At 30.1% G+C, this 72,089-nt stretch overlaps 1 protein-coding gene across 2 annotated transcripts; it reads right to left on the bottom strand.

The window, feature by feature from the left end:
- Nucleotides 1-18,894: 18,894 nt before the first annotated feature.
- LOC148280791 (protein spaetzle-like) lies at nt 18,895-65,279 on the bottom strand. 2 transcript variants are annotated; one of them, XM_088227785.1, is made up of 6 exons: nt 65,058-65,279; nt 24,434-24,737; nt 22,093-22,253; nt 21,809-21,916; nt 21,529-21,626; nt 18,895-19,964 (listed from the first exon to the last, which is right to left on the bottom strand). In XM_088227785.1, exons 1-6 carry the CDS (start codon nt 65,091-65,093, stop codon nt 19,727-19,729), a joined length of 945 nt encoding a protein of 314 aa, XP_088083911.1. In that variant the 5' UTR covers nt 65,094-65,279; the 3' UTR covers nt 18,895-19,726. The 2 variants fall into 2 exon arrangements, with proteins under 2 accessions (XP_088083911.1, XP_088083913.1); XM_088227787.1 differs by having other exon boundaries at nt 24,443-24,737.
- Nucleotides 65,280-72,089: the final 6,810 nt, after the last annotated feature.

Genomic DNA, 72,089 nt, shown 5'->3' with positions numbered 1-72,089 from the left:
TCAATGTTAAGCAAACATTAGTTCAGAGCTTAATTCTTCCACTCCTTGACTATGCGGGTGTATGTTATCCAGATGCTCACTCTAAATTACTTGATAATTTGAGGAAATGTGGATGTTGAAACATGGGCAGAATGGTGAATGTTATATAGTGTGTAAAGTAGCCACTTAAACCAGCTAATGACAGATCATAAGCCCTGTAAATGCCTAGACGTCCATATTCCCTTGTCAATCATGTTTTTCCTCTCATTTGAAATAATTTTTAATTAATATATCCTAACCAACGCCTTTGCATCGCGCCTCCACGTTATGTCTTTCGATTCTGCAAAGCAGGCAATGCATCCACAAGTGGCAAACATTTTGAAGGGTTCCACCATCATATAGTCAGCTGTTGATCTTGAAAAGTTCAAAACGGTGCAGACAGCTCATAAAACCCACCATGGCCTAAAAGAATTTAAGTGAATTCAAAGCCCATACGCTACTTTTTCCTAGAGGCAAATGCATTAAAAATAATAGAAGCAAAAAAAATTGATACTGATCTGTGATTTTGTTTCGATTTCAATCGGTTTATCACTACCACAAAGATGGTAGATTTGTAAAATATTGTTTGACAAGTTTCTAGTCCCATTGGTGGTGTCACAGACTTCGAATCAGTAAGTCCGAGGTTCGATTTCCTCTGTACAGCGGTTGTAACAACAGCTTGTTTTAAATTTTCTAATTCTATAATTTACGGCTAAAAAAATGGTCTTCAAAATAAGGTATTTGTATGTAGGTACGTGATTCCGTGTAAGTTGAATTCGTTTCGACTACTATTGCGGGAGCCATCTTCAGGATTAACTGCGTGTTTTGTGAAAAAAAATATGTGTATATGTGCTAGTAATTTGTGCAGTGTCGCTGTCTAAAACAGGCAAATTCTGTGTCATTTTGTAGTGTGTAGTGCCGGGAAACATGTTGAGTTTAATTTCAACCCGTCGTCGTCTGTGTTTATGTTTTTTGGATGCTTGTGTATTTTAATAAAAGAGCGTATAAACTAGAGCACTGAAAAATCTGCTATAGCGGAACATTTTATAGACACAGGACATCATGTCACCTTCGAATCGAAGATTTTGCATAAACCTCAAAGTTACAGTGCACAAATAATAAAAGAGGCAATTAAATACACAAACACCCAAAAAACATAAACAAAGACGACAGTTTGACATTAAAGGCTAAGAAAAACGAATTTAGTAACCTTAGGTTACCACACAGGGACTTTAGGAAGTTTTTTCACATGGTATGTTAAAGGTTAAACTCAACATGGTTCCTGTCACTACACACTACAAAAATGACACGGAATGTGCCTGCTGCCGACTGCAAAACTGCACAAATAATGACTAGTGGATAAACACATATTTTTTTTACAAAACACTCACCCAGCAATGGAAGCCAAAACGTCGGAACGAATCCAACTTACACGGGATCACCCAAAATAGATGTATATTGGTAACAGCAACCCTGAAAACCTATTTACCTATTTTATATGGTATATTGTCACATGACATGTATATTTGTATTTTTATCCATAGTGTTGGATATATATTTTTTTATAAACAGTTTTATATATTTTTTTTTTATTATTTTTATTTGAATATAGAACCTTTGATCTACGTCTAGAACTAAACAGTCGAAATGCATCGTAGTTTGCAGGAATTAACAACGTTAATATAATCACAATATCAAAATATAATCAGTTAATAAATAAGTGTCAAAATCAATAAAAATCTTGACGTACTTATTAATAAAGTTCTACATAGATAGAAAGCTTTAGCATTTCGATAATATAATATTTCTTATCGAGGACCAATAGATTTAATCATATTTTGGGTAGTTACCATATAAAACTCGTTAAATTTATAATGTAAATTCGATGAAAAGTTTAGAAGAAAATTTAAGCTTTAACATTAAATTGATCTGAAGTTAGTAAAATCCTTTGACAGAGTATTACAATATAATAGCTTTAAATGGCTCTTAAACTAAAAAATATTGCCCTTTCAATGGTTTCGTCAATAAAGGACCTTGGCATTACTTGAAATAGTAAACTCTCCTATCGTGAACACATTGATAATATTGTAAACAAATCTCTTCAACTTCTCGGTTTTATCAATAGATTGACGACGGACTTCAAAAATATTAATATCATCACAACTCTTTATTACTCACTAGTTCAAACCCATCTATAATATGCTTCTCCAATTTGTCCAATTAATAGTATGGGACTCATTTACCATATTGAGTCTGTCAACACCGTTTTCTAATAAAAGTGTGCATGGTTGCTTAATTATCATACCCCAAATGCAAGGTTTGACGATTATCTGTTACATGAAAGTAAGGTGTCCAGACGTACGCTTCAGGTACTGTCCAGGGACAGTAATGTTGAAATGTAAAACCTCATTTAAAACAAGTATTTAAATGACCCTGCTGGAACCAGCACAATCAATTTGAAATTATGCATAGGGCACTGCTTTGGAACATTAAATGCAAAGCATCTCGATTATCTCTCTCAATCGATGAAGGAAAGATAAACAGTCTTGCACTTTAGAGGCTAGTCCAAAAAAAAATTGCAGTGTAAACCACCTTTTAAATCAACATTTGAAAGTAAACTTTTCAGGTATCGAACCTGGGATCTCGTGCATGATAGACGAACGCGACAATCACTACTATACGAGGCGGAGTTATCCCTACTCCAATTCCCTTTTTCAAGATTTTAATCTGAGATTATGCATCGGCTCGAAAACACATGTCCAGTGTTTTGGTTCTATTTCAAACACAAAACTATATTCTTCATCCACCTAGGCACAAACGAAAACGAGAATAGAACGTGGAAATGATAAATAAATCCGGTAAAGCAATGATTTTCTAGGGAATAATAATTATTTTATGTAAGAATAATTTCCTGGAATAAGCGCCCGCGATCTGCCAAATTCTTTATTCGTCATAATGTAGAAATCAAACATAAAAATAACATCATAAAAAGAAATGTTTTCAAATACAAAATAATAAACAATATATTCAGTCTGTCCAATTTTTTGTAGACAAGAACGAGATTCAAATCCCTGGAGAACTGTTAATATTAACGTTTCGTCGCTTCAATTCGTTTTCATTTAACAAACCAAAACACAGATCTGCAGAAATAGAGCTTTAAAGGTTGTTATACGAAACAAGCATAAATTAACGACCACAACTGAAAACAAAATTCGTTAAAGAATCCCATAAACAATTTAAAAAAATGTTTTTTTCTTTACAATTTCATGAAAAAAAGCTTTCTCAGAATTCATGAACACTTAATACAATTTCGTTAAAAATGGTCTTTTAGACAAAAACTAACTTATGCGACGATATTGCAACCGTTTTAATATATTAATATTAACAGCTCCCTAGGGGGTTGAATCCAATCCTTGTCTACGAAAATTTAGACAAACTCAAAATATTGTTGATGAATCCATTAGTAGCTTAATTACAAATAACTATCGACGTGGTAAAAAGCAACGTGATAACAATTTCTCATCATGGTTGTTTGTCGTATTCGCAATCACAATGGAACATCAGTGAACATCTAATATTTAATGTCAAAATATTTACGTTTCGCGACGTATCCTGCTGCGCAATCACATATTTGAATTTACCCGGTGCTAATATAGAAAATATTCCAAATTTGCCATTTTATTTTATTTATTAATTATTTATCATTCTATTTATAGCATTTAGCCGGCGGTTAGCAAGCCAAATTTCAAGAAAAGCAGTCGCCATATTAATTGTAATTTAATTTCTTTTTTTTGTATTAGATACTCCTTACTATTTTGCAGATGCAATATATTGAACTATTTTTAAAAATAAACGCTGATTTTTCGCCAGTGAACTGTATTTATTTACGAGAAAAATAAAAAACAAACCGACACGAGCGTTGACTTAGAGATTACACACGCGTTGACTTATGACTGCGATAACTTAAGCGTGTTCATTATTTTTCATCGTGATCGCTCAACTGCTTAGAATGAAAAATGTTTCCAGGCGTTGCCTAGTATGTGGGTGAAATAATTCAATCAAATGAATCTCACCCACATAAAGGTTTACAAGAGCTAGTCTCTTTTTAAAAAAAATTACAGTTATAAGATTTACTAAATATATAAAAGTACATTGCAATAGAATTTAATGCATTTACATTAATTATAAAAATAAATAAATATTTATCAATCACTCAAATGCCATCCCAATATTTCTCCCCAAATTTTGTTTTAACCGGGCTTTTTTATAGTCTTTAATTAACATTGTTTATGTCGAAATTGCGATGGAGACGTAAAAAAACATTTTGTTTTATTTTTATTTATTAGTTTAGTGATAATACAAATATTTGAGAATACATATTTTTTGACTTACAACAGGAAAGGGTTGTATTATAAGGTAAGGCTTGTTGTACGGCCGTATTATCTCGTGTATTTACATAAAATATACACGAGAAGAACGGTTTCTCGCGCCACGAGAGTGGTTTAGAATAGCACCCGAAGAGGCCCAATTACAGTTATGAAAATCAGCACAAAACACCCAGGCTTGAGAAAAACCACATTTTCTTATCTTTCGTGTTTTGTTTCTATCATATATTATTTTAGACTTTAATTACATATTTCATTAATTTATTTATTAATACAAAGATAAATATTACAAAATGTAATCCTAACTATACGAGGTCAAGAGCCCTGTCCAGAGTTGGGATACAACATAATGGAAAGTGGAAGCATGCATGTTAGTAAAAAATACTAAAAATTAAAATATATATATATCTGTATATGTATGTGTATAGAGTGGGCCAATGAGGTATGAAGTTTTTTTAAACATCACATTGAAAGGAGTCTAAAAAGTTGCATTTTGAATCACATTGAACGTAAAAATTATTTAAAAAAATATTCCATACTGTTTTTGGCCTTCAACCAAGGTTTGAAGTTTGTATTGATTAATAATATTTTGTCAATTATAAAGATAAAAAAAAATGTTAGCAAAGATATAACTTAATCACATTACAAATTTGAACACGTTTTAAAACTACTGAAATGCAAAAAGTTTACACTCCGTGGAACTGATTCCGTTGAGCGCCTGGCAAATATTGACGAAAACAATGGCTTATTAAAACAATGCTACCCATTTGTTACAAAACAAAGCGCAGCCATCGCCCTTAGATGCTTATTTAATCAGGCTTAATGCACATTATAAAATTTAATTGGACTGATTTTTTTGCTTAAATACAAAATTTCAGCCGGTTTAGCGCAAAAATTTACTTTTTCGAAAACTTTATGCTCTGGCTTTTTAAAATATTTTTTGCATTCCGAGTAATCCGAAATGCAACTTTTTTGACCCTTTTCATTTCAAAATTCGAAAGAAAAATCGTCCCACCGTAATGTGTATGTGTGCATATGTATGTGTGATTGCGTATAAATGTATGTGTGTTATATGTGTATATGTATGTCCAGCAAACTGTAGGTACGTTTTGTTTTTATATTGTTGTGCCATGTGAAAAACGTAATTGGTATTGTTGCTATTCTGTATATACTGTTTATATGACTGTGTCGATTTCATGAAATCAAATTCAACATTTCATCAAATTCACTAGAAATCTAAATCTTTATCACGTTTGTTCTGATTTTGACAGCTTTGAGAGGTAAAAATATTCACCGCTACGCGAGAAAAACCTTTCGAGGACTGCACCGCTATGATCCGTCCTGCAAATGGCGGCACCGATGTTTGACGTTCCCCTCACAATCAACGCTCTAAGAAACCAGCGGCATTGGTTTGTACAGACGTTTAAATGACGTCATTCACCGCCACATGCCAGCCACTAGATGACAGCACCGCTCTTTTAGGAAACCATAGCTTGACACAATGAAGACAAGAAAAAAAGTATTTATTATTTCTGAAAAAGCTCTCTGTAACTTTCGGAAATACAATGTTTAGTTTATAATACCAGTGTACACAGTCTGGTTTAAATATTTACCCACCCAACTATATCGCAATACCTCGTATAATTGTATATATTATGAAAGTTTACAAAAATGCCAAACCTACCGGATGAGATCAAAAAACGTTATGACAGTTTGTTGATACATTTTGATGAATATGTTGACTGATAACGGATGCATCAATTAGCCACTGTACTTTGAAGGTTTTGTTTTGATTTGTAATAAATGCTGATTTTTTATAGAAAAGAGCAAGTTTAAATGTAAATAAATACTAACAAAACAGTGAGAAAAGCGTGGTTTTTTTTTTTTTTTTTAAGGTATGGCGAGTTTGTCGAAGAAAAGAGGGATTTACATAAAACATCCAATAGCATTACTCACGCCACGTACTCGTATTAAACTGTTTTGAAAAATGTTTTAACTAAAGTTTCCAAAAACTTTCCAGAAAGTATTTAACAACAAATTTTAAGTCGAAAAAATACTTCTAAATAAAGCGAAGGTCAAAAAACTCTCAAAATTTTACCTCTCGTTAAATTTTTTGAGAGTTTCTTGAAAGCCTTGTTAATGTTTTCATACTTGTTCACGGACTTGTATGTGTGGAAGGTAGGTACCTATTTTTATTTTCTAACAATAAGGTAATCGTTTATAAATGGATTTTTTGGGCTGTAAAGGAAATGGGCTAAAGTTTTAACGTTTGAAAAAAATAAAAAATAATAATTACAATATAAAGTTTATATTTGAAGCACTAACTTTGTGGTTATTCATTATAATAAAATAAATAAAACAACTTTGTTTTTAACCACTATTTTTTTTTTCACCGACCGGTTTCAAAGCAAACAAGCTTCTTTGTCAAGGTTTACGTAACTAATGAATTGTTTCCTTTTAATTTTATTTCTATCATGATCACTAAATACTACACGTGGACCCAATTTTTTTTTTTCTTACACGGGTGCTAATTTGATATCACTATTTTTGAAGTTAGACAGGAAAGGACTAAGGAAATAGTGTTTATTTGGTTATTAAATCATTGTTTTCTTATTATGAATCGCTTTTTTTATTTCTAAGATTTCTAAGTTGTCTAATTTTAATATTTTATTTTCAACATGAAGTACTTTTAATCCAGTGTCTTTATTGAACTAATGATTATTTTCTATCAGATGATTTGCGAATTCAGAAAAAATATTATTATTTAAGCATCTTAAGTGTTCTTTTACTCTAATATTAAAGTTTCTTTTAGTTTTTCCAATGTAGATTGAATCGCAATCATTACAATTTAATTGGTATATTTCAGATTTATTATATTTATGGACTTTGTCATTGTGATTTTTTAACAATGTTCCTATATTATTAGTTGTGGAGAAAGCCGGTTTAATCGTAAACCTTGACCAAGAAGCTTGTTTGTTTTAAAACCGGTTGGTGAAAAATAAAAATTAGTGGTTAAAAACAAAGTTGTTTAATTTATTTTATAATAATAATTACATTTGAAGTGTGTGAATAATCACCCAAGTGGTTAAAAAAAACTCATTTATTTTGGCCGGGGCGGATCACGTAGGATCGCATCGGATCGCGTAGGGGTCACCACTTTTGGATTTCACTACGATCACATCGTAGAGTTTTGTGTGCGGTTAGAGCCCCTACACCAGTTGAAGATGACAGAAGAAAACGAAGTTATGCGTCGATGTGTATTTGTGACATGTCGAATAAAATACAGAAATTTGTTATAAATCGAAAACGTAAAGGCAACAACTAGATTTCAGTTCACGAATGATTACTATATTCAAAGATGAGTTCAGTTCGTTTTAAATATCACCGTAACTCTGGCGCTTCTCATTTTATTCAACATGTATTAAATACACCTCGAAGCATAACATCGTTTTCTTTTGTCACCTCCAACTTATGAAGTAGCTCCCCGCACAAGAACAAACAAAATCCTTCATTTTTGTCAGGTGCGAACTTCTGTTTGTTCTCGCTTCAGATCCGCATCCCACAGTTCAGACAGATCTGCCGACAAACTACTTTCATCTGTTAGTAGACGTCAAGGACTAGAAAAACTGATACCTTGTTAATTCGGACTCACGGATCAAAGATCGCTCTACTCAACCTTGATTCCCATTTTCTAAGTAAGTCATTTCAACTTGTTGAAAGTGGCCCTTTTAATTGAAATATTAAGGTAAATTATAAGAACGCAAATACACGGTTTTTCAGGGCCAGACTGCGAAACTTCGGAGGAACATTTCTCTTAATAAACTTTTTTAAAAATCGTTTTTTTTCCAAAAAGCCTTTAAAAAAAAATATATATGATCTCAAAATGGAGTAAATCTTTAATTTCTCGGACTCGCATCCCTTCCGCAAAGCCCTGCCCCTCCCCGACAAAAAAATGTAATAAAAACGGATTTGACTAACGAAGCGATACGCACCAGACGCACACAAGGGATGCGGCTGGGTAAGAGAGGGGTAGGGGTTTGTGGACGGACTGCTTGTCCGAGAAATTAAGGATTTACTACATTTTAAGATAACAATTTATTTTATTTTTTTTTATTTGTTTTTGGAAATTTTTAAGAGGATTTTTTTTAAAGCTTTCCATATGGAAGTTCCTCTGAAGTTTCGCGATCTGTCCCTGAAAACCCGTGTATATCGTTTACACCAAAAAAATATATTAAAAATATGCAAACGTCGTTAACTCTTGTGATGTCACACTAGTCGACATAGGACACAAGTCTTGATGTACTCGTATCTCTCTTATTTTTAAAAATGATGAATTCGTATTTTTTGTGATCTTCAAATGGACATTTTTACACCCAATTGGGAAAGTAAAATTTGTATAACAATGCCAAATGTTAATTCAAAAAATATTTATCCTTGCCACGCGAAGAATGAATGTCCGCTAATTCAGCAACACATCTATACAGATACCTTATACAAGAGAGAACACGAAGATAGAAGTCATAACAATGAAGACAGAGACGCTGTTTTGCAGCGGGTGTTATTTAAAACAGATTCAGTCTTCAGTCTATTGATGACAGTGATGGGGGACGCACGCGCGTAACATGAGCGGCGTTTTTGTGATATTAAATTTATTTTGCTATAACAGGGTTCAGTTTATTCACACAAATTATGGAAAATAAATTATTAAACAGTATGTCTCCAAGTTTTTTTTTTCAAATGTCTGAACTTTAGAATATTCCATCTTTTACCAGCGGTAACACGATGTTACATCACCGCGCGCAAAGAGATTATTTACCACAGTTTTTTAAGAGTTAATGCACTCTCATCCTTAGGACCCGGCCACGTATTGCCAAACTGTGTACACACACATAAAACTATGGTCAAAACTGGGCCACTTTTTGCTCTTTAAAACGCATCATTTGTTGAAGAAAACTACATACGAAAGCAAAATAATCTGTAGTGATATATTGTTTGCTCTCATGCATGTAAAGCAAAAAAGATATTTAAATAGTTCTTCGGATATTTTATGTGAAGAAAACCATGGTATTGCTTGTAAAAATGTATTGTTGATTGGTTAATTTCGACTTTGTCTTTGTGATTTTTTTAACAATGTTCCTATATTATTAGTTGTGTAGAAAGCAGGTTCAATGTTTGATGGCAAGGAATTAGATAATTGTTTAGGAAAAATATCATTTATTAAAAAACAAATTACAATAGTCATATTGAAACTATAATTAACAAGGCATACAAAATGACTGGATTTATCATGCGGCTGTATAAATCTTTTAAAAACTCAGGTTCATTTATAACATACGTACGCCCCCATCTTGAATATTGCACTGCTATCTGGTCTCCCATTTATAAATTAAATATTAATAGAATCGAGTGTTCAAAAAAAAATCCTGCAAAAACTAGAATACAAATTTCTTTTGCATTTTAAAAATTATTTAGCTTCATTAAAATTTTATAACCTTGATTCATTAGCACGCAGAAGATATATTTTGATCAGATCCTGCTTTACAAAATTGTAAATAATAAATTCGATTCCCTGGAACTCATTAATCTACTTGCTTACCGTGTCCCCTCCAGGCTAACTAGACTCTGATATTTTCTATATTTGTAAAATTAAAACTAATCATCGGAAACATTCTACGATCCCTCATGTATGTGAAACATTTAACAAAAAAATTTATAGTCTTGATATATCTAACACTCCATACAATATGTACAGAAGATAATTAATAGGCTTGATTCATGCTCTTCATTCATAATTCATTAAATCATTGAATCAAATGCAATTTTCTACTCTTACTTTCCTTCGATCATCCTTTACCACACCTTATCAATTTCCTTCTTTTCCATTCCTCTATCTCCTTGTTTTGTCCATATTTATCTTATTCTAATATATAGTATATTTATTATTTATAAAGTTTAAACTTTAAGCCGTCGTCGCTTTATTACAGTATTCTTTAGTGAATACATATAATTGGATGGCAGGCCCTACTATGTATACATTTTATATAGTTTTTTTTTTAATATTCATTTAACCTGTACATCTGTTAGTATTCGAAATAAATAAAATTAAATTAAAAGAATTCAACTCCATTGTTTAGGTGGGTTTGCTTTATTTATTGTGGGAGTACTTGTTAATCTTTGAAACCGGTCAAAAAAATACTATTTAAAGAAAATGTGTTTTATTTATTTTACTATAATGAATAACCTCAAAGTTAGTGCTTCAAATATAAAATTTATAATTAAAGTATGTTTTTAGCAAAAAATTTAATGCCTTCAAAAGACCGATATAAACATGTCAGCAACATCTCATATTACTATTATTACAAATTTTGTTGTTGATACTTGAAGTGACTTAATTTTAAGTAAATCAAAATAGGACGCAGAAACCTTCCCGAAGGTGAAATTTACGTTAATGTAGTCGTATCTTGTTTACCTATCGTATATTTGAATATATATAAATATAAATCAAATAAACGTGAGTTTCTTTGATAGTGGGATTTTCGTGTTTCCTCCGCCCTCTTAAACTCACGCAAAGCACACATGTAAAACGTTTTCCATTATTTCAATCTAATCTCGCGTTTTCAGGACTGGGTTCTTAAGAAAACAGTATTTATAATAAATCTGTTTTATTTTTTAGAACAAAATGTATTTACGTTCTTATGACAATAACTTTGCTGGAAAAATGAGAATCAAGTTCAGGTGGAGGGGTTCGAACCTCGAACCTTTATTACTACCACCATCGGCACCGTCTTATCCGTACGTAGGGAATGAAATGCATTTGGTGCACCGATCACAGTGTATCCTGATTTGGTGTAACATGAAGGGAAGGTAATCAGACTTACGCTTTAGATACCAGACCAGAGACAATATATTGATTTATTTACTAGCTGAACCCGGCCAAGCTTCGCTGTGGCTTTGTCTGATACTAATTATTAAGGGAGTAAATAAAAATAGTCTAGCAACTATACATTTACCGAGAAAACACATTGCTTAATTTAATATCTTAATTTGCGTTGTTGCTGTAGAATATAAGGAAAGAAAATTGTAGCTTTGGCTAAAATGGATAAAATGGCAGCAGTGTGTAAAACTGTCATTCAGTACTTGCTAACTATGACAAATTATTAGTCAATTTAAAACGCAAAGAATTTTCTGTTTCCGTTTAGACCTCGAAATAAAAAGTATAAACAAACACTTTTCTGCTAAAACGCCATTGCGTTTCTGAAAAAAATGAGTAAATCCATCTTTAGTTTTCAAAATTTGCAGCAACGACTTTAACAAAATATTTTTTTTTAAATAATCAGGAATTAAAAATTATTTGTTTATATATTTTTTTGTTATCAAAACAGTAGCAAAGATAGAAATTGTAGATATTTATACCAATAACTTTAGCATACATATTTATTATTTTTTTTGCCCCACAACAGGCCAGGAGGCCCAATCACAGTGGTGAATTACAGTACCTACAGAACACCCATGCTTGAGAAAAATCGCATTTTTTTTTGTGTTTTTACCGGGAATCAAACCCGAAACCTTCCGTGGGTGACTCGAGCACCACTACAGCACGCGGGCCGCCAATAAGAGAAGTTACAAATAAAAGATGTGATAGAGGCAATGTTTCATAAAATATTTCTTTATTTTAAGGTAATCAGCGCCAAAGACAGCACAAATATTTAATCATTAGAGTAAAATGAATGCTTTATAAGTATCGATTATAATTGGAATAAAGTTAAATTAAATCAATTTACATTCTCTCTAACAAAATTATTTTCCAACACGTTATTGACGAAATACTGACCTTAACTTAAAAACTATATTGAAAATTCCGATTCGAAGGAAAGATTCTTCAATCAAGTTTTAATTTAAAAGTATCAAATATTTTTAACAAAGACATTTCTTCAGATAGAAAATAAAAAAAAATGTCTACGTCAATTATTGAAATAGTAAAAATTTTATTCAGTTGTTTTGAATTCTCTAGAAAAGGTGCGTTTAAACAATTAATAGGGTATTATAAAGCGATGATTTTCTTTGAAAAATTATCATTAAAACTAGTTTTTTTAATGTCTAGGCATACATATACCCTCTCAGCATGGTGCAAATAACCTTGTTTTAAACACGAAAAATGTCACAAACCAACATTTTTTCAGGAGAGAGTTTAAACTGAATACCTTAATTTTACTATTATTTTTATGTCTTTTAATAAAATAAAATCATGGATATATTTTCAGTGCACTGTATAAAAATAATAAAATGCATAAATATTGTAGGTGTATTAAAATATTAAATGAAATTTTATTGTGACATTTACCGTTTTTAGTCGACATTTGGGGCTTTGTGGTATTTAGTGCACACCAAATCTAAACTAAAATTAGTATGAATAGTTGAAAAAAATGCGGTTTTCCAAAAAACTTGTATAGTTCTATATATGTATTTCTATTTGTATTTGGATTATATTTGTATTTAGATTTGTAAAATAAAATTAATCACCTAAATCTATATAAAGGAATATTTTTAAATACCTTTTTTCTGTCGTACCTACATAAAATTTAATTTAGTGGCTTCGCCTTTTTTCTAAATGGGAGTCTGATTTTTACGTTTTCTATTGGATTTTGTCGCAATATATTATTAGATCCTTAAAATAGGCATTGTCAATATAGGAATCGATATTTTCTCATACAAATTTTTCTGCTACACCATTTCATTTTACCAGTTTGACCCATCCACCTTAGTGCGTAAGAAGAATAATTGTTAAATTTATAAATTGTGATTTTTAAAATGTGCTTAAAATTTCTAATTAAGAAACGTTATTTGCATTTATGTTGTTTGCAGCCCGAATTTTAATTTTAAGTGATAAAGCTAGAGTTTCCTAGGACAGCGGTGCCCGTATTTTAACGGCCGTAGTGAACGGTGATGCAGTGGACAGCAGTCGTAAAGGTGACTAGAGTGTGGTTTTCTAGGAAAACGGTGTTATCAACATCATTTAACACCGTTTTCCTAGGAAACCACTCTCTAATCACCTTTACCATGGCTGTCCACTGCATCACCGTTCACTACGGCCGTTAAAATACGGGCACCGCTGTCCTAGGAAACCCTAGCTTAAGGGAAAATAATAATAACTAACATTGCAGTTCGAGAACAGGCGCTTATTTTTATTACATAAAAGTAAGATGATACACCTTACGCTTCAAGTCTTAGTGACAGTCCATGGACAATGAAATGTTCTAGTTTAAAATCGCCCATTCAATTATTAATTGTAAAATTTACTCTAACACTTTTATACACTACACATTCTCCGAATTTATAATAAACTAGCGGACTCAACACCCGACAGACGTTGTCCTTGCCGAACGTTGGCTTGCCTGCTATTACTTTGGGAACACATTGTAAAGACTTTGCATTGATTAATAGGTACCTAGGTACTTGTTTATGATTGAATTCCTTTTTTCTTTATCTTTGTTTTTAATTTTTGTATAAAATTGTAAGATTCAATATGTCCATGTACTTGTAATTTTCTCAAACTGAACGGTTTGGGTAGGTAGGAAGAAATTGCCTTAAAGCAATATGCCCGCCCTTATATGTATTTAAACTGTATATGTATAAAAAGTGTAAAATAAATAAATAAAATTCCAAAACTAAAAATTATTTATATTCAAATAGTGAATTCAACCCTGGTAGGTCGATGAAAAAAAGATTCATGCTTCTAACTTTTTTTTCCACAAATTCGATTGAAATGTTTAATATCTACGAACGCGCACAGCGCAAAGATCTACATTTCGCTAAAAACCGCAGTTAAATCGGTTAAGCCATTTAGGAGAAGTTCAGTGACATTATATGTACAGAAGAATTATATATATATAACAATTAATATTATCGATATTATCCATGGCTTTATCCCACTGAGTTCCTCCAGGGTATGCTTGGTTACAGCTGTTTGAAGACTAGAAGGAATGTATATTTAACTACGCACTTCTTTCGATTGTTACGCGGTATTATTGACAACCCTGAAATTATGCGGAGCATTAGCTTTTATGTTCCGGATAATTACCTTAGATCAGCATAGACTGTTTCACATTCCAATATACAGGACCAACCTGCCAATGGTTATGCCTGTTGGAAGGGCTATCTCTATGTTGAACAATATTACTTTGGATATTGACATTTTTCACGTCTTTGAGGGAGTTTTTTGTTACAACCCAGATGGCAATTCAAACTTGCCTCAAGCTTGTATCAAGTTTGAAGTATCAAGAGTTCACGCTTGACCCAAGTTTGAGATTGCAACTCTGTAAACTTGAGGCAAGTTTAAAGCAAACTTCCTAGTTACCATCCAACAAACTTACATGATGTTTGGATTTATTTAGCAAAAAAAACAAAACAAAAACAAAAAAATACAAAAAAAAATACAAAAAAAAAGAGAAAAAAAACAACAAAAAAACAACAAAAAAACAAGAAAAAACAAAAAGAAAAGGAAAGAAAAGGAAAAAAAAAAAAAAACACAAACCAAAAAAAAACAAAAAACACGAAGCTTCTTAAAAATATTATATTAAATAAAATATCTTGTTATTATAACACAGTTTATTTATTTTGAAAAAATAATAATAATTAGGGGGTATTTTTGCCAAGAAAGTCAGATGACGCATTCTTTTATCTCTCAACTCTGAAACAAATAAATAAAACTATTTTATGACTTACTAGCTTTTCGACTAGCGGGATTTCTCATAGTAAAAAGTATCCGATATTCAAATCAAAATTTGTTGCAATAAATGGAAAACATTTTGGGAAGGAAATATGGAAGTCTAGGTATTTACTGGGCTTTTGTACTTTCATTGGCTGGTTGAAGTGGCCACTTTACAAACTGTGTAACATTAAGCGTTCTGCCTACGTTTAAACATCTTCATTTCCTCAACTATTCTATCTGTTAACTTTTGTGAAGTATAAGAGCCTCTGGGGTTAAAGTATCGGTTTATTATATCGATATATTATCAACAGCCTTTTCGTTCTGTAAATAAAACATAATTCAATCAATTCAATTTAATAATAGTATAATGTTTGTGATATTTAATAATGAATCAGTTTAAACTATTGTAAGCACTATGCAGTGGATGAGATATTAATATCATACTTACTTTTAAAGAGCTTTTGACAAGACGGTTTTGTCTAGTGACAGTGCAACAAAAACTCATTTTTAATGTTTTTTCCTCAGTGGCATATTAATAGTTTATCCTTTAAACTGAGTATTAACACTTCGATAATATTAAAAGTTTTAAAATCGCCGGAAAAACTTCCAATGACAAATGCGTAATTAAAAATGACATGAAACCCACGGACAAAAACGGTGAAATATATCATTTTTCTATGACTTTGATAGTATTGCCAATCTGAATGTTGTTTGGAATAAACCACTTCTTTGGATATTTGTCATGCACTAGTTTAATTTGGTGGCCTCCGTGGTGTAGTGGTTAAGACATTTGGCTCACACATGGAAGGTTCTGGGTTCGATTCCTGGTAAGAACACAAAAAACAAATGTGATTTTCTTAAGGCTGGGCGTACCGTGCTGTAATTCACCAGTGTAATTGGTCCTCACGGCCTGTTGTGGTGCCAATCGGTCTTGTGGAAAAGTCCTGGGATTAAATATAACAGTTAAATAAAAAAAAAAAAACAAAAAAGGAATTCTCTCCATATTTTTATGTATATGGCAATGTGTTGATCATCACTATATGACTTTCGGATTCTGAAATACCATTCTTGACATAACAAGATACCAGCAAGTTTTGTCAAAACTTGTCTCTTCAAATTTGTCATAACAATATTCCAGCAACTTTTGATAAAAACTTGTCGTGTCAAATTTTCCTTTACAACCTTCCATCAATCTTAAATCAAGTTTGTACCAAGTTTCACTACTATCTGGGAATATTCTCTTACTTTTTAAACATATTATTCTCTGGATATTATGCATACTTATGTGTTATTTTTATATATACCTAATTTTACCTAATTATTTATATTATTTCTATATGTACGAATTAAGATAGTAGGCGGCCTCCGTGGTGTAGTGGTCAAGACGCTTGACTCACGCACGGAAGGTTCCGGGTTCGATTCCCTGTGAGAACACAAAAATTAAAATGTGATTTTTCTCAAGCCTGGGTGCTCTGTGATGTAATTCACCACTGTAATTAGGCTTCCTGGCCTGTTGTAATGCAAAAAAAAAATAAAAAAATAAAAAAATGTAAAAAAAATGTACAAGAAAAAAGATATTCCATTTTGTAATATACATATATATAAATAAATGTAATTGCAATTGAAATTGAAAATTAAAAATTATATTCATTTACATACATATTTGCTACAAATTTTTAAATAACCCATTTTTTTTACAAATACCTTTACATATCTGTGCTGACGCGGAAAAGAGGCAAAAGTCGGGTTTTTTTCCAAATTGAGTTATTAATATAATTTGAAAGTCTTTTTACAGATACACAAGTAAAAAGTGAAAAAATTCCTAATCATAACGATAAAAAAGCGATTTTACATTTGGGTCTAAGTCAATATTTGTAAAATAGTATTAAAGAAAATGGACCTGACTCGAGTCGTGCCTTCTTACAAATACTTTGATCAGATTTGTAACATGAAATACGGGCACAGTCGACTTGTGCCCGCAATGCAACGTAATACGTCCTTCCAATATTGAATGTCAATGTCAAACCTGAATAATCCGCCTGCGTAGTGTGATTGTTGCTGCATATTTTCTGTTATAAGAAGAAAAAGTCCAAGATAATGAAAAGGGAATGTTGATGTTGGTTGGTTGCCAAATATAATATTTGTAATACCATATCGAATATCCAAGAGAAAAAAAATATATGCCAAATAAGGAGAAAAACAGAAAATAATAACAGTAATAAATACTAATTGAAATAGAACGTGGTTTTTACTAGGGTTCAAAAAAATTCTTTAAATTTACTTTGAATTTATTTAGTGATGTACCTATTAGTTTTAATTGTTTTTAGTTCATTAAGGAGATTATTATAATTTTTTATTCCGTTGGAAAAAAAACTTTCTTGACCATGACTTGTGTCCAATTTGGGAATTTTTAAATTATTTTGGTATCTGAGTAACTTATCAATCTCAAATTAATTTATTTTTTCTTCTTTGTAAATTCGTAAAATACAATTTTATTTTCTTAATAGTGTCTGCTGTATAAATTTGAAATAATTTATATTGATTTGATATTATTAATTTCCATTTATGTATTCAAGGAAGGTGAATATATAAAGTATGCACCTTACCAATCATTTGTATTCCTCATATCTGGTGTTATATAAATAAATATTTGTGGTCTGAACATATTCGTGAAATGAAAGATGATTTTTGCCAGTTTTTTTTTCATTTATGTATGTAGCAATAATATCATTTTATTTTATTTAAATAACAGCATTTATCTACTCGACTCCTATATTCAATTAGTCTATTACCTTGTTGGTCCAATCATATAATTAGGTGACAAAGAAAGATTTTTTTTTTAATAAGTAGTAGAAGGGAAAAAGTAAATTTGTTTGAATATTCATGATTTCTTAACTTTCACATTTACATTGTATAGTGACATCTGTTGTTGAGCTTTTAAAGCTCTTACGTCAAAGAATGACGTCTGATTTTGAATTGTTTAGTTAAAAGCGTTTTTCATAGATGTCGCACCTTGTCGCATTTTAAATTCCTCTGTGAGCGAGATAACAGACTTTTGAAATGCTTTTTCATTATTATTTAATTGAAATATTTGATGCATTGCTCGAATGGTCGGGGACAATAATTATATGGATGACCCGGATTCAATTTTTTTAAATCTAAAATTTTTTTTTTTTTTTTTGGGTTGAGAGATATCAGCAGAATTACTTTAACATATTAACCAATATAAAGGTTGCTTAACTTATAAAATAAATAAGATACTAGAAGGTAGTCATGTTTTATTATTAATTTGCTCTGCAATAAAAAATGTCGATCTTAAAATGAGTTGAATCTAGTTAGGCAAACTGCACACAATCCAGAGAAATATAAAAACAAACAATCAGTTCAGTGGTATTTTTTATTTGTTAATAAACGATACTAAGCAAATTTTTTATTTATATTTATGTATCGTATGCTGTTTGTTTTTAGTTTTGTAAATTTGAAATTACTCCGCCTGTGACGTCACTAGTTATAGTCGGTGAGTTGTCCTGACTGGTAAATTGGCTTCCAGGAAACTGGAAATATACCACAAGGTCCCCGGCAGAAAATGTAAGCAGGTAGCCAGCGGCAAGCATCTATTTATAAAGGGTTGTTTAAGACGCCTTTCTATGGCTACAAAATGTTATATCTTCGCTCCTTGCTATGTGTTGTTATAAATGCTGATTTGTGCGCTATCTATTATCTGACTTTTTTAACTTCCAACACTTAAGTGAGTCATTAGGGTAAATATAATTAAACAATATCTTTATTTCAATGGAATCATATTTTATTGTCTCATAGTTTGTCTAAGTTTGTCTCTTCTTATAAAAGTGACTATAAAATGAATTAAATACATGCGTGTTTCTAAAATTAATACTTCTACACATTTTTATTCCTAAAAACCTATTTGTCATTCTCGCTCCAGCGCTAAATACCTACTTCAATAAAAAAAATCCATTACAAAAATTTAATAATTTTATGTAAAAAATACACTGTCAATACAATATCTTAACAATTTATATAATTGTAACAAAACAAAACTTTGGCACTCGCAACTACGGTTCATCGTTTATTCTAGAAATAAATTATATTAAGTTGGCATGTATCAACTTCTCTATTTTAAATAATATCACTTAACTAATATTCTAAGCACTAATAGTACATTTCTTCAATAAATGAAGTAAATTCCCAATCAACCCTCTGACGTTTTTCTTATTGATTTTTCCTCTGAGCGAGTTTTAAATTAATGAAAGTCGTTTGATATTGCCTCTTTATTTCTACAAAGAATAGAAATAAACAACAAATATCAACCTTAGGTATTTTTCAAATATAAAAAGCTATCCATGCACTTTGAGACATGAAACTATTTAATATCACACATTCTAAATAAATGCAACATCTCTCGCTGAAATAAAAAAAAATCTGTGATCTAAATACTTCAAGGATTTAATGCTGATTTTATGATGATACATAATCCAATTTTCACAACCTAAAACATGTTTGATCATTATATTGAAATCACTACTCAATTCAAATCACCTGACATGATTTGAAAGAGTTATTTTTCATTGATGTGCTGAATACAAAAATCATTTTATTAACTTTGCTTCTTGGAAGTTGTTTCTCCTTTGCTCGGTGAGAATCCACTTCTAGAAGCGATTCCTTGTGGATTGCTAACAACACAACTGCAGCAACTTGGAAGTTTGAACAGGTCAGTCACAGTAGTTCCATTCTTCCCGAGTGCAAGCATCTTGCGATAAATATATTTTTGTTGACACGAGCTGTTGTAACCGTTTGGAAAATTCTCACTTAGTTCACAGCGTTCATTTTCACCCCTGTAAAAGATAAAAACAAATATTAATTTGTGCTTGACATGCAATTATAATTATAAAAGTGTAGTGAATCTTAAATTCACAAATTCGTACATTATGAAGGTTTTTATATCATCATAATGAACCTCAATAGTACACCAAACGCAGCTTATATCGATTATATCATCATGACCGTAGAACAATGACGAATGTCCGAAAAATGCGACATTGCTACTACTACTACTACTACTACCATCATGCCATTTCTCCGTAGGGGTAGGCAGAGAGAATGGACCGCCACACTTGTCTATCCTGGCATACAATCCTAGCCTCTTCCACATTCATACATCTTGTCATACATGCCCTTCCGTTCTGTCTGCTTTTGACATGACCAGACTTAAGATTTTGGTTTATCTGATCATGCCATGTCTTCCTTAGTCGACCTCGTCTCACGTTGCTGTTCATTTTCGCCATATATACTTGTTTTACCATTCTTTCGTCGTTCATTCGTTCTACGTAACCAAACCATCTCAGAGACCCTTTCTTAATCTTATCAATTATGCGACATTGCCATTTTTAAATATTTAATCTTGAAAAGGTTTTATATTCCAAGTTTAAAAGAAAATATTTATTCAGTTAAACTCCAATTATTCAAATTAATGAGGGCCAGATTTAATTGCTTTTGAAATAATACAGCAAACTCAAATCACATTAAAAATTTACTAAAGCTATGTTAATTGCACGATTGAATTTAATTTTTTATTTCCTGATAACTATCTGGATATTTCATCCGGCATATGGCAATACGAATGACTAAATTTCAGATAAACGGAGTTCTACTGTATAAATTATCATCAGGGGGTAAGTATCAAGGGATATACAGTAACCGGCAGTAAATAAAGGACATCGAGCTTAAGAAAGAGACTGCCAGCCTAATCAGTTAATATTGACTTTGAGGAGCGTCATCTCTGTCTTTTATTTTGATTTTTTAAAGCTTTAAAAGAGTAATCTTTTTTCTAGGCATACCATAAAATTTGAAATCAACATCAATGCTATACTAACATAGTCAACAGTCTAAATATATATTTCAAATATCTGTTAATATAGGTGCAAAATGTTGATTTCAAATTTTATGCTTTGCCTAGAATAAAGATCAAATAAAAATAAAAGAAAATTGTAGGAGAAATAATGTAGTGAAAGAATAAAAAAGCTTGAAATGCGATTATCCCGTAACTTGTTTTAATGACTTAATGCATTATGTCAGTAAAGCCTCGTTATCTACAAAGTCCAAATTAACTGAGTAGGCCGGCAGTTTTGGCTCAATTTTTTTTTTTGCTAAATAATCTGTGTTATATTAATTCATTACATAAATGTAATTATTTCTTGTTTATTTATTTATATATATATATTATATTTATGTAATTGATTACGTAGATTAACCAATACACAAAGGTATTTGAAAAGGAATACCGCTTTTGTTGCTTAACTTGTTTTTTAGAAGAAATAAAGATACATTTGTGACATATGTTTATCTGACAATCGTTTAAATTACTTGATTTTATCTGACAAAGGTGGGTAAAATACTTACTGACACAATTCCACTCTTACGCCTTGCATGTAGCTAGGTTGATTGACGACAAAAAGCCACTGATCATCTTTGTTTCTTGCAGACTTTGGAAAAACAACCTGTAATCAAATAAACATTACAATATAAGAGCATGAAAAGATCTCTACGCATTATAAGTTGGTATTTTATTGCAATGTATTATTTTTAATTTAAAATAAAATATTTAACTTTTAAAACAGTTTATTATGTGAAAAATTCTTATCTGGGGTAAGAAATTCATGAATATATTAATGAATATTACCTGCTCAGTGGACCGACAAAGTTCAAATTCAGGAACGTAATCTATCCTTTGTCCAATTTCAACAGATTGCAGCTCATCTACTCCGAGAAGATCTTGAAAATCGTTTTCCTGAAAATGATCACAAAATATTATAGTAAATTGACAACAATTTTACTTAATTATGCTTTTTTCAATCACTTGAGAGCAGCCATCGAGTCAAAAACACTCGATGGAGAAATACTAATAATAATATGATTTCACTATAATTTCATTACTTTTTAGGTTTATTGTAAATCTACACTTACGCCGTTCCGAAGAATTCCCTCGATGTAGTTTGAGGGGTAGTTGTCTGTGGATTCACAGAAGGTTTTCCCTGCTCCACACGGGGGCTTGGATGGAGCATTGGGAACTTTTATTGTATCTCCTGCAGGTCCAGGGAAAAATACTATATCCGACTCTTCAGTTCCTGAAAACAATTGTTCAAAAAATTTCCAAAAATAAATTTACATTCCATATGAAACAATAAGTTTAAGATTTTGTTTTGTAATCAAATAATCACACATTTATTGATTATACAATAATAAAAAACACCTAAATAAAACAGTTCTTACAGCCCGTCTGATGAGTGATATGTGATGTTATTTTATCAATTTTCAATTTAAACTATTGTGTTATTGTGTTATTGTATATAATATCCCCTCATACCAGCACTTTTGCTGATTGGGAATATTTCGTACAAATAAAATATGTAATTTAATGTTGTGTAATATGTAAAGTTTAAAAACCTTGTATTTTGTCATAAATAAATGAAAAAAAAAACTTTATAAAGTTTATATTTGAAGCACTAACTTTGTGGTTATTCATTATAATAAATTAATAAAACAACTTTGTTTACGTAAACCTTGACAAAGAAGCTTGTTTGCTTTGAAACCGGTCGGTGAAAAATAAAAATTAGTGGTTAAAAACAAAGTTGTTTTATTAATTTATTATACGAAAAAAACTTTATTTGAGTATAAACTAGTACAGTTATTAAGCTTAACAAATTACAACAGGGATGGAGAATACCTTAGAAAAGGGAATATGGAAGTCTAGACATTTACAGGGCTTACGAGCTGTCATTGGCTGGTTGAAAACATTCACCAGTTTGCCTATGTTTAAACATTCATATTTTTTCCATTTGTTGATTTTAGTGTAGTTTAAGAGCTGAAACCTTTATTGTTGTGAAGAGATCCATCTGACTGAATAATTTCACATACTAGGCAACGCCTGAAAATAATTTTCAAATTTTTAAACTTCTTCTTGGACCAGTTGGTTTTATTACAATATTTGAGTTAACAAACATTTGGACAAACTCAAATATAGTATTACAGTTATTTTCAAAAAGCCTTTCCATTTTGAATCAGAACCATTATTTCGTAAGGCCAATATATTAAATGTAAGATAAATGTTTATAAAGACAATTGTGGAAGGCTTCTAAACAAAGCTTCACTTATCGCCACCCATACTAAAAGTACCAGATTTAAAACTGAAGGGATAACAAATATTCCCCATATGAAAACTTCTTTTCACAAAGGCATCCATTTTTTTAAAGCATAAACCCGGGAGATGTGGGAGCATATTGTATAAGGCTCGCGTGAACAATATGCTCCCACAAGAAAAATTATTCTAAGCTGGAAACAAATTTAAAATCGATACGAAAGATTGGATTTAAAAAATGGGAAGGAGCCTGTTGGAGCAGCTAGAATTTTCGTGTGATAAAATTTTATTTGTCAATGTGTTGTTTTTTTTATTTTTGAATGTTAGTTTACAAATTTCATTTACTAATTGATTATCTTCTATCTATATTACCTTCTATCTGGTTATACCCTTGAATGAGTATTTTTTACTTGGAGGGTTTTGATTTTTTTTAGTTCCATAATTTTTGTAAGATTATCATATTTTTATATTTAATTCAATTTTGAATTAATTATCTTTAGACATCTCTAGTAAAAAATATGCTGTATTTTGTATTAAAAAAAAAAATCTGTCTACATCAGAACAGGTACTTGCTTTGCCTAGTGAGAATAGACGGTATGTTTGTTTATACTTTAATTTTGCTTATTTGTATATTTTGTACCTTATTCAATGTTTTGCAAACAGATTATAATAATACTATGCTTTAGTTATAATAAACGCCTATTTTTTTGGCACTGAACTGAACTGAAAACTATATATTTCACACAAATTCTGTTTCAATCATTTATTTTACGACAAAGCAAAGCACTCAGCATGCTTATTTAAAAAGTTTTTCAAATAAATTAATAATGTGAGAGAAAAACTATCAAATGTAAGATGATATCTATATTATTTTACTGAGTTAGGTAACAATTAATAAAACAACACTAGTATTGATGTTTTGTTGAGATATTTTTTTGTCGATATCTTCATAGCCAGTAATGAATCATTTTTGAAGACATCTGCTAAGGATAAACTAAAGAATCTGATTGATATTTAGAATGAAACTTATTGATAAATAAATCATTCAGCGCTAATGTTTCTTAATGATATTTTGTTCAAACCTACATTTAAAAAGGTACGATTGATAGTGATAGGCAAAATGTACTCTAAGACCAACTTCTACTGTAATTTGAGTGATTTTTATTTTACCTCTCTTACCTCGAGCGGACAAGCGTCCTGTCAGTATCTTCGACGTTCCATTTTCCGTTCTTCTGCTTTTGTTTTCCTTTTTGGTTCTCAGTGCTTTTTCTCTCTCTGTATTATTCCCTGGAGTATTTTGCTCAGTAAAACTAACACGTCTATTTGACGTTGAGTCTCCAATGTTGCGAGCATAGTATGATCTATTGTTTTCGGAAATGGACCTTCTGCTTTGGATGCTGTGATGTGATAGACTCCAAGGCCTTACTGGGTATGCTGGTCCTTGTGGTCTTGAACTTATCATGGTGCAAAAGGCCTAGAAAAAAAAAAAAAAGATTAACACAAAACATACAAACCTAAGTATTCATCAAAATAAAGTTATGGAAACTGTTAAAATCAACACCATATTTTACACCAGAAGGTATTATTTATTTATTAATGACTTTTTATTTATAAACTTATTGCATATATATATACAATAGGGCCCCGACAATCCAGATAGCCAAAAAACAGAAGCTTGGCAGATTACCAAGGCATCCGAATTGTGGTCTCAATACTTTAACAATAATAAAACTTATAACGATAATTAAACGATGTTCAACTTTAAAAATTTCTTTTATTATCAAAAGACAACCTTGACAATATTAAAGAGTGAAGCTAGAAAAACAGAAGTTTAAGTAGTTATCTCGATGATCGATGACAGACTGCTTATCGGGATAAGGTGCCGGGGCGCTCGACACAGGTGAAATGCTTCCCGCCTTGCCCTTGGACGCCATCTTATCTGTCCATATTATCGCGATCATCACTGAATAAGCGGGTGTTTGGATTAGCAAAGCCCTACTGTATACATATTTATTACCAGGAAATCTTCATATTATATAACACTAGGGCATTGTGCCATTAATATGGAGTGTCCTCTAGTTAGGTTAGTCACACTTTGCTGTAGATGTAATAGCAGGTTTGCACAAATACTAGATTTATACAGGTATATAGGTTAACCAGACATATCATAAATAAAGTCGAAATTACAGAGAAAAAACAAAGGGGGCATTGACAAAACATTCAATGACATCAAGACAAGATTTGGACTATATATTTAACACTTATTCAAATCAAAAACTGTCTTGAGCTTACAATATAAAAAAAAGGGACTTTGGTGCATTGGAGCAAAAGTTTGTTCTATGCTGCTCGAGAAACATTTGAGTTGTTTTTTTTTCCATTAATTTATTCTCATAAGAATAAAAAATGCAGGTATCTCGTTTGCCTACTTCTTCTTCATCATTGAAAAAATAATATTGAATAAAATCATTGGTGTTAAAACATATTTCTAAAATACATGAGTAGAATACGATTTATAGTTATCTCTAGATGAGCTATTAGTAAAACAATATTTTTGAATCCAACTTAAATAATATCTTTGAAAATTACACCTTGAAAATACACCTTGAAACAGGGAAAAAAAAGGAACAGCAGATTATTTTATTTGTTTTGTCTCACTTTTTTGTACAAGGCTTAAAATGATTTCTAGTGAGTTATCTATTTATTAATATACACGGTACGCAGTGCCTTTTACCTCACAGAAATACATATTTCATAGAATATAAACAATTCAATTTAATGTGAAGAAAAAAATATTTAAAAAAGTATTATGTTACATAAATACTAAAACACGACAGTTTCTTATAAAGAACATGCTTAGATAAATATAAAAAATATTTTAAAAATTAAACAATGTGTGCATTTTTTTTTTAATTTTTAAAAGGAAAGGTTCTTTTTCATTGTTTAAAAGGCTCAAAATATATTTATTTATACATTTAACCATATTTACATTTTTTTATTAGAAACTTATGTTACATATATATATATTAAAAACAATATTTATATTATATATTAAATACCAAAGCAATTTCATATTAAGACATGCTTAGATATAAATTATGAAAATAGGAAAAAAAATGTAAACAATAAGTGCATACATTTTTTATTTATTTTAATTAAAAAACGATTTTATTCATTTTTTAAGAGGTAAAAAATATATATTTGATACAAAAAGCAATAAAATTATTTTGTTACCAAATTTTAAAAATTGTAATAATAATAACAATAAAAATAATTTAAAAACGAAGTATACACGTACGTATTTATGATACACATTAAAATAGTGGATATACAAAAGTAAACATTTCGCTATCCAAGTGACTTGCTCTTCAAAGAATTCAGAGTACTGAATATTATTCAACAGTATATATTGAGAACGGTAGTGGTTACACACATAAAGAGAGACATTTACCCAAGCGTCAACCACAACCATAATACAAGATACTTTAATAGGGATCTGATACTAAGTGAAGGGGTCAACACTGTTCTGGCATCGAGACAACACTATAACGTCGGCAAAAAGGTCCATAACCTTTTGCCAGAATCGTGGAAAGACGGGAGTGTTGTCAAGTTACGGAAGGTGTTGACCTCGCTCTTTCATGACATTGGTCGTAGGGAGTTTTTTTTATTTTTTTTATTTTTTTTTTTATTTAAATTTTATTGATAAACCCTTACGGGTTACATACATTTAACAAAATGTTTTCACTTTTAAAATTCAAATTCTACTGTTAATAATAATATTTTTAACATCTTTTGTAAAGGTTGCCTGAGTCTTTTGTTTAGTTTTGTCTGGTAGTTTATTGTATAATTTCAGTCCATGGTTTATAAGTCTCGATTGTCCTTTTCTCGTTTTAAAAGATTGTATATGATATTTTTCTGAAATTCTCGTATTGTGTTCATGTTTACTACAATTTTTTTCAAGTTTTAATTCTTCGTCTACAATTACATCAGTGGCTAATTTATGAATAAATTTTAAAGATTCTAGTTTAAAGAGTTCAGTTACGTTTAATTGTTTAGTTTGTTCAAAAAGTTCTTTAGTTGCTGTTAGATAGGGACGGTCATATACTAACTTTAATATTTTATTTTGCTGTCTTTGTAGTCTGTTTATGTATGTGTATGCGCATGGGTGTATGTACGTGTGTGTGTATGTACATGTGTATATATGTGTATATTTATATATACATGTGTGTATATATGTGTATGTCTGTATGTATATGAATCAAAATGTGTATCCGAATAAGTTTATATTTTGTTTGTCTGTGCTCTATATTAATTTGTTAACTATTATAATATATAAAAATGCCTAGCTTGGAACGGGGTATGTACCCTTGTTAGCTGGGCAAAGTGAATATGGAATTGTATTTTGATAAAGAGTGTGAATAAATAAAAAAAAGAAAAAAAAAGAAAGTACTATAATTTAACAAATTTAAATTACCTACCGTTCACCATCTTTAAAATGATTCGATAGAGTTGATTTATATAAACTATACTTTATGTTAAATTATGAGTTATTCTAATTATATACGAAAATTTATATGCAGAACATTTTTTTCAATGTAACATTATTCAATAAAATCAGATTATTTTATAAATCAGCATTTTGTGTAGAGAACCTAGTAGACACCTACATATTATAATTGTATTATTATAAAAGCTGATATTAGATGTTTAATCATAATACATTATGATGGCATTATTATTTATAGAGTGGTGCAACAATAATTTTGATGTAGATGATATGTGTTTTTTTCTTACCACATCCGCAACAAATTTAGCACTCAAAACTTTGCTTTTAAATTTGCCATTCCAAAATCTTCACACAGTTGTTGAAGTCAATGCTTGCAGAAAAAAGAAACAATGTTTCTATTTTTATTGAAGTAAAATACGATTGAAATGTGCTATTTTTATTTTTTTTCACATTGAGGTATATAACTAGAGAAAACACGAGCGTTCAAAATATGTTCCCTCAACCTGCGGCCAATCGGTATATGTTTGATAGAACGGACTTTTGTCTGTGGTGAGCATTCCCCGGCTACTTTTCTCCTCGCAATTACTAAAATGTCTATATGTACGCTAAGGTACTGAAAAATTGATCCGGAAAAGATAGAAAAGGCGTTCAAAAACGTATTATTAAAATATTACAACAGAGATGAAGATCATTTAAGAGAAGGTAATATGGAAGTCTAGGCATCTACAGGGCTTATGACCTGTCAATGGCTGGTTTAAGTGGCCACTTTACACACTGTGTAACATTCACCATTCTGCCTATATTTGAACATCCATATTCCTTCAATTATTTCATCTGTTGATGTTTGTGAAGTAAAAGAGCTGAAACCTTTATTTATGCGGGTGAGATTCATCTAATTGAATTATTTCACCTACATACTAGGCAACGCCTGAAAATATTATTTTTTCAATATCTATACTTCTTCATGGCGTATAGTGAAACGATAAACAAAGGTGACGCGTATGCGGAAGGGAGCGACATGCTGAATAAAACTTACGATAGATTGATGTAAAAAAAACGTGCTTTTTACTGGACTACTTGTTTATCTTGTCAAAGTCGACGTGATATGACGTGATGACACTTGCTCCCTCCGCTGGTCATTCCCTTTCCTTTGGGGACGACTTTTTAGCTCGGACTTGTATGGAGTTTTATCTCTGTATATATTATATCTGAATTTTTTTTCATACATTTTCGTAAAACTTCACCGTACAATTAAATGCTCTAATTATAATTTTAAGAAAATTTGAGGAAAACATTTTTTATTCAATTTCCCGTGGCGTTGAACTTCCTTTTTTTTTGCGTTTCTGTCAAAATGGATCAAACTATTCGCATGGAATAAATTTACATTTTTTTTCCGTCTTTATGAAAATCCTTTGAGCTTTTTTAACTCTTAAAAGACTGTGGTAAATAATTCATTTCTGCGCGGTGATGTAATATAGTGTTACCACTAGTAAAAGACGGAATATCCTAAAGTTCAGACATTTGAAAAAGAAAAGAAACACGGAGACATACTGTTTAAAAATTCATTTTCCATAATTTATGGTAATAAACATATAATTTAGCACTGTTATGGCAAAATTAATTAAAAATCATAAATACGCCGCTCATATTACGCGCGTGCGTCCCCCATCACTGTCATCAAACCGATTGAAGACTGAATCTGTCATACACAACACCCGCCTCAAAACAACGTCTCTGTCTTCCTTGTTACGAGTTCTATTTTCGTGCTCTCTCTTATACAGATGTGTTGCTGAATTAGCGGACATTCATTCTTCGTGTAGCAAGGATAAATATTTTTTTGTATTAACATCCAGCAAGCAAATTTTACTTTCCAAATCCGGTGTAATAATGTCCATTCGAAGATTACAAAAAATACGACTTAATCGTTTAAAAAAAATATGAAAGATATATCAAGTATTGTATCGTATGTCGACTAGTGTGACATCACAGCCACACAAGAGTTAAGCTTGATTATTTTTGGAGCAACCGGTCCTTAGACCGATATTTACAAAATCAGTGTCTTATTAAATTGACAAGTATTCAATAGGTGTTATTAATAGTCCATACTTGGAATAATAAAAACACGTTTATTTTATTTACCAATAACTTGCAACACGAAGGCGTGTCTTGGAAAAGTAATAAAAAACCTATTCTAAGAACAGGTAATTTGCATCAATACCCTTGTTGTTTTCTATCGTTGGCTGATTGCGATAATAATTATGAATCACATAAACAATCAATAATTACTACTGTTGAAATTATATTCGTGATATTGCTGATTCACAATGTTAGCGGGAAAATTTAGTATTAAGTTTAAAAAAAAAAACTTTTGACATGATTGAAAACATAATACTGGTTATATTTTGTAACCTTAAAAAAAAAACAATTCTGTTTTAAATTTGATTTATTTATTTAAAACTTTGAGAAAAAGGAATAAGTATTTTAGCGGACTTATTGCTAAAAGCAATAACTTCCAGCCAACCAAAAAACAGACTGATCAAAAGAAGAGATTGGTCAAAATTGTGTACTAAAAAAACATAAATATATTTTAAAAGATACATTACATATATTTAAATAAAATATTTAATAAAAAACCTAATTGATTGAAAATAACAGGCTTGCACATATTAGCATCAATATATTTTTTTATTAGTTTATAAAACAGTTTGAAAAAAAACCAACAAAAAACTGATAAACCTACATGAATAAAGCCAATAGTACATACGTACACTATTTCTATCTTAAAACAAAAAATAATTGCCAATTTAACTTGGGTCAGTATAAGAACGGCACGAGTTTTTTTTTTTTTTCTTAAATTTCGGTTGCATGATTTTTTGTTTCTTCAACTTTAATGATTTTTGTCATTGTCTGCAAACATTAAAAAATATATATTTAAAAAATAGTTAACAAAGTAAGTATAAAATTACAAATATTTTGCCAATACAAAATTAGTAATAACGTTTCTACCTCTTTAATATAATATTTATTATTATTTATTAAAGAAATCATAGTATTTATATAAATACAAGGTACAAAAGAACAATTAAAAAAAGTAAGACCAATTACAGATTTCACATGAATTTATTATAAATGCTGGAGAAGAGAGGGAAAAGTAATTAAATTCTATGAATAAAGATATACATAAAAATATAAATATTCAATAAAAAGTACATAAAAGGGAGAAGACATTGCATAGCTCCAACTATACTTTCCTCCCCTCTCTCTCTGCTTCCATAAACATTTATATTTCTTAGTAAAAATTCACAACTAACAATAATTAATTAGATGCAGGTAGTAGATGACCATACGAATAAGTTAAAATTAAGAGTTGAAATCGAAAGTTCAAATTTAAATTTAAAAATTAAAATTAAGAGTTAAAATTAAAATTAAAAGTTTAAATTAAAAATTAAATTCAAAAGTTGTAATTCAAATAAAGTTAAAATCATTATCAAAAACAGATTCCGTAAAATTGTTTTGAGTTCAGGATAGGGTAGGTCTCATGTGTTTTGAAATTTAAATTTAAATGTTTTAATATTTGCTATTGACGTACTCAAATTATTGTCAAGTTAAGCTAGTTTAATTAATGATAAATAAAATTAATAACAGAAAAAGAAATTAATATGTTCCCTTTTCCTAAACTTGTTTGAAAACCAAGATTTTCTATTTTCTCGATCTTGACTTTCTCTTTTAGTGCAGCTTTAGTATCGACCATTAATCAAATTAAATAACTGCTATTACAGGCTCGTGGATTTTAAAGCAACATTTTGAAATAAAAAAAGCTGTATTAAAAACATAATAAAATAAAAGTCGGCCTCGTGGTGAAATGATCAGCGCGTTTGGCTACCATGCAAGAGGTCTCGGGTTCGATTCCCGACATGGTTGATATGAAATATTGATTATAATGGGTGTTTTCACACTAGAATATTTTATGGTCCCTGGACTGGTACCTAAAGCGAAAGACTGATCATTTTACCTTCATGTAACAAAAATGATCAATATACGCTGCGATTGGTGTACCAATACAGTGCCCTTTTGCACCATTAGGTGCGGAAAGGGAATGATGATGATGAAATACATTAGTTTCATCAACAATATGGTTTGTGTTTCGAATCCCACTCTATCCCTTCTAGATTCTCATTTTCAAATGGTGAGTTATACTCAACTTGTTAAAAATAACCCTTAAAATAAAATATTTGATTAAATCATAAGAACGGTTTTTTTTTTTGATATGCCTATAGTATGTGAAAACATTAATTTTTATTTATTCATTTCCAATTACATTTGTTTAAACATTCACAAACTTATTGTAGCTTTTTAGACTGTGCCTGTGCTGTAATAATAATGAACAGAGTTAGCCTATTTTTGCTATTCTTTAATTATGTATCTGCATGTTTCCGCTTTCCATTATGTTGTATCCCAACTCAACACAGGGTCCTTGGCCTCAGGGTTTGGGCTACGTTATTATTGTTTTTTTTTGTAATATAATATGTATTTGTTTGAATAAATAAATAAATAAAATCAATAAATGACTTAATGCATTCTGTCAGTAAAGCCTCGATATGCCCGCCCTTTATGTATATAAATTGCATGTGTATATAAATTGTTAAATAAATCAATTTGACAATAATTACAAGTTAATACACATAACATTGTACTATATAACATTGTACACATAACACTGTACTGTACGACATTTCTTAGGCATCCAGATATTTACTAATTGAGATAGATATGTTCTCATCATCACTATGGCAGCATTATCTGCATGGCATGTGATGTTAATGACCTTATCTCCCTTAGTAGATTCAGTTTTTTTTTTAATAATATTTATTCTGCTTGTGTAAGAAAAGGTTTTTGGCGTATATATTGTTGTGCTATATTTAGTTATAAAGGTGCTAAATTTGCTTTGTTTCTTTGATGTTCTCATTATGTGTTATTTTTCTAAATGTAAATATTATTTTTGTCCCAAATTGAGTTGTTGTAACTCCTGGAAATGTAATTCAACGTATTATTCTTGTTAAATACTTTGCGTTATATGATTTATAAATAAATAAAAAAAATAAAAAATATGCAATCAAAAATATTTTTAAAGATGTAGAGATAAATATGAAAAAGAAAAACATTTTCAAACCAAAGAGAATAGTTTAAGAATTATATTGCGAGAAAAAAAAATCAGACTCGTTTTAGGATTATCAAGTCCAGGGACAAATATATCAGCCTTATCCTGGTGCTAGTTACCATATCTGTGGAGCCTAGGGATAGGCGAGTGTATGTGATAGTTGGTTCTAGAACTTAGAGAACAAAAAGGAAATCTGTGATGAATGGATTGATAACTTTTTAGAGACTTATTAGGTCTGTAAGATTTGCCAAAGATAACAATTAATTATAATGAAATAAAGTTGCTGGAATACTGGAATTCCTTGGACGCGCTCAAGTGCATATATTATTTCGAAATATTATATTTTGCTCATATTATGTAAAATATTATAATGTACCACCCACCATTAGAGTATTTTTAGCATCATAACGTAAATATTTATTGTGTGTTTATAAAAAACCATAATGAGTGAAGAGTCGACCCACGCTTAATGGGTATGCGTTTAAGTAGACAGCTTTTTGTACCGAAATCGTTCGTTACTAAGCCGACATCTGATAAACTAATAATATTATGAAGTTATATAAGCCGGACCAAACACTGACGTGATCAGGGCCCCGATTACAATGGGAAGTTAACAGAGTTATCTTCAACAATATTATGAGTTGGTACAAATTTTTGTAGACAATTCAACTCGCTGGGGAGCTGTTAATATTAACATATTACAACGGAGATTAAAATTATTTTAGAGAAGGTTAGTTATTTTCGACTGTCTATGAAGAAAAACCGATAATTGTCTATGAAAATGAGTTGCATTAACATTTAAAGTTTCTTCGTCGGTAACCTATAATTAAATATGTTAAGAATAAAAAAATGTATGCATATTCTGCTTTTCATACCGAAAACTTAATTTTACTTTTTAGGTAAAATTGAAGAAAAATATTAATTTTCCGTTGTCATCGGGGCCCTGATCAAATGGTTTCGCAATTCAAATAATGAAACGACAAATTGCACATAAAATAAGAGTGAATAAGAAACATCGAGTTAAGTTACGCATAATCAGTCTGACGTGGAATTGTCTTTTTCACACAGTATCGAGGAGGCATTTGCGAGAAAGAGTGATAGAAAAACAATGTTCAAATTCAAATTCAAACTATGAAATTCACAAATATAAAATAGAAAAATTCAAAAATAAATTATTAAAATGTCTATCATACAAAAAAAGTTACCAATTCCATAATTATAATGAAGCGAGAATACATTTAAAAATAAACTCTTTGGATAGTAGACGAAATATTGCTGACTTAATGTTTCTACTAAAGCTTTTAAATGGCATTAATGACTGCATTAATTTACTTAGTGTAATTAATTTCCTTGTACCTTTCAAATGTACCCGTCACCCCAAATTATTTTACTGCGCCGATGTAAACACTAATGCAGCAAAAAAACATGCATACATAGAATTTGCAACTTGTATAATAATTTTATTGGAGTCAATGCGAGTAATATATTCAATTTGAATAGTAAAAAATTCAAAAGGGAAATCAGCAACAGCATCCAGGCATTGTCGTCGTGGGTGAGTAGTGATAGGTACATACAAAATTTTTTTTTCATTTTTATTTCAAATTTACAAACGTAAATATGTACAAACATTTCATTTAAGGTTTTCTAAATTCTTGTAAAAGTAAACTTTATTTGTTTATGACACATAACGTATATTGTTAATTGTATGTTTGAAATTATTTTTAGTCGAGTATTAAGTACCTATTATATTATAACCATATTATTGTAAATATGACCGTAGATTTCAATAACTTATAAAATAAATATTTGTTTAGTTTTGATGAGACAAAAAATATAGGTGTTTTTTAGTTAACTCCAAAAATTGCGAAGTTTAAAACTCCGTCTCTTTTTTTACTGTTTTTATTATATTTCCCAGTAAATTCAATATTGTTGTTGTCAGATACATGTTTTAATTGAATACATTATTTATCTGACTCATTAATATATCGTTGCATATCGACGAGAGAAAAAACCCGATATTTGAACAAAATGCATAATTACCTAAAATATTGTATTTCTTGGTCAACCGGTTTGCTTTGGAAAAATCAAGCAAAACGATAGAGGAACGAAATACCCAATTTGTAATAATTATAGCATAACTGACTGTAAATTTAATTAAAAAAACATTACCTTTTAGAATCAGAAATTTTATAATTTTTTTTATTTTACAGAAACAAACAGTCGACAATGATATAATAACATAAAAAAAGATATGGTTTAAAGACAGACCAGCGGAGTTTCTAAATAAAAAATATACATATTAATTGTGGTACAACATAAGGGTGTATTTATGTGTATTTGTATGAGAGTAAGTGTAGAGGTGTGTTTATGAGGATTTGTGAAGGAGTAAGTGTTCAGGTGTGTGTAAGTGTGAGCATCATTAAATAGCAAGTGAGATCGTATCGCAGCCAGAAATAAGGAGTCTTAATTTATTTTCAGATAAATTAAGGGGCGTGTTAAATATATCAATAGATGAAATAAAAGCATTAAAGTTAGAGCAAGAACGATAGAGGAGTGTTGTGCATAGTTAGTGCTACAGACTGGAAGATGGAATGAATATTTATTTCTTGTCACGCGAAATGGGACATAAAGATTAATTTTGGAGAGTAAGTTTAAAGTGTCTACTTAATTATTTAATAATTTATATAAATAGCATAATTCAGATATAGTGCGTCTTTTTCCAAGGGTAAAAAATCCATTTTGTTTAGCAGATTGGCTGTAAGTGCAAAGCGTTTTATTGTTTTTATAATCTAGGTATTTTCAAAATTTTCATTAAACATTTTCAATCCTTTCAATGTTTGTTATGTTTTGTGGGCTCCACACAGCGGATGCAAACTCCAAGTTACTGCGTACAAAAGTGTTGTATAAAGTTTTCAATGTGTTTGGTTTTTTAAAGAGTTTGAAAATTCTTTAAATGAATCCCAGCATTTGGTAAGCTTTTTCGGCAATAGAATTTATGTGAGACCCAAACAGCAAATTTCTATCAAGAATTACTCCTAAGTCTCTAATCTCGCTACACCGTGATAGGGAATTTTCTTTTTTACTTTTAGTAAATGTCATTGAATAACATTTTGAGGTTTTAATGTACAATTGATTTTTATTACAGCAATCAATTAAACGATCAAGATCTTTTTGGATATTTACACAGTGCGTGTTGACATTGGCAAAGATTTTTGTATCATCAGCGAAAAGTAAAACTTGAGAAAATTTTAAGCACTGATTTATATCATTAATATAGAGAGAAAATAAAATGGGTCCTATATGGGAACCCTTATGATTTTATATAAAATTTGGGCGCCTTTGATGTAACAAATCTTCAAACATTTAATGAACCTAAAACTTATACGCGACAAATACAGACGGCGCTTCAAATCTGGTACTAATTATTACATACATTCACTCGCCTATTCAGAGACTACACAAATTTGGCAATGAGTTTAGCTCTATTGATATTTGTTTACTATTGAAATATATATGAGTAAAGAGATAATATAGGATACAATACATAAAATAAATATTACGAGTAAATACAAAAATCCCACCAAGCCATTTTGTGTGGCTTGTTAGTGGAGATTTACCCATATAAAACTAATGCTACTTAAAAATAAATATATTTGTTTCTACGCAATAACAGTTAGACAGAGTAAAAACTAGTGAGACTTGTATCTAAATTTGTTGCAGCAGAGAGGGAAAACATTTTGAGAAGGAAATATGAAAGTCTGGGCATTTACAGGGCTTATGACCTGTCATTGGCTGGTTTAAGTGGCCACTTCACACACTGTATAACATTCACCATTCTGCCAATGTTTGAACATCCACATTTCCTCAACTCTTCCATCTGTTAACTTTTGTGAAGTAAATGAGCTGAAACTTTTATCATGTGGGTAAGATTCATCCGGCTGAACCAATTCACGTGCTAGGCTACGCCTGAAAACAATTTTCCAATTTTTATGTTTCTTCTTTTACCAGGTAGTTAATTTAACGATGTTTTGAGTATGTCCAAATGCTTGCAGACTGGCTGGATTTCCTCCCTATGGAGTTATTGGTATTTAAATTAGTTGCAACAGAGAGGGAAAACTTGTATCTGATTATTTAAAAAAATAAATATGTCAAAACATATTGCCTAAATCAATTGATGTAAGTACACATTATTTTATACTTCATTAATATAAAGACTCTCGATCGAGCAGCTTATACCTTATTTTAATCGTTCTACATCTAACATTAAATATTAGGTTAGTTGGTTTTTTTTTATTATTTGAAAAAAAATTATAAACCCCAACCCCCTAATTACTACATTCATTTTACAAAAATAATATATATTTATTATTTATACTCTGTTGTTGAAAATAATATTTTTTACATATTTTGAAAAGTTTGTCTGAGTCCTTTATTAAGTTTTGTTTGGTAGTTTATTGTATAATTTCAAACCCTAATTTATAAGTCTCGATTTTCCTTGTCTTGTTTTGAAACTTTGTTTCTAAAAGTATTCTGATATTCTTGTATTATGTCCATGTTTACTGTAAGTTTAAGTACTTTGTCTACAATGATTTCAGTGGCTAAGTTATGAATAAATTTTAAGGATTTTATTTTAAAAAGTTCGTTAACATTTAATTGTTTTGTTTTGTTCTTTATTTGGTGTTAGATAATGCAGGTCAAATACAAGCTTCAATATTTTATTTTGCTATCATTGTAGTCTGTATATGTCATTTTAGTTTCCTGTTCCGCATAGTTGTTGCATGTAACACATTTTAGATTTGACATAGGCTTCATACATAAGATTAAGAAAAACGAAGTCTTTAATTTTGGAAAAAGACTCGATAGTGTTGCTATTTTACGAATTAAATTATCGGTGTGAATTGTCTATTGTTAGTCCTGAATATTTGAAATGTTCAATTTTAATTAGTCGTTCTTTGTTTATGTAAGCATCTATTTTTTAACTGTTTTTTTTTGTTTATTTGATAATGAAGAAGTTCAGTGTTTTTTTTTCCTTTTAAAAAATAATCAATTTTTTTTTAAATATCGTATTATTAGCGCTATGATTTTTTAAAGTTTGTATTTCTGAAAGAACTCCGCGTGTGACGTCAAAAGTCGTTCTATGACAGTTCTTCCGATTGGTTCATTGACGGCGGCCAAACCGGATATCCTTCAAAGCTCTCATATCATTGGATGGTTCACATGAACCAGTGACGTCATTCAAAGTAGTGCGTTTTTATTTATTTATTTTTTCGTTTTACAATTTAATGCTCTATTTTTTACCGCGCACAAGAAAACATTTTTTGAATCCAATTTCCCGTAGGGCTGAAGTTCTTCATTGTAGTTGGCATTACTTTACGGGTTGTTTAACCCATTACGTGATGTGGACTGTAAATATAAATAAGAAGTTTGTGAACATAAAGCCGAAAGCTACTAAACTGCCGATGTGAAGAGAAAAATAGGTCCATATTATCCACAGAAGCCGTATTCAGAAAGCGATTTTCCTTATTCATGGGTGAATTCTGACTTGCATTCGTACGGCTTCTGGTTATGTTAAAATATGCATGAGATCTCGCTCTAGTATAATTATTAGGAAATACAAACCGATCTCTTTCAGTATATTTGGATAATATGTACTTTCAGAAATCAGCTTATAGAAATGATTCCCAAAAAGAATTTTACGTGGAAATTCGAGAGTATTGTAATTTAGCATCCCAGCTAGAAATAATGATGGATAGGTACAATAATGGATAATTAATATTTCCTTAAAGATATAAGTATGGCGAAAATTGATTTTGGAACTTCTCTATAACAAGGATGTGGTTTGATTTAGAAGGATCCCAAATTATATAACCGTTCTAGTATTCTGGGACAAATTAATAATACACTGTGCGTATTTCTTAAAATGTTTATGTTTCGAAATACAAATTCAAGCATCTTAAATGATTTATGCGGGACTCGTGAAATTAGCTTGAAATTAGCTTCAAAAATAATGCCAAGACCTTTAATTTGGTAATTCCATTGAATAAATATATTTTGCTAATTATGAGGATATGCGATGACAGAATTTTGATGAACAGGAATGAACATTTCAATAAAATAAACACATTATTACAATAATAATACATTATAATAAAAACAAAGTATTAAAATATATTTTGTCCCGATAAAGTATTCAATAATAGTTTGTCATCGGGTGCTCAGACATTAGTTTTAATTAATAATCAAATAAAAAGAGTACAGACATAATACTGTACACGAAACATAAAAAATAGTTTCAAGAAATACATATATTTTTTTTTTTTTTTAATTAAGAAAATGGAGTAAAATAATACAATTCAAATTAAAGAATAGCAATTAACTCGAATGTATTTTAAATATAAGAAAAAAAAAACATATACATAAATAGTGTGTGCTCATAAATGTAGAGGAAAAATTAAAATAATAAGAAAATTAAAAGTACTTATTGAAATTAAGATATAAAAAATGTAAATAAAATAAATAAGAAATAAAAGAAAAGGTTAACCTAAGAAAATCACAAAAATGTATTCAATGAGAGATAAAAAAAAATGTTTTTGAACATTGTTTTTCTGTCACTCTCTGGAAAATGCCTCTCCGATACTGAAAAAATGACAACTGCACGTCTCGCGTCGAACTATTGAGCCTAAGCGAAATCAAAATTTCATTTTTCCGTTTTCCGTACTCCAAAACAGAATCAATAAATTTTTTTTTTTTATAAGTATCAGAACTAAATTTTCTGTGTCGGTACTTTTTGCGTTTTTCAAAATTATTTATCATCCAAAGATGGCAGATAAGACAGAGCGCTTTTATGGGTTTTTAGATTGCGCTACCTCCCAAAAAAAACATTTATTATAAAAGTAAAATAATATTTTGACGCCTATGATATATATAGTGTGAAAAAAATCACTACTCTAGAGCTATAGTTCAGGGAGGAAATATGGGAATACGTTTGTATCAAGAAAAGTCAGACCGCGTGTCCTCAAATATCGAAATATAAGAAAACGCTTGTATTCAAATTAGAATAATTTATTGCGTCATTTAGCCTTTTTGTAGACTTTTTGTTTGTTTGAAATATTTTTTCTATTTTTTTATTTTACACAGTTTTTAACTTCCCAGTTTACAAATCGATATCGAACCTGCTTGTGCGCTTTTTTTTCAGTGATAAAGCCCGCTGAGGGCGTTTAAAACATGTATATAAATAAAAAGATGCGTTTTTTTACTAACTAAAGAAAATAATCTTATTCTTTAAATTTCAGTAGGTAAAAAATATTTTATGAACACACACTCACAACGTCGATTTAAAAAAAAGGTTTACTAGCAATTTAGAAACCTTGACTCATCAAATTACCATTTTTACAGTTAAAATACCTGTCTACGTGTATCTAAAGTGGTCTAGACATTAAATTAGCTTATTCATTTGAATTTGCATTGTGGAATCCGGGAGTTATTTTAAAGAGTTTTTAAATAAATTGAATTATTTGTTGTTTGAACCTGAGGGTATTTAATTACCATAAAAAATGGCATTCAAGTATGTTTGCGAAAATTAATACTGTAAGATAAATATATGTAATTTATTATGCAAATAAAAGACGAGTTATAATTAAATCTACACATTAGGAAAAAACAGTAACTTTTTTCATTGGTTTCGCAAAATCTTTGAGACTCTTATGTTTATTATAAAATTAATTGTGTTTTAAATGATAATAATTTTTGAAGCACTAACTTTGTGGTTATTTATTATTAATATTTTTACTCACACACAAATACACACCCTCACACCTCTGCACTTACTCTCATACAAATACCCTTTTGTTGTACTTTATATGTATAATTTTTATTTAGAAACTTCGCTGGTCTGTCTTTGAACCTTATCTTTATTGTGTTCATTAATCATTGTTGACTGTTTGTTTCTGTAAAATAAAATAAATAATAAAACAAGTATAAAACATCTTTTGTTTTCACCACTTATGTTATTTTTCTTCTCCCGACCGGCTTCAAGGCTACACAAGCTTCTTTATCAAGATATACTTAACTAATAAATTTTAGATATTACATCGATGCATGTGGAGCTAAAAAGTCAAGTTTTTTTGTCATGTTATTATTTTCATGATGGGATGTGTGCATTGAGATGAATATTATCTTTAAAACTAGTCAGGAGTGGACTAAAAGATATAGTGTTTAATAAGTTGTTTTTTATCACAAATATGATAATGCTACCAGATTACAGAGAGGTCCTTCGGGCAGTTTTTCTCGATCAGCAACGAGGAATTTCGCCGTGTATGTGGGCACCGCCATGGAGACTTTTGTCCACAGATGCGGTGTATGATATGTGGTGTAAAAGCTGTGACTTTCTGGAATCGAACTTGCGACGCCAGTTTCACACTTGGCCGTGTAACTAACTGCGCCACGGCCCGACGCCTGTCCCGACAATCATTTGTTTTTATTTATGTATTTATTTATGTATGTCACAGTTTCAAAATGTACAGAGTGTCATTATTTCAGGTCCCGACTAGCTAGGAAATTCCTGTGTTTAGGAAGGACCTTCTTTTCTACATGTGTTTGTTATTAATTTATTAAATGATGCTTAAAAAAATCTAATAATAATAACATCATTGAAGAATTCTAAATAAATATAAATCAGAAAACATGCAGGTAATAATAAAAACTGAATCATAAATATTAAAAAAAAACCATACCATTATTTATTAGAAAATAAAACATTAAAGTAAATTTTAAAACATACCGATAACAATAAAAATTGAAGCATAAATATTAAATTTGAAAATGCCATTAATAGTTAAAAAAAATATTTATTTATTTAAGGTTCCATGAATCTTTTACATAATAACAATTAAAACAGTGATAAAAATATCATTATATTATAAAAGAATAAAAACATCGAGAAGTATACAATGGGAAACAGTAATTATATTTTTTTTAAATAAATATTACATCTGTAACAAATATAAACATTTAACTATATAAAAGAAAGGTAAATTAAAGAAAACAGCATTTAAAAAGAAGAGGAAGTAAAGAAAATAAGAGAGAAAAAAAAGTGCTTTAAAAGGAAAGTTAAAAAGTTTACTTTATGGTTTATATTAATGTTAATACTAAACAATCATGAATTTTAAAAATAATTATACACACAAGAGTAAAGAGTTAAAACAAAAGTGAAGAACGAATAGTTATTTCAATCATTAATTGTTAATTCTTTTTCAAAACACAGGACTTGATCATCAGCGGCGTGGTATAAGATAAATCTAAATCGTCACTGTACTAATTTGCAAGTTGCTGCGTGCGAATAATTGCAGAATTCAATAAATAATTAGTACCATGATGATGACTGTAAAACGAAAAAATGTCATGTTGGTCTATGTGTCTGTTATGGGCAATCTTTAAATGAGACATAATTACTATAAATTAGAAAACATACTTACCGATAATAATAAAAATTGAAGCATAAATATAAATTTGAAAGTATACCGATAATAATGGAAATTGAAGCACCAATATAAATTAGATAATATACCTTTTTTTTCATAGAGTCTTCATTCAATAAAGTAAACACTATTAATACATTATAAAGAAAACAAAGTATTAAAATATATTTTGTCCCGATGAACTATTCAATCATAGTTTGAAATCGGCTGCTCAGAAATTAGTTTTAATTAATTATCAAATAAAAAAGAGTAGATACATAATACTATATACGTATAAAATAATTAACATTTTTAATATTGTTTTTTATGCTTTGAAAAATATTATTAAGAAGAAAAAATCAACAAAACCAGATATTTTTTTATTTTTTTTAATAATAAGTTAGAAAATAGAGTAAAATAATCCAATTAAAATTATAGAATAGCAATTTACTTAAATATATTTTAAATATAGGAAAAAAAAAAAAAAATAAACACATATATAAATAGTGTGTGCACATAAATGTAATATTTTTATCTTATTTAATTTACAATTTATTTTTTTTTTAAATTGAGAAAATGGAGTAAAATAATACAATTCAAATTAAAGAATAGCAATGAACTCGAATATGTTTTAAATATAAGAAAAAAATTAAACATATAAATACAAAACAAGATAAAAAATAAAACAAAGTAAATCGATAATTTCAATTCATATCTATGAAATTGGTAAAAATTGGTAATAAGAAAATTAAAAGTACCTATTAAAATTCAGATGTAAAAAATGTAAATAAAATAAGAAAGAAATAAAAGAAAAGGTTGACCTAAAAAAATAACAAAAATGTATACAATGAGAGATAAAAAAAAATGTTTTACATAAATAATTAATCAATACAGAAACGTTCTATCTACTAACCACTTACGTAATAGAAACTTAATTTTATTTTTACTATGACATGTTTTCATGTCAAGTGGCAACATATTAAATATTATTGGAACAATATAATCCAACGTACGTTGTCCATATTTATTTTTAAATTTTGGTACAACTAGGCCCCCAACAGATGTAAATTTTGTTAGATAGCTGTGTTCTAATTTATTTTTATAAATCGAGCTGAACATCTGTCGAATAATTATTTTGCTCCATAACTTAATCTACCCTTAACTGGTAAAGCTTTTAATTTATTATACATAAATGGAGTATTATGTCTCTGATTGTATACATAATTGGGTGCAATCAATTTGACAAGTGCATATTTGTACATATTCAATGTTTGTTGCACAAGAATGTCCCCAAGCGGTGATCACGTATCTTATTATGGAGGCCATCAACAGATAATAGATAGATTTATAATTAAAAAATGAAACATTAGTTTAAATACTAGTAATAATGAGAAAATTAAAACAAATGTAAATGACTACACATAAACATGAATAAATTGGAGGAGGTTCGTGAAAAACTTGGCGAATTCAATAACCTAAAGGGAAAATAAGATAATCGTAATAATTGTTGTTATTCGCGAATTTTCCTGCGTACGTCACTCATACCTCAGCTTCCTCTCTACCTACTTAAATACATAAATATGATTATGAATGTACCTACATTACATACTTGCGAACGTCATTGATATTAATTGGGCGCATTGTGGCGGTGAACTAAAAAGGTATTTTATCGACGACACGTAATTTAGTCATTACGGCCCAAAATTAACTTCCTGTTGGCGTATCCGTCACAAACCAGATTGCTGTTAGAAATAGCCATTCAGACCGCGTAAATTCCCTCAAAAAAATCAAAACAATCACGTTTTAATTCGATACTATATGCGACACCACGCCGAGAGAGAAAAAATCTTCGGCATAGCAAACTGGTTTGAAGAAGGTCGTTAAGTGTGATAATGGGACAGTTTTTCATTTGGTGGCATAAGCGTAAACCCAAAAAATTCATCTGGTCTTAAGGAAATGCGGGGTCTAATTTTTCTTCATACAAACGTATTCCGTATTAAATAAAATGATAGATAAACCTTAAGTGCACTGTAAAAATACTTAAACTGTATAAATATTGTGCCTATTCAAATATCAAATTAAAAATCAGTGTGACATTTGGTGTTTTTAGACAATATTTGGACTTAAAATTTTGAATCGATCGAAATAAAAATAGCTATTTTTCAGAAATTTGTTTAATCTATATTAAGATTTGTCAAAATATTCAGTAAACACAGCAAAAATATATGTACCAGTCTATCAAGCTGGCTTATTCTGTCTCAATTTCATTTCATAAGTTCGTTAGTTTGTTCGTCATTGATCCATCTCATTCTAACGCAATCAAAACCATATTTCACTTTCGTTCCCTCTCAAACGATAAGAATGAATTTACGAAACGAATTAGTTTCAGCATAAGACCACAGAACTATCCATAACACGTTTTGAATTATAAAAAGTTCCAAACAATGAGTGATAGTGTTGGAAAAGCTAATTTAATTATATTTACTCTTCATTTAAACAAATTGATTTGTACAATAATTGCTGTTTTCAAACAAATTGATGGAACAATTGTTGTTTTTACAACAAAACTGTATTTTTAATAGTGAATTTGAGGAACATACGATTTTTTTTAAAGTACTTGGAATGAACGATTAAAAGAAATCATAAACAGGGAATAATAATATCAACATATTACAACAGAGATGGAGAACACTTTAGAAAAGGGATTATACAGGGTGTTCTTTAAAGTTTGTCACATCCAAAACCACGATGGTCAGTATGAGCAAGAAAACATATTTGCACATTAAAATAAATTTTTAGAACGAATAAAATTTACAGAAATGAAATATTAAAAAAAACAAATGGTTGCTTACTTCTGCAAGGGAGAAGCGAGGAGAGGGGAGGGGAGAGTCTGATACACCGTTAATCACGTGGCCATGCCCCTCTCGTATCTTTCCTGCAGAAGTAAGCAACCCTTTGTTTTTTTCAATATTTTTTTTTTTTAATTTCTGCGTTCTAAGTATTTTTAAAAATATGCTAACATGTCTTCTTGCCCATACTGATCATCGTGGTTTCGGGTGTGAAAGGAGTTAAAGAACACCCTGTAGAAGTCTAGGCATCTACAGGGCTAATTACCAGTCATGAATCAAGTTCTTGTTTACTAAAATTTTGACAAAATTAAAAAATTCTTGATAAATCCTCCTGGTCCAAGACGAAGAAAAAAGTTTTAAAATATTTTTAGGCATTGCCTAGTATGCAGGAGAAATAATTCAATCATATTAATCTCATCCACATTAATAAAGGTTTCAGCTCTTAAACTTCACTTACATCAAAAGATGGAAGAATTAAAGTAATATAGATGTTCAAATACAGGCAGAATGGTGAATGTTACACAGTGTGTAAAGTGGCCACTCAAACCATCCAATGACAGGTCATAAGTCCTGTAGATGCCTAGACCTCTATATTCAGTTCTCTGTTTTCCAGCTCCCTAGAGGGGTTGAATCCAGTTCTTGTCGACAAAAATTTGGAAAAACTCAAAACATTGTTGAGAGAATGATGAAATACAATAATATACCTGATCAATTTGGAAATTTTTGAACATTTAATGTTTTAAGAACGAGGTCTTCAATTTACTTAAGTTAAGTCTATAAAAAAACACATTGAGTTATTCTGCCGTCGGATAATAATATTTTATTTAACATGTTATATTTTATTTTCAGTATTTATAAAATAAATTGAAATGGAAAAGGGAAAATAGCAATTAAAAACCGGCCATCGTGCATTATACCGTTGCGTGATGGTCAGTCATGTTCTGTTCTTAGTTCTGAGTTCTGACGCCGTTTTGCAATAGTCTCCTGCCATTTAAGTCAAACCAAATACTTAACTAAACAAATAACAACAGTTTGTTTGCATTGGAGAAACCATGCAATTAATGACTTATCGATTAATTGAGTGGCTTAGCAAATAATTAAATTTCAACTTGAACTTAAAACACCATTTTCACTCGTATATTTTAGTCGTATTTATTTTAATCTATAATATATGCAAAGAAAAATAAAGTCCGACAAATAGATTTATCTTAAATTTACTTAATGAAAAAACATTAAAATATCCTATGACATTCTCACGTGAGAAAAATATTCAATTTAGCATTATTATTGGATAATATCGCACCTTTAGGACGAAAACAACTCAACTCAAAAAACAACTTTTTGGAAAACTGCAAAAGACGAAAGTAAATTGTGACACGTTCGTAGTCTTTCGTCGATTGTTTAGTATTTTTAAAAAGTAAACACCAAATTTTGAGTCAAAAATTATACCGAAGGCATTCAGCTATGAATCTTTGTAACAAAAGCGTCATAAAATAAATCATTATCAGTTTAAACAAGACATTTATTAAATGAGTCATTATTAGATTGGAAAAAAACAAACAAAAAAATCTGTACCTTAGAGGCAGACGGATGCAAATCCAAACGTCAAATGTTCAACAAAAGCCTAAAGAATCTACTTTCTTGAAGAGATTTCTCATGGTTTACAGCATTAATTTGTATTTTCAGTATCTTAATACATTGGTTTTTTCATTCTATAACTTTAATTTCTTCAAAATCAATGGATGTGATCGTAAACTGGATACGAAAATAGAAAATTTCGTTTCATCAAATTCTGGATTTGCATCCGTCTGCCTCTGAGGTACAGAAATACACTTTGATAAATAAGACACTGACATATTTTTTTAAAGCTCACATCAGGTCACCAAACACATGTTTTCATTTATTCACGAAATGACATAAACTTAAATAAGTCACTAAGATTATCGGTGAGTCGGATCAAAACATTCGCAAAGCTACATTTGACGTTTAAATATTTAAAAAATAAAGTAAAGTTGCCATTTGTTTTGGAATTGATGATTTGAGTCAACCGGCTTTTGGTCACTATATGTTTGTCTGCGTTGCGTCTTTTACACAGCAATATAAACACAACGCTAATAGCTTCGCTTCCGTACTGACACGGAACCTAAATTCTCTGAGTAACAAAGAGACTAATGTAACGGTTTTGTCCTATTCCCACCCGAATGTTGCATGTTTTTTTAAATGCAGAAACCTGGATAATTTTCATTGAAGTCGTTTGATCATCTAAACTCATTTTAAGGTTTTTTTAAGTTAAGTCGTATTAGATCTAAAGATGCGATATTATATAATCGCCAATGAGGAAGTTCAGTGGGTTTTCTAGGTTTTTTTTTGTTAATTAAAGCCAAATTTGATTTTTTATTTATTTATGTGTCGTATTATCAGAACTATGATTTTTTAAAGTTGGATTAAGGATCTGAGGTGCAAATTATATGATGAGCTAGAGAGGGCCGAACAGAAGAGACCGAAGAGACAAAGGAGATGCAGAAGTTTCGTACAAACCAATCCATTTTAGAGGGTTGAAAGCAGATGGTGAGATAAGTATTATATGAGGGTATTGGAAGCAAACTTAGAAATCTCCATTGAAGAAGTTACTGCGATAGGTATTTGCGAAAACGTTGAAAAAATAATTAAGACTTCTAATAATGCTTCACCAACTCAATGGAGAATGCTGAAAGTTTGCTGTGTCAAGTATAACTGAAATCTGCAAGATTTAGAGACGGTTTTAAATTACGCTATTATTTATTATTATTTAGGTAGGTAGGTGTATGGTTTATTTTGGCATCAATAACTAATTTTCCATTTTTATTGGAGATTTATAGGTTTGCTTCTAATAATCTCATATAACTGATAGTAAATGGGGACTCTCAGTATAAAAATCACTCAAAAAGTAGTAAATCGATTGATTTAACCAAAATAAATTATAACTAGTCACATAAAAAACAGCATAGGAAATAATGAAATATAAAATATAAATCTCGAGACGAGCTAAGAAAGGTTGATAAATGAAGAAGTTCAGTCCTATGGGAAATTGAATATTTTCTTACACGCGGTAAAAATATGAGCATACGGTAAAGTTTCTCGAAAATGTATGAAAAAAATAAAAATAAACTATTTTAAACGACGTCACAACTACTTGTGAATTAACTAATCAATTACAGCGCTTACACGATATATGTGTTATGATAGATTTCCGGTTTCCGGGAGCTATTTTTTTCCATTTTTAGTAGGTATAATATATATAGATAGCTACGAGGCTCTACGATAACCTACCAACAACAGGTGACTTGAAAATTTGACAAAATCAATTTTTGTAAAAGTATTTTAAGTTCCTTTTATATCCCTAAATTTTCAACCCTCGTTCAAATTCAAATAACGAGTAAGTTCTAGTTCTTTTTCATTTTGACTCGCAGATAAATTACCGCGTTGTTTTCAATATAAAATTTAAACAATTTTTTTTTATATGTAGTTGCATTATACTTTTACCTTGCTTGTAATGTACAAGGTTAATATATACTTCAAAGCGATAGTTATTTATTTGTTTACTTAAAAATATTTACTTAAATGAAAAACTTTATTTCGTTATTTTATGTAAGGATCGGTAAGATGTTTCGGCTGTGACCTGTTTCAAGAGGAAACCCCAGAAAACTATCAAGTAGATACTAACCTAAATTGTATTATTTTCTAATACACATTTGGTTTATCAATGCAGTGCTCTATGCACCACTGGGTGAGGAAGGGATATGGTGATGATAATAAAATGATAAAATATTCGACATGTGAAGGCTTAATTATTTGATATTTTAACACTAGTCAAAAAATACAAAACACTAATAAAACGTGACATCGCATAAATTAAAATACATATGAAGTAAATGGACTCGCTGTATATTAAATTATTATTTGGGTGAATGGGTACATATTTTATTTCAAGTCTTTTATTTTGACTTCCGATCTGGTAAAACATGGGAAAAATTAATAACAATACATAATATTTTTTTTGGTAAAATAATGACATGACATACAATATTGAGTTTTATGAATTGGAAATTCATGCTAGACGTTATTTAAATATGCAGGAATCCGGAAAATTGTATTGACCACTAAATTAAAGCAATGTTTTGAAAGAAAACGCAAAATTTTAGAGTTCACATTTTTGTTTCTTTAGAATTGGAATCACATAAAAAACTTTCTTAAACATGTCCAGCATATTTAATTGCTTTGGCAAGGAAACGATTCATTATTATAACATCTTCTTGATTTTTTTATTTCCTAATAGCGATCCAGATATTTGGCAATCCGGATGCCTGGAGTTTATAAAAACGAAGTTCTGGTGTATTATAATGCGTTATTAAAAATATTTTTAGGTGTGGCCTAGTATGTAGGTGAAATGATTTATTTACAAAAAAAACAAACCATCACGCCGCTTCACGGATATCAAGGGTAGAAAGAGAGGATAGAACGCCATATTATCATGTATTTGCATACAGATCTCGTTTCCCCTGTATTTATACATCTAATGCACCTGCGATTTTCTGACTTTTTACGTGTCCATCTTCAATTATTCGTTGGATTTGGTCACGCCATGTCTTTCTCGGTTCTCCTCGATTTACTTACATGTACAAACCAACGCAAAACCCTTTTCTTGCTTGTCTTAGACTTACATAATATACGTAACTCGAAATTTATCTCTTTAAGAGGAATTCTGGGATAATATTTGTGATAATATTTGCGATGATATACTCATGTGTCTGTGTCAACCAATTGCTCGTCCCGACTGAACACGGAACTTTTAGTCCCATGGAGTTGGGACTTATGTCTCAAATAATGCGTAATCAACGACCTATAAGTAAATAAATAATAGAAAAATAAATGCGAACTTACTTTTCTTTATACTTTTATTTTATTTTTAAGTTATTTAACAAAGACACACCCTAGAAAAAAATGCAATTTGAAGGTATTTGTCGATACAATTTCACATGCATATTATATATCTTCAATGATAGAATTACACAAAATAGAAAGAATTACACATGTTGATTTTTTTATGCAATAAATAAAAAAAAACTGTTTATGTGAACTAATTAATTAAGAGATTATTTGCACAAGTTGGGAGATTATCATGAATAATGACAATTTTTTTAATTCGGCAGTATATATTATGTTCCCTACACATGCGGGCAATAGGTGTGTGGTATGTAGATTATTTGAAAACAATGGCAGTTTTCAGTGTGTTCTCAATCGCGCATTTATTCGTATTTTTTTAAGGAGATTAGTATCTATTTTATGGTCTAATGTACTATAATTTTATTTTGAAAAGAACGCGGCGTTTTGTCAGAGAATCAAAATGAAAAATAATTAGAAGTTGCTAGTAATTTGAATATGAACGTGGGTTAGAAATTGGGGAAAAAAAGGTACTTTAAGATTGTTTTTTTTTTTTTATTACAAATAGTTACAAATGTAGTCCAGTATTTTCTCAATGGTTTATGGCACTAGAGCAACGACTTTTTACACACTATAGATAATTACAATTGGCGTGTCTTTTTTGTTTTTCTTTGTTGAAAAATTGTTTCTTATAGCTAGAACTATCCAAAAACCCAAAAAAGCGCGCAGTTTTTCTGCCATCCTCGAAAGAAGGGTACACAAATATGTTAAATAATTGTATTTATTAAAATAAATATTCTTAACAGGGCTTATGACGTACCATTGACTGGTTTAAGTGGCCGATTTACACGCTATGTAACATTCACCATTCTGCCTGTGTTTAAACATCCACATTTCCTCAACTCTTTCATCGGTTGACTTTTGTAAAGGTTCCAGCTATTTTACTTCAAAAAACTTGACAGATGGAAGAATCGAAGAATGTTCAAACGTAGACAGAATGGTGAATGTAACACAATATTTTAAGTGCCTACTTAAACCAGCTAATAACAGGTCATAAGATTTCCATATTCTCTTTTATTTAATCTGTAAATATTACGATACAATAAAGCATAAAAATAAAGGAATTTAACGATTAAAATGCTGACGTATTTAAACCAATTGCGGATGTGATTACTTTAATATTATGATGTAAACTCAATCACATTAAATACTTTTTTGTAAACATAAAATGACGTAAGCTGTTGTATAATTAGTTTCCGAATTGTCTTGTTATATTGTAAGAAGCAAGGCTGAAAGCATAACTTCGCATCGTAGTTTGACGATGTTCGTTATACCAATAAGAGAGGCAGGTTTAAAAATGCATAAAATTGTTTTAAAAAATGAGGAAGTTTAACGACGTCACTAGTTCTTAGAAATCAAACAATGACAGAGTGTTTAGATATATGTCAGGATACCGGGAAGCCAACCCACCAACCAGGACAACTTACCGCGCAGAAGTTGAGACGTCACAGGCGGAGTAATTTTAAAATCACATAAAAAAAATCATAGCGGTGAAATATAAAATTATATATTAAAATATTTCCAAAAAATTTTCGCTCAGTTTGATAGATAATTTACAAAAGCTCTTATTTTTATCGCGTGGAAGAAAAAAAATTACATCAATTGGCCGTAGAACTGAACTTCCTAATTAAGGTATTTTTATTTACTCATAATAACGGCTAGTGGTCTCGTGGGTAGTGTCGCGAACTCCGGATCGAGAGGTTCGAGGTTCGAGTCCCAAAACGTATTTGCCATTTTCTAACACGGTGTTTTACGACAAAATGAAATGGTTCCAAAATGTATATATTTAAGTAATTTATAATGGCAAAAAATCTTCCCGTGTCCGAGCGGAATAATGAATATAATTTTGTGTGTGTGTAAATAATAAATACAGTAATAATTGCAAGAGCCATTTTAAAGGTGCGCTAAGATGGTAGGTATGTTTAAAAAAATTAGAAGGCTCTAGAAAAATTTTCATTCTGAAAATGGGCAGAGGGCGGAATTAGTTTGAGAACCTATACTCTTGTGTTCTGTAGATATTTAAACTTCTGAGAACAATCCGCATAGTAAAATTTTAAGTAAATCTTTTTTTTTCAAAAACTTTTTTTTATAATTTTTTTTTTTTATCATAATTTGAAAATGTAGACAATTCTTCTTTTTTTTTCATTTCAGCCCATTCCCTGGTTTTTTTATTGAACATTTTTATAGAAACATTATTTTAAAGAATTATTTAATTCCCGCCAAACTGCAAAAACAGTTTTTTACGGGGATTTCTCTTTTTAAATGTTTGTCTCGTATGGTATCGCTACATTCGTCAAATACGGTTAAATACTATTTTTTTGAATGCCATTTAAAACCGTATTTATTATGGTGATAGTAAATTTTAAAGAACAAGATATACGCTTAATTGATAACATCTTAAAAAAAGCATCTATTATACAAACTTTTAAAGAAAAAAACCTACTTATCAAAAAAAAATCGAAACTCTAGATTTCCAAATAATTTTACTTTACTCAGATGCAATACAACAGTAGTTTAAAATCGTTTTTCATATTAATTATTTATTTATTTATGCTTTTACATTGTTTGTATTCTTTTTAATACAAAATAATGTTCCCTCACTGGGGTGTCTCGTGGCGACTTAAATGTAAAACATGCCTTAAATTAGTTATTTAACAAAGTTAACAAAATAATAACAATAAAAAAACGTAATCAATCTAATAAACCTGACTATCATTAACAAAATAAACAATTTTAACTAAAATAATCATAAAAAACATAACTAATTTTTATAGACCAATAGACCAAATTTCATAAACAGTACACACACTTTACCTATTTGTCTTGATCCACTCATCGATCCGTATGCAACCCACCTCCACTATCCATTTCTTAATAGCAACTTTATATTGTGAGAACTTACTAATTGTCCGTATGGATACTAGAAGTAGATTGTACACTTTAACCGAGTAGTAGGCCAATCCTCTTTGACTGAAGGTTGTATTCATTTTTTATTTTTTTTGCAGCATCAGGGTGGAGTATCTAGTAACTCTTGTATTTGTAACGGAAGGTAGAGAATAATGCTTATGTGCGTATAGTAACAGAGCTTTTACTTAAAGTTGTTTTATAAATTTTACATTAAGATTTTTTAATATACCGAGGGAACTAGTTCTGATTGGGACTCTTAAGATAATTTTTATTAAAGCTTTTTGTACAGTTATTATTTGTTTGATCAGTGTTTCATTTGCACATCCCCATCCAATTATTTCATATTTCAAAACCGATTGAGTTATTGCGTAATATATTTTTACAAGTTCCTTTAGGCTGATTATATTTCTTATAGTTTTAAATAAGTAAATTTGCTTTTTCAATTTATTTTTAATATGATCAATTTGATTAGTCCATCTTAAATTCTCATCTTTATAAATTCCCAAATATTTCATTGAATCTACTCTGTGTTATAATTATAGCTGTGAATAGTTAAGGAAAGATTTGAATTATATATATATTTGTTATTAACTTTAAATGTTATGTATTTTGTTTTCGAGTGATTAAGTGTTAGATAATTTGAGTCTAGCCATTTTTTACTAAGTTAAAGTCATTTTCAGCCTTTCCAAATACAATATCTTCCTTGAGATGGTAGCACAGTATCATCAGCGAAACTAATTATAGTCTTTTATAAATAAATAACAAAGGTCTTTTTTATAGATAAGAAACAAAATTGGTCCAAGTATGCTTCCTTGAGGGACGCCAAATGAAATTTCGTCGCGAGATTAATTATTAATCTTTTTTATTTGCTTTCTGTTTTCCTGTAACTTTGGAACAGTTCCAATTCCTTATTAATGATTCCTATATTCCTAAGTTTTTCAAAAAGTATATCGTGTTTAATAGTATCGAAAGCCTTGCATAAATCGAGGAAAATACCAATCAATATGTTGGAAAAATCTTTAATGATCTTCAAAATCAAAAGCAAACGTTAAAACATTTTAATCTAAATTAAAAAAAACACAAGAGTATCCTAAACTCCATACAGTATAAAATTGTGTTTCTTTTTTAATATAATCTAATTTAAAGGAATCTGTTTTAAATAGTTAAAATGAAAAGTAAATAAAATATAATACATATATAATATATATATATACTCGTATGTTTATATATAAATGCGTAAAAATAAAAATAAGTGTAAAACGAACTCCCTCACTAGACATGAGTTTTTACTCTACTGAGGAGCTAGAAATGTTATTATTAATTATGTGTGTACACACCATTTGTAATAATAAATCAAAAATAAAAAAAAGATTTTTTAAAGTACATTGATGTAATGGTACACACAAGAAAAAAACTTAAGTTTGACAAAATAAATAGTAAATAGTTTATTAATTTATATCCCAATTTAATTTTTATACAAGGATACACGGTAATGTGCGGAAGGCATCCTCCAGGTAAAAATAATTCTGGTAAAAAAATGACAAATTTGAGAAAATACTATGCTATTAGGGCCGTTTTTTACTTCGCTAAAAACACAGAAAAGCTTGCTAACTACGGTCACACGTACAAAATAAAAACAGTGATTACATAGGCTGATAGTAATCTCATCGTATCATGGTTTCTCCAAACTAAAAGCATCATGAGTCAAGCCTCAAGCCACGTGCTTTTTATAAAAGTAAGAAATACAAATCGTAGCACAGTCCATTAAATATCTGGAGTGGGATTTCCCATCATAATGAATGGACAAGTAATCGAACGATTGCACAACTTACCTAATATTTTTTTATGGACATAACATTATTTCTCGATCGAATATTTCCCAATCATTCACGGTACATTTGTATTGAGATTATTTCAAATCAAAACAATTCTAGGTATTCAAGTTTAATTTATTGAATTATTTACGCTCGAAAAACATTTACGGGAAAACGTTAAGATTTTTTAGTAAAAAAATACGTGCCTAGTAAAAAAGATGACAAATAATTTAAGTATGAAGTAAACCAAACAATGATTATCAATAATAATAATAAAATCGAAATAATAAGTATTGATTATTGCTGGAGACCATGGATGGCCAAGGCGTCGACCGCGTATCATTCTGGTCGCCCGCCTGTGTGATGCGTCGAAACAAGAATCAATTCAACAATGTTTTGAGTATGTCCAAATGCTTGCAGACTGGCTGGATTTCTTCCCTAGATGAATCTCACCCGCATGATGAAGGTTTGAGCTCTTTTACTTCACAAAAGTCAACCGATGGAAGAGTTGAGGAAATGGGGATATTTAAACATCGGCAGAATGGTGAATGCTACATAGCGTGTAAAGTAGCTATAAAAAAATCTATACGCTTTACATATATAATATATGTAAAGCAAAATACAAAAATTATATGTATTTTGCTTGCGTTATTAAAACTTAAATAAAAGAACATCTAGTTTTATTTACATACTATTTTTTATGTGAGTGTGAAGTCGTCATTAATTTATTGCTGTTAATAAAATACCTTTATATCGAATTGATGTTAGAATTGTCATTGTTTATTTTTAAATTAAGCAGATTCTTTGGCTTAAACCCTCTCAGTGCTAGCGTCATTCCTGAGATACACGAAGAAAAATAATAATATCTCGTTATTTTAATCTGCCATTTTTTACATGCATCTAGCCAATGATATATTATTCACAAAACAATATAATTTAACAGGTAGCCCACGCTTGTTCTGACGCTTGTGTTTTATAACGATTGTTTTCTCAATTATTTTAAAATTTAAAAAAACTCACAATCATTTATTTTATTTTATATTTGTATAATTTTAAAATTTCTATTATATTTTTATTTATTTTACGTATTTTTTACCCTTTTTTTAAAAAAAAATGTAAAACAGTAATATATGCCTTTTGTACTATGTACCTTTATTACACACCTCCTGAGCCCCAACGTCATTCCTGTAGTACATGTTTTTTTTTTTTGTAAACTATGCAAGCTTAAAAAAAATAGATTTTATAAATGCAAAAAAAATTTTTTTACTCTAGTACTCAGGGGTTCAAGTATTACTTTTAGTGACCTTTGCTAAAATTTTAAAAACAGGTCGCCCGTAGCATTTAAAACCTTTCCCAGTAAAATAAAGACATAACTAAAACTAACTGATTTGAGGTTGGTACACAAAATAAATCATTCAAAAGACTCATATTATGCTAAAAGATAACATAATACGCATTTTGTATTTTTATTTTATTTATCTTTTTTTCCTGATAATATGCTCACTTGGTTATTAATTTTACTCACACATTTCTTTTTTTCTTAACGTAACACTTTATTTACTTCGTTTGCTTTACATAATTTATTTTATTAGCTTACACCTTTGCATATTTCGTTTATTTTATTATTGTTTTTTCTGGTTTACCTTAATCATTTAGTTTTTTAATTATTATAACTTTTTTATTATATCTTTCTAATTTCACATATTTTGTCTGTATATTTTGTGTTTATTATTAAGTATGTTTGCATATATTTTTTTCTCTTTTGTAAATGCCCCTTGGGCGTTTATGAACAAAGAAATAAATAAATAATGAGGAAGTTCACTGGGTTTTTTTATTTGTTTATAAACTATTAAATTAAGCCAAAAATATATTTTTAAAATCTTTTATCTATCATTTTATCAGCGCTATGATTTTTCAAAGTTTTGTATTTCTGAAATTACTCCGCGTGTGACGCCTTAAGTTCTCTTCCGCTTCTTCTCAGTCAGTTCTGTAGATTGATACGTTGACGGTAAGTAAAACGGAAACCGTCCACAACTCTCTTATCATTTGTTGATTCATATGAACTAGTGACGTCGGTCAAAGTAGTTCGTTTTTATTAAAGTATTTCAAATAAAAATTAAACGTTGGTTATATTAAACCTGATTTGGAATCCTTCGTGCAAACATGCATACTCTTTTATAATTATTATAAATCATCATCATGAAAAAATTAAGTAAAATTTAATTCAACGCCTTGGATTACCTTTTTGTAATAAAAAAATGCATTGGTACGAGTACTTATTCCTTGGATCAAAACATCCTTGACTTACTAATGATAAATAAAACCATTAAATATTATGTCAGTTCTAGATCAAGTTTTTGCATTATGTCACTTCTGAGTAATATGGAGTTGAACTTTATTTAAAAATAAATGCATAATATATGTGTAATTAATTTTTCGCTAATCGCACGTGGCAGCACGAAATTGGGCTTAGTCAAAATTTCATTATCAAGCACTAATACGTTGAAAAACAAAAAATAACTCGATTCCTCTGTTCCAGGTAGAGGGGCCGGCGACGGCAAAATCACGATCTCTGAACCTTATGTTTTAGCAGCGCCGAATTTTGACAAGTTTTCATCTGCCTGAATCAACTGCCGACATGTATTTTGCCTAGTACAAAGATCCAAATAATAACTTGAAGCCATTCCATTATGGGATTTGAATACTGTCCATCTGTCTGAATATACATGCATTGTAAAATGTCTTATAGTAAAATCAAACCTTTTATTCGACTATTAATGAATAATGAATACCAGTTAACATAAAGCTACTTTAATTGCCACAACGCCCATAATTACATAATAAAAATTGCAAGCATAAATAATAAAATCAATTAGCTTTGAACCTGGTAGATTTATTACAAAAGTAATAAAATATTAAATTGTGATTCCTCGTGGCGTGGTATCTTATGTTCAACAATGCATAGCTGCGTTATTATCTATCGTATTTTAGTTTAATAGTTTCTGCCATCATAGTGGTTTTTAAATGATAATGTCGACGGCATAAACGGTTTTAAACATAAGTTTCCAGATGAACAGATTGGCTAAAACGATTTATTTAGATATAATGGTGAATTTTACACAGTGTGTTAAGTAGTCACGTTATAATATAGGTCATAAGTCCTGTAAATGCCTAGACTTCCATATTCCCTTCACAAAAATGTTTTTTTTATTTTTAAAAAAAATAAAATATTTGCCTTCTTATGATTTACCCAAATATTTCATTTTGAGGGCCATTTTCAACGAGTTGTAAATAACTCACTATTAGAAAATGGAATCAAGTTGGAGTAGAGTGGGATTCGAACCACAGACCTTTGGTCCGTGAGTCCGAGACACTAGCCACAGGACCACAACCCGATCAAAATTCTCTCTGTTCCAACAAATTGAAATCTGTATTAACGTGATTTGTCAGTGCCTGTTGGTCAACCAAGTAAACGTACCGGTAGCTCAATCACTAAACTATCGACGTGCTAATAAGCGACGTGATTACAATTTCTCACCATGGTTGTTTGTTGTATTCGCGATCACAATGGAACATCCGTGACACCTAATATTAATTTTTCAAATTTTTACGTTTCGTGACGTATAATCCTGCTGCGCAATCACATATTTGAATTTCACCGGTGTAAATATGGAAACTATTCCAAAACTGCCATTTTTATTTATTATTTATCATGCTATTTATTGCATTAAGCTGGCAGTTGGCCAGCCAAATGTCAAGAAGAACAGTCGCCATCGTGATTGTAATTGAATTATCGTTTTTTGTATGAGATACTCCTTACTATTTTGCAAATGCAATAAATTGTATTATTATTTATAGTAAACGCAGATTTTTTGCTAGTGAACTATATTTATTAACGAGGAAAATAAAAAACAAACTGACACGAGCGTTGACTTAGAGATTACACACGCGTTGACTTATGATTGCAATAACTTAAGCATGTTCATTTTTGTTTATTGTGATCGCTCAAATGCTTAGCATATTTTAAGCACGTCGATAGTTATTTGTGATTGAGCTACAGTTTCATTTGTATTGATAGGAAAACTAGAATATATTATTTGAGAATGTTCCGTCACGAACACATAAGCAAAGGTTGAGTAAAAATTTGAATGGACTGTCCATACGAATATAACAAAAGTAGCAGTATTTATTTTGATCACATTTTTTGCTTCGAAATTTTTAACAAAACGGATAATACATTTCCTTAGTAGATTTTTTACAATGGACATATTAATTCAATATTTTGCCTATATTTACATAATTTCCTTCAGACAGTAAAGTTGACAAACTTCGAAGAAATTAACATTAAATTTAAATTAAAGAGCTTAAACAAAGATGTCGTACGCGGAAGGTCGAGTAACCTTTCTTTGAATTCATTAGCACGTAATTACACCGGAAGAATTTGGATACAAAACTATGTGTAGGTTGGGAAAAAGAATTTTGTTTGGATATAAAAATACATGGCGGCTAAAAATTGTAGTGTTTTTATTTTTAAAAATTATTTATTGTTTTGCATTTTTCAAACAAAAGTGTAACATTTATGATAACTATCACCGTCCGTGCGCTTTGTAGCTGTACTATTGAACGTAGTTATGCAGAAAGCAGCCGGTCCACAATTTTCAAAATATGAGATATTAATGTTATTGCGTGCAGTGTTCTGCTAAAATCAGTCAGACCGCTTTCATACAAAAAAATGTATTAATCACGTTCTGAAAATGGTTTCGATTACGAAAACGGCATTTTTCAATTTGCAAAAAACACTAACAGCACTAAAAAAGTCTTTCGGTTCTTTAAAAACCATTAAAACTAATCAAGTACATAATTAAATTCTTGTTTGTAATAAATAAAAAAATAATGTTTTCTTTGTTTATCATTTGTTAAAGTCAAAAACATTCTAACTGTTGTGTAGACTTGATTATTCAGTCTTTTCACAAAAGAGCTATTATCTCAGTTTCACTTTTCTATAGCTGGCTGCTTTCTGCATAACTACGTTCTATTGGTAATCAAGATTCCATACGTTAATTTGTTTTTTTTTAAAATGTAAATGGGGGTATAGATTTCCAACCGTCCATGTGCTTAGTAACTACAAGACGTGTTGTACTCTCACTTTATATGTTTTATTCGCACCCATATAAGAGTGTTAGATGTGTGCGAATCCTAGCACCTTAAATCACTACCAAAACTCAAAACACGAAACTGATGAAGTTCAGTGCTACGGAAAATTGAATATAAAAAATCATTTCTTACGCGCGGAATAAAAATGGTGTTAAATTGTACGGCGCAAAAAAATAATTTGAACGGGGCCGACATCATTATTTTTTTTTTTTCTAATCAATCAATGGTACGGGGGTCGTTCGGATTACAAAGGCGTTTGGATTAGCCGGAATTCGGATTATCGGGGTCCTGCAGTATTAGCAATAAGATTTTTCTATTATAAATTAATAAGATTAATATTTTCCTAATAATTATTACAACGACATTATTAACTGTCTACCGGTTTCAGAAGACAGCAAAGAAATCTAATTTTCTGTGTCAGTACGTCTTGCATTTTTCAAAAATAGTTCTTATAAGTATCAATGCATATGTTCCATATCAAATAGAACTTAATATTGTGTTTATACTGTATTTTATAACATTATGCACCTAGCTGCTTTAAACCTTTAACTGCATTTCTTTGATATGTTTGTATTTTATTTGTTTATTCTATTTGTGTATTTTATTTGTTTATTCTATTTGTGTATTTTATTTTTTAAATATCTAGCTTCTGTGGCTTATTTTTTTTATTTTATTATTGTAGTTTTTTGCCTAGTACCTTGCCTAGTATGTAGGTGAAATAATTCAATTAGATGAATCTCACACGCATAAATAAAGGTTTCAGCTCTTTAATTTCACAAACATCAACATCAGATGAAAGAATTGAAGGAATATAGATGTTTAAATATAGGCAGAATGGTGAATGTTACACAGTGTGTAAAGTGGCCACTTAAACCAGCCATTGACAGGTCATAAGCCATGTAGATGCCTAGACTTCTATATTACCTTCTCTTAAGTGTTCTTCATCTCTGTTGTAAGATGTTAATATAAACAGCTCCCCAGGGAGATGAATCCAGTCCTTGTCTACAAAAATTTGGACAAACTCAAAATATTGTTGTAAGATTATCAGTCTTACGTTTCGGGTACCAGTCCAGGGACCACGAAATATTCATATAAACCATGTCGGGAATCGAACCCGAGACCTCTTGCATGGTTGGCAAACGCGCTAACGACTGCACCACGAGTCCAAAAATCAGATTGTACACCATATTATTTTATTGTTTATGTACTGGCACCTAAAATGTGAATACGATTAAGTGCATTATTTTGAAAAATAAATATTTAAATTATTAATAATTATTTTTTGGTATAGAAAAATACAGCTGGAGTAGAAAAACAATCATTATTAAGAATACCGCTATACCGCACTCCTTCGCTTGCTTGATTTATCCTTAGTATTTAAGTAGAATATTTGTTCGTAAATTATTTATTTATATATACGCCCAATGAGAATTTTTAAGGACATAGAAAATGATTATAAAATAAGTAGAAAGATTCAATGGTATATAGTAGACTTTGTGGGAGTGGAAGCGGGAGAGGGGTGTTTATAATTGAATTTGATTCAGTGATCGTTTGAAAGAAGACCACTTGCTATCAAAGAAATTATGACTGGTATGTTTGTAATTTGGCTTATGTGATTTTTCTAATATATAAATAAATAAATAACAATAGTTATAATAAAAACTAACGGCTTTAGTCTCTAAAACGAATTTATTTCTGTAAAACACGTAAAAAAAAACAGCTTACGTAGTATTGCAGTATGGCTGACGATATCGTATTTAACTTGATGTGTACGTTACAGCACTATTTGTGGAACAAATAGTCCAATTCTTACACATAAATATGCTAATGAGGAACTTCAGCCCTACGGGAAATTGGATACAAAAAATGTTTTCTGACGTAGGGTAAAAATTAGAGCATTAAATTGTACAGCAAAGTTTCTTGAAAATGTACAGAAAAAATAATAAAAAATATTTTGATAAAAACGCACTACTTTAAATGACGTCACTGGTTCATGTGAATCAACCTATGATCTGAGAGCTATGGAAGATTTCCGGTCTGCTTGTCGCTTCTGGACCAATGAGAAGAACTGAATGAGAATAAGCGGAAATGAACCTCTGACGTTACACGCGGAGTTATTTCAGAAATACAAAACTTTGAAAAATCGTAGCGCCGATAATACGATATATAAAAATTAAAAAAAAAAAAAATTGACTAAGTTTAACAGTCTATTAACAATTAACTTTTTTTTTTAATACACTGAACTTCCTCATTATTACAATTTGATAATCTTTGCAGTGAAATCGTTTTGTTGACTTCATTAAAAAGATTGTAAAAACACATGAAACTTGCAAACGTAAAATAGATCTCGGTTCTTACGTATCCATAAGACTTAAATCAAATCAAATCAATTTTAAAAAGAACATTCAGTTAAAGCATAATAACGACTAATTATGTAGTATACGACTTTGTCCTTTTGTGTCTCCTAGAGTATTCAATGTTCTGGATGAACATATTAAGTTCTCCAAAACAAAAACCATCTCTTGGAAAAATGTTTAAAACTGGATTTTGTTTAGGAAGTTAATGAGGAAGTTAAGTGGTTTTTTATTATTTTATTTGTTAATAGACTCATTATGTAAACCTTTTTTTTTTTTAAGTATCTATCGTATTATTAGGGCTATGATTTGTAAGTGTTGTATTCCTGAAATTACTCCGCGTGCGACTTCTCAAGTTCTCTTTCGCATGTTCTCGGTCAGTTCTGCCGATTGATCCGTTGACGGTAAGTAAACCGGAAATCGTTCACAACTTATCATCAGTTGATTCATATGATCTAGTGACGTAGTTCGAAGTAGTTCGTTTTTATTAAAATATTTAAGATTTTTTTTTCTGTACATTTTCAAAACACTGCCGTACAATTGAATGCTCTAATTTTTACCGTGCGAAAGATAACATTTTTGTATCCAATTTCGCGTAGGGCTGAAGTTCTTTATTGCAGGAGACTGCTACGCGACATTGCGTTAATTTATTTACCATATAAATTTGTTGGAACGGAGAGGGAAAAAATTGAGAAAGGAATATGGAACTCTAGGCATTTACAGGGCTTATGAAATGTCATTGGCTGGTTAAAGTGGTCACTTTACACACTGTGTAATATTCACCATTCTGTCCATGTGAAAACATCTAAATTTAAATTTATTTCAACAGAGATGGAAAACATTTTTGAGAAGTGAATATGGAAGTCTAGGCATTTACAGGGCTTATGACCTGTCATTGGCTGGTTGAAGTGGCCACTTTACACACTGTGTAACATTCACCATTCTGCCCATGTTTGAACATCCACATTTCCTCAACTCTTCCATCTGTTTAAACCAGCCAATGACAAGTCATAAGCCCTGTTAATGTCTAGACTTCCATATTCCCTTCTCAAAAATGTTTTCCCTCTCTGTTGAAATAAATTCAAATATGAACAACTCCCTAGGGAGGAAATCCAGCCAGTCTGCAAGCGTTTGGACATAATCAAACATTGTTACTTCTAAATTTCCTCAACTCTTCCATCTATTGACTTTGCTGAAGTAAAAAAGCTAAAACCTTTATCATGTGGTTGAAATTCATCCGCGTAAACGAATTCACCTACTAGGCAACGCCTGAAAACTATTTTATAATGTTTGTACTTGTTGCGACCAATTTAGATCTAAATTACTCCCTAGGGAGGAAATCCAGCCAGTCTGCAAACATTTTGACTTACTGAAAACATTGTTATTTATTTTTATTCATAATTAAATATGGTGCGGTGCACACATGATTAAATCGTTGTTTATTTTTTCATTATATTTTATTTGGAAAACTAACAGTTGCATATGTTTATAATTAACATAAGTAAATTGTGCACGGGCTTAGAACCAATAATAAGTTTCCACAATTTGTAGGTACAAAGTAAGTAAACGATCGGGTTGTGGTCCCGTGGCTAGTGTCTCGGACTCGCGGATCGAAGGTCCGTGGTTCGAATCCCAATCTACCCCAACTTGATTCCCATTTTCTAATAGTGAGTTATTTACAACTCGTTGAAAATGGCCCTCAAAATTAAATATTTGCGTAAATTATAAGAACGCAAATATTTCCTTTAAATTAAAAAATAAAAAAAAACTATATATAGAGGGTATTTACAAAAGAAGTGCCTGTTTTTTTCCAGGTTAAGAGAACAAGATTGCGCAACAAAAAAAAACAACAAATGGGCCGATAATTCATAGCATCTTCACCGTACACTGCGCAAATATAACGAGCAGCTTTATTGCCTCGACTGAACGCGAACGGAAGGTGTCGAAAATGTTCAATTTCGTCTGCTTGACATTTTGAAGGCTTGTAATCAAAGATACGAGTAGATTTTTTTTCTCTTTCTAATGACTTACAACCTTTTTCTTTTTTAACATATTACAACAGAAATCTGTAGAGTATTTTAGAGAACAAAATATAGAACATTTTTGAGAACAAAATATAGAAGTTTAGGCATCTTGATCGTAGATTTCTATATTCCCTTTAGTTATGAACTAAATAAATCATAAATAAATAAATAACATTCACTAGGCATGTTATAATTACTTTTCGATTTCAGAAACGAAGTTAATAAACAAAACGTAATAATATTAATTCTAAACAAAATATAAATACGAATGAATTACAATAGAAAAATCGATTAGCCTATAATATGTTGCAATATAATTTTGATGGTTATTTTTATGCGATTGACACTTTGAAATATAATATAACAAATATAATGTGTACATCCAGTTTATAGAACATGTTTATTAATATACATAACATTAAATGTTTAACCTAAAAACACAGACATTTTGAAATGAAGATTTCACTACAAAAAAAATATGTTTAACCAAAGCGAACGGTTTAAACTTGTATTTTGAAATAAAAGAAGGGAAAAAAAAAACAAATAAACTTATCTGTACAATTTTTAAATAATTTAACGTAAAACGTCAACTTACCAAAACAACTGTTACTGGTACGATTCCGTTAAGCATTTTATATTTATAAATATATGTCTTTTATATGTCACTTTAAGTTCATTTAATAGATATTAAATATCTATTTAAATTCACAGCACTAAAATTCACTTAATAACAGTCAAAAATACTTTCTTCCGCTGAAATGTCAAAACAGGCGAAGCGACGAACGTGCTCTACCTTCGACAGACGAATAGCAACTGAAACTCATTTTATTAGTAATTTATATTTGATTAATTTTTCAAACTGGTTGTCGTCTCGGTGACAACAATTATTTATACAGTTATAGAGACACTTAATCAATGTGTATTGAAACTGTTACTGCGCGGAAAATCGCAAATTACTGATGCATTTACTTTTTTACATTGCATTTATTTTACTTACCCATTTATAGAAATAAACATGGACATTCTATATCAACAACAGCCATGATTTTTTTGCCGGGTATTAATATTTATATTGGTTATTTTGATAAAAATTCATTAAATGTCGCCAGCATTTGAATTATTTATTAAAAATAACTGTTAAAGTATTCAATTTTATTTTGACACGAATAAACTGATTAATAAACAAACAAACAAAAATCAAACCATCACGCTGTTTCCACGTAAGGGTAGGCAGAGAGGATAGAACGCTTTATCATGAACATGGGTACCTAGAAATCTGAAATCTATCACAACACATAATTTATTGACTTCTAAACACGTGTTCACCTGAACCTGTGACGTTTCGAAGTACCTAGTTTATTTTTATTAAAACATTTTTGTAAATTTTTTCACGCATTTTCAAAAAACTTTGCAGAACCTTGAAATGCTTTTATTTTTGCCACGTCTAAGAAAACCTTTTTTATTACAATTTCCTATTTTATTGATACTCTTCACTGTCCACCTTCAACCGGGTTAAAAATCTGTATTATCTTCGCAAATTTGACCACATAACCGAGTATCGCACACAACTACACTGGCTCAGTATCAGGCATAGAAGAAACATTCACATTCATCCCACTTCGCCTGTTTATCTGAGAGAGCTTATCCAACCTCTTTCACAACACGGACTATCTCTTCGTTCTAGTAACGAGAGAACCCGTTCAATACCCTGTCATCGCTCTAATTTTCTTGCCTCCTCTTTCACAGTAGTAGCCGCTCGATTGTGGAATAATCTACCCACTAATGTTAGAGACGCCCCTTCTTTATTTACATTTAAGTCAAGATTGAAATGTCACTATCTAAATATTTAAATTGTTCCTTTATCCTTCTTCTTTCCTTCCCATCTCCTCTCCTCTCTTCATAGTATAGTGTTATTTTTTTTATAAATATATTTATTTTTGTTAATCTTTGCTTTTAATTTTTGTATAAAATTGTAAGATTCAATATGTCCATGTATTTATAATTTTCTCAAACTGAACGGTTTGGGTAGGTAGGAAGAAATTGCCTTAAGGCAATATGCCCGCCCTTATATGTATATATATTGTATATGTATATAAAGTGTCAAATAAAATAAAAAATATTATGATATTTTGAGCATACAACGAAAACTGGACGAGTCAGAATTCTTGTTTCTTGGCAAATCAAGATTGAAGTTTTCAAATAGTCACAAACTCGTGTTTTTTTGCAAATTTAGTACATTTTCGATTTTTAGTTTTTTTGCTTTATAATGACGTCTTTGATTATGAAGTCTTTGATTATCTTTAATATTAAAAAAATAATACAATTTTTAAATAAACAGATAAAGTAAAATCAATGTATTGTGTTTTGATATTGTCAATATTTTCTGGAGCAGATCTTCGAAGACTAACTTGATCTATATACAATTGGAAAATATATTTTTTTAAACATTTTTATAGTACTAAGGGTCTATGAAATACTGCCGAGTTAAAAAAAAGTATCAACTTATTAGTAGCATAAAAAATATTTTTAAATTTATTATTGAATTCCCGCAAAAACGGTTACTGCATTGGCCACGCTCCTAATACGTCACGATTCATGTTTATTTTGAACTTTGTTTAAATCCATTAATTTTTTTATAAAAACATCGTCACGAATCTTGACGTCACAATTATCAGTGCCAAACATGTCGCGTTTTTCTAGGAACATATTTTTTAAGTTGTCATTCGCAAAACCGCAAAAAATTGTCTTAGCTACTTTTCGCTGAATGCTCACGACATATTATATTACCAACAGTTTTCTGTAAAACTGAAAGACATCGACGCGTTTGCACTTTCCCCGTCTTCCCTTCTTAAAATTCGAGATTTTGCATGGCGCCTATTTAACGAGCAAAACCGGAAGCAGGTAAATACGAATGTCAAGAGTCTGTCAAACGTGTATCCGCTCGCTCGTGTGGTTGAGCAGTACCTACCTGTATCCTGAATATTATTACTCTGTTTAGTAACAATAAAGAAGGATCATCATTTGCTAAACGCATTACCTAAACAGTTATAAATCATTTTAAATTGGAATTGTTAATTTTTAAATAGTACCTGTTTTTGTAAAATTTTAAATATTCCTCTTTAGTTACCTACCTGAACGCTCATCATTTAAATACCTTAGTCAAGCGAAATTCAATTCAATTAAAATACATCCGACATTTACAATGAGTATTTTGACAATAGATCACTTTTGCAGGTATTTTTAGGAAGCTTTTGTTGAATGTCAGAAAGTTAAAATATATTCTGTGGTCACAAATACGATTTTCGTATTAACCTGCTTTTGTTTTTTTGTATATATATTTTTGTAATTATTAGAAAAAAAACATAGTTAATCACATAGGCCCTTGGTTGCTTTTCTATGCCAGAGAGTGTTTTAAGTTCAATTATTTCCGCACTCGTCCGAACATAAGGCCGACTTTATATTTGATGCAGGAATGAAAGGAAAATTTAGTAATATTTAACCACTAATATAACGTAAACGTTTTTTTTTAAAAATATTTTTAATAAAAAACATTCCGTTATATTTGGGTTAATACTGTTTTTTTTTTCTAATGATAGGTATAAAAATCAAAAATACATTCATCCTAATCGAATAAACAGTACACTATAATCGGGTGGAGTAGTGCTTTCAAAATATATATTTTCCTAGCTAAAAAAATACAAATATTAATTATAAAAGTTATTTTAAAAAAAACGTTCATTTTTTCCGCTCTCCAATTATTCAAGAAATTTAGGGTTTTATATATAATCGTTTTTTAAAAACCATTGTTTAATTCCAATCCATAAAGACAATATAAATGGTAGTATTTTTTCGTCACAAAACGTAAGTACGCGACCTAGAACAACTGGTAACATCTTAATGTCAAAATAAAAAGCAACTACTCCACAACATCATTATACTGCAGAAGATTATTTTTCTTTAATGAAATGAACATATCATTTAAGATAGAAGGGAAAAGTTATAATCATGTATTTTTTTTTTTGAATAGCACTGATTGAAAACACCGTACACATATATGTTTTTGTAATTTATATGTTATTATAAAAATATTCACTAATTAAAAAAGAAAACATCAAATTATTGGAGGACGCCATTCCCCATTATGTACCCAAGAATTGTTTTTCTTTTACGTAATGGGAAACGTTATGATAAATATATGTATTAATTTCTTTTTTTTTTTTAAAGAAAAATAAATATTTGCGTTTTTATGATTTACCCAAATATATCATTTTTTGAGCCATTTTCAACGAGTTGTAAATAATTTACTATTAGAAAATGGGAATCAAGTTGGGGAAGCGTGGGATTCGAACCACAGACATTTGATACGTAAGTAAAAGACACTAGCCACAGGAACACAACCCGATTCTTATCAAAATTGAATTTAGTAGTAGTTTAAAATTATTTTTATCTGAATAAACTAAATAATTAAAAAATCTTAAACATGGTAACATAAATCCGAATAAAAACATTTTCTTGTTTTGCAATAGAGAGAGAAAAAATTTTTAGGAAAGGATTAGGGAAGTTTAAACAATTACAGAACTTTTTTTTTTACATTTTTTTTTGCACCACAACAGGCCAGAAGGCCTAATTACAGTGGTGAATTACATCACAGAGCACCCAGGCTTGAGAAAAATCACATTTTTATTTTTGTGTTCTCACCGGGAATCGAACCCGGAACCTTCCGTGCGTGAGTCAAGCGTCTTGACCACTACACCACGGAGGCCACCAGAACCAGAACCGTCAGTAACTGGTTTATCTCTTGTGTGGGTATAATGTAACATGAGCCTCCATAGAATACAAGACTCGATATATCTCTCTTATTTATTTATATGATGTATTTTTTTCATCTTTAAATAGTCTTTTTCACATCGGATTTGGAAATATTTATCCTTACAATGCGAAGATTCATTACACGAATGAAAGTAATGCCAATACCACAATAAATTTGTTGTGTTCCATAAAAAAGAGCACGAGAATAGAACTTATAACAAGGAAGACAGAGAAGCTGTTATGTGGCCGGTGTTTGTGTGAAAGAGACAAAAACAACAGAAGAAATTCGTTTAATCAGTCGGTTGTTGCCAGTAAGCGGCAGGCGTATTTATGATGTTTAATTTATTTCACCATAACACGTCAATTTATTTTTTTTCAATTATGGAATGGGAATTAAATAGCGGTATGACAATGTTTTTTTTTTATTTTTAATCTGAGCTTCACAATATTCTGTCTTTTGCTTGAGATAAGTTTGTGGGAGCGAATTTCGTTGCAGAGCCTTTTAAGAGTAAACTGGCAAATAAATTTAATATTTCTTGTCGACCTTTTAAGGATTTAAATCAGAAACTTCATGAATTAAAAGCAGACATATCTTTATTGAAATGCATTCATGGAAATGGTTGACAGCTAATATTTAAGTTCTTTTATGCCGATTATGGATCGTTAAATTAAAACTACATTTCTTTTGAAATGTAATTAGCAAAGGGCAATATTTACGAGTTTGAATAATACATACAAATAAACACTGTGCACTTGAAGTGCATTTTTAATGTGTTTTTAATGATTTGTTTTCACTAATTACTTTCTGTGAACCAAACTAACAATTATAAATTATATATATTGTTGTAAAAGAAGCGTTTCATTAATGACATATTTATTCATGTTATTCCACAAAGTTAATGCGGATTCAATCAATAATATAAAACAATAGGGTATTCTCACAAATGAGAACTGCATTGACATTATATAAAATATTTAGAGCTGGGCCGCGATAACAATGGGAAAATAAGGGCGTCATACTTTCACCATGACGGTACATTTGAAGATAAATTCTCCTGAGCGATTACGAAAATATACTACCGACCCCCTACCTTCAAGTTTTGAGTAGGTACATTGGTATGTACTGACCAGGGGCGAATCGTCCAACTAAGCGATTATGCACAGCTAACCATTGTATTTGACTTGCGATAACAATGTTTTATATTAATATATGTTATTAATTATAAATCACCACCGCCGTTAATATCTTCCTAAATAAAATAATCACAAAGTGCGCCAAGCTCGTTCTCACTGAACGATTAAACTAGCCGATTACCTCAGCTTATTCTTTCATACAAAAAAGCGTACTTTATTTTACACCTTTAACCCAGTCAGGTTTTTAGTACTAAAAAGCTTGCTGATTACAAATATTATTTAAAGATTCTCTATTTGGAAACTAGTATTTCGAACATTATTTCCGGAGTAGATTTTTTTTTATATAGGATACCGTTGGCATATTATTTATCACATAGTACATGTGGCGTTTTGAGTGGCCGTTTTTGGCATTATTCATTTTCAAAGAAATCGGCCAGTGTTGACATTTAAATCATAATGGAAATATCCGCTGTCATTGTGGTACATTATGTTTATCGCGTAGTTAATAATAATTATTATTGAGTTGATTTTCACGGAAGCACAAAAAAATACTGATTTATAATTATATTACTTATACGTAGGTACAAATTAATGAACATTTTTTGTAGATTACCTATAAAATTAATTACAGCTCGCTACTGGTACTGACGGGTTTAGTATCCCACGGTGCACATATTTACTCATAAAAAGTGTCAAAAGTTTTGTCCCACCGAATAGTTTTTGCCTCAATCAGATTTTTTTTTTTTTGTCGCCATTTTTTTTCTTTGAAGCCTATTACGATACCTATACGAGAGAGAAAAAAGTATAATATAAAGTTTAATAAAATTCTTACATAACTCTCAGTTTTGATTCCGAATGGCTAGATGCTACTCTATTAACACATAATACCATCTAGCTGTAAAAACATTGCCACTATAAAAAATAAAATTTGTCATTATATTTTTTTCACCTGTTTTACTATCTTCTAGGGAGTACGCATCGAGATGTCAAAAGAGCTGGCTTTGTAATTAGTCGGTAGATAAAAACAGACAAAAGTTAAGCGTACCGTCTTGGTAGTTGTCAAAATTTATACAAAAATCACGTTCAAGCAAGCATTGGATTTAATTTGGATTTATTTGAGTTTAGAATCGCTTTAAAGTGGCTACTTTTTATCACAGAAGCCTATTTAAAATGGGAAGTATTTTAACTAATAAAGAACGCGCCCACGCGGAGTAATTTTTCGGAGTCACTTATTTGCTGAATTCGATCATATGACGTCATAGATGACATGTTGGTAGGCATACTTAAGTAGATAGGGATAGTACAGAAGTTCAGCATACTGTCTCGATATGTACCGTTAAAGATATCCTTTGTAATTGTGCACCCTGGGCACGTATTACAATGAATTAACATTTACATTTATTAATTAAGAGTTAATACGTATCTTTAATTTTGTCTACAAATTAAAAATTAAGTTTTCTGTAGGAAAAATATTATATGCGTACAATTTTTTTATTTTTAAATGTTCAATAGGAAAGTTCGGTATTTTTCATTTATTTGTTAATAGACTATCAACTAAGCCAAAAAAATAATATTTTTTGAATCGTATTATCACTACGGTTGTCATTTTTTAATTACTGAGGGCGTGATGTCACTAGTTCTCTTCAGTGAGTTGTCCTGATTGGTAAGTCGGCATCCCGGAAAC

The sequence above is a fragment of the Micrasema longulum genome, unplaced genomic scaffold (genome assembly GCF_059751315.1).
Source record: "Micrasema longulum isolate JH-2025_06_02 unplaced genomic scaffold, ASM5975131v1 h1tg000540l, whole genome shotgun sequence".
Lineage (NCBI taxonomy): Eukaryota > Metazoa > Arthropoda > Insecta > Trichoptera > Brachycentridae > Micrasema > Micrasema longulum.
This window is presented reverse-complemented; position numbering and strand designations above follow the sequence as displayed.

Excerpts from the sequence above, each read along its gene's own strand:
- LOC148280791 (XM_088227785.1), bottom strand. The coding sequence starts at position 65,093 with ATGCTTAACGGAATCGTACCAGTAACAGTTGTTTTG. Across the intron at positions 22,254-24,433 it reads GTCCGCTCGAGGTAAGAGAG|GAACTGAAGAGTCGGATATA; the intron begins GTAAAATAAAAA and ends AATTGTTTTCAG. Across the intron at positions 21,917-22,092 it reads AGGGAATTCTTCGGAACGGC|GAAAACGATTTTCAAGATCT; the intron begins GTAAGTGTAGAT and ends GATCATTTTCAG.